Source organism: Sciurus carolinensis, chromosome 5 (genome assembly GCF_902686445.1).
Source record: "Sciurus carolinensis chromosome 5, mSciCar1.2, whole genome shotgun sequence".
NCBI lineage: Eukaryota > Metazoa > Chordata > Mammalia > Rodentia > Sciuridae > Sciurus > Sciurus carolinensis.
Window position 1 is genome coordinate 15,832,967 of NC_062217.1, and position 72,089 is coordinate 15,905,055.

Consider the following 72,089-nt stretch of genomic DNA (forward strand, 5'->3'; position numbering starts at 1 on the left):
CTGATGGGGTATGGAAAAACTCAATAAGAATTCCTGAATGATGCTTTGATTCTAAGATTTTATCAATGTAGCTTATGATGTCTGCTTGTAGTGGGGAATGGTAAATAAGTATTTTCCCCTCAACTAACCTGGCTTAATATTCACCTTTGACAGACCATTTCAAGTTAAACAAATATGCCACAAATAGGAGACAGACACAAGAAGAGCGGAATGGAAAACGTAGGGAGATTGATACCTTCTTCTCTGGGTTCCCATGGAACTTTCCCAGGTGCCTTTCCTTTAGGATTTTGCCATCTCACATTTGTAGGGTGTGTGTGCTTTTGTCTGTCCTCAGACTTCACACAGTACCTGGCACATAGCCGACCCTCAGTATGTGTTTGTTAAGTGAATAACTGGCAAGAAAGTCAAATGGTGATCAAAACAGGACAAAACTCTTCTGAATCCTGAGAAAGAAGCCTATAGAGTTCCCTACCTTTCCCCTGACTTAACTGTAGGACTTTGGTTCTGTATAAATAATTGTCAACCAGATATTCATAAATTTTGCAATCTTGGAGCTTTAGCAGTTAAAAGGGAAAGCTCAGCATATTGAGCCTAAAATACACCCCACATAAATATCTTCTCTCCTCCACACCTCATGTTTCTCTGCCTTAGCACATCCAAATTATGTCCCTTACCATCAGCCCAAATTTGAAGAAAATCAACATGCCATTGTGAAGTCTCTGAGATGGGTGGAAATGTTGGTAACTTGCCAGAATCTGTTCCAAAAACAACCTGTATAGAAAGTTCCTTTTAAGCTGTGAGTTGATTAATCTGGATTGTAAAGTACAGGGTTCAGAATGAGGTCAGAAGTGTGAGTTGGGTAACAAACAGCGTGTCACTGAAGATAAGTGAATGTTGACGGCAGAGTGAACAGGGTATGAGAACGGCAGAGAGAAGCGCCCCTTGGCAGTGACTGGAGGAGGCCTGCAGGTACAAAGCTCCTTTCTGGGAAGGGCCAGCCTAGACTGTCTTTTATACAACACACGTAATGTGCACTTCCCTAGGTCCTGCAGGGTAATCTTTGCACGAATTCTGAGATGGTGCCATGTTAAATTATTTATAACCAGATTTAAAATAAAGTCCTCATAATTGAAATATGTTAAACTCACTACTCCAGAAAGGTTTATGCAGCTAAGCCTTGTCTCGTCTCCCTTATAATATCCTCTGTCCTTTACAATTGTGGAGTGATTTATAGAGTTACAGTGGGTAACAATGAACTCTTAACTGAAAGACTGTACTATAAGTGCCATGACTTCTTCCATAAAGGACTTGTGTTCTATTCTTAGCTTCTCTTTATATTTTAGCATCTTACATTTTGACCGGTGCTGCCAAACCCACTAAAATGTAAACTCTGATGATATGTGGTTTGCATTCTTTTAGAATAGTTTCATTGCCCTAAACCACCCCCCTGCTCTGCCTACCCACCCTTCCCTTCCCCTCACCCCGCTCCTTCCCACCAGCCCCCCAGCACCCACTGGTCTCTACTGTCTCCACGGTTTTGACTTTTCCAGGATGTCATTGGAATCATATTGTATCTAGTCTTTTCAAACTGGCTTCTTTTGCTTCACAATATACATTTAAATCCCTCCATGCCATCTCACACCTTTTTAGCTTCTTTCTTTTCATCCCAACATAATATTCCATTGGAGGAATGTACCAGTTTATTTACTTGTCTAGTAAAGAATAGCTTGGGTTGCTTCTAGCTCCTTTGTGTCCCCCAAATTGATATACAATAAATTGCACATGTTGTGTCTACAACTTGGTGACTGTTCTTGTAAGGTTATACCAATTAAACCATCACCACAATCAAGACAAAGAATTCACCTACCACACTGCTCACAGGCTTGCCTGCCACCCTTTTCCCAGGCAAACGCTTGCCTGCTTTCTGTCACCTGAGATTAATTTGCATTTTTGAGAATTTTTTATTAGTGGACTCATATGATATATATGGTATATATTCTTTTTGTCTGGCCTCTTTCACTCAGTATAAGCATTTCCCCTGGATTATATAAACTTGGAGAAGCTGGTAAGTCTCCTTGGGATGGTAACTAATGATACAGAGTCAGAGAGTTGTTCTGTTATCAAATACCCCTTTATAAAGTATACTAGTTCTGAAAGCAGCCCAAAGTGTTATTTTTTCCGGTGTAAAGATGCAAAAAGTGTCCACTCTCCTGAGTACAGACATGAAGAGTTTTCACAGTTTGATACAAGGAACCTTCCCAGCATGAGGCACCTGTGGATGCTGCCGCCTCTCTGATGGTGTGTTTCTATGAATGCCATGGTTTCCATTGAGTGCAGGTTGTAGATTTTCTTTGCTCTGTATTTTGTTGCAAATTATAAAAATGCATTTTAAGTATATAATTAAATGGTTAGTTAAAAGTAGATTATAAAAAATGTGTATACATGAGGAGTATTCCTAATCTGGAAATCTGAAATCTAAAGTTCTCCAAAACTAAAACTTCCTGAGTGCTGACAAGATACCGAAAAGTAGAAAATTTCACTCCAAGAAATTTTGTTTCATGTACAAAAGTATTTAAAAACGTATAAAATTATCTTCAAGTATTGTGTATAAGGTGTATAAGATAAATTGTGTAGACTTAAGTTTCATCCCCAAGACATCTCTTTGTGCATATGCAAATATTCCTAAATCTAAAAAAATCCAGAAATCTGAAACCCTTTTGATTTCAAGCATGTCCAATAAGTGATACACAACTGTATTATAATTCCAAGTTCATTTTTAAAAAATCTATTGAAGGAGTGAATGATTCTATTCATCTGGCATGGGAAATACCAAAAGATAAATTAGAACAATTTTTCAATAGTGAGATTATGTGTAATTTAAAATTTCTTCTATTTCTCTGTATTTTTCAAACTTCTAAAATGAATGTGTTCCTTGTTATCAGAAATGATGTGAAAAATTATGTTAAACCCTGGATTCAGCTTTTGATTTGGAAGAAATCAGCATGTTATTTGGAATAAATTCCCATCCCCAGCTAACTTGATCCCTAAAATAACTGTCGTCATTGTTCATCATCTGTTCACTTTTTCCTCCAGTAAACATTAATTATTCAGTTGCTAGGTTCTAGGCACTGTTAGTTGTTGGATATAAAGAGGAACGAAACAGTCTTCTTTTGTTGGAAAGATAACTACGGTTAATCAGTTACTCATGTCAGGAACTGATTGGAAGGGGTCAAGGGAGGCTTACAACTTCAACTAGGAAGTAGACTTTGAAAGACAAGGAGAAACTGCTTTTGGTTTTCTAGGATGAAGAATCAATCCAATGACAAGTGTCATTCTGCCTGGTTATATGGGTGTTCCCATCAGTGAACTATAAGAACAAGGAAAGGTCTGTGGGGACTCAATGCATTGGGGACTGAAGTTCTCCAATGAGGGTGTTGACTCTGTTATTATGGAAAAATTTTAAAGTTAACCTTTCATTTTGTGATAATTATAGATTAACATACAGTTGTGAGAAGTACTACAGAGTAAGAATACTACAGAGAGACTGTAGGTGACCCCCACTCAGTTTCTTTTGATGGTAACATCTTGCAAAAAGTATAGTGCCATAACACATATCCCAGAAATTTTAGTACCTAGAAAAACAAAGAGAAGACAGCTTCAGCTGATCACCATCCTTCGAATAAAATAGGTGGCTGTCCCTTTCTTGACTGGTTTCTGAAACATCCTCTCTTTCTCTCCTACTTTAATAAAGGTCTCATTGGAAGAGATATTTCTTTAGATCTTAAAATACTGAACATTGCCTTAAAGGGTTACTTGGCAGTTACCTTAAATCTGGATCATTTACTCAAACATGTAATGTGAAGAAATGACTTCTAAACATGAAATTATGATGATGGACCTGTGAGCAGAAAAACTTAACCTATGAACATTTAGAGTTGCTTGTAGGCATGGGAGGAAGACTGTTGAAAGGAATATTCCTGAAAGTGACTCGGAATGCACAGTCTTAAAGGACCCTGATAGGGCAACAGGAGGTGAAGGCAGTCCCCAGCCGCCACCAACCATGCTGCCCTGGAGGACCAGGAGGTGTCCATATCTCCTGCAAGAAGAACAGCTGCCACATGAGGAGACTCTAATGAGTTTAGTTCAAAGGAAGAATCTAGGAAAGAAGAAAGGGAAGGTTCAGTTAGAAAGAACCCAACCCACCTCCAGCTCAGAAGTAAGCAAAGGATCTCTCTGGACCTTTCTGCAGAGATCAAGGGGAAAGCAAATCCATAGTCCACCTGGACATTTCAGGTGAAGAGTTTATCCTTAAAGGCATACTGCTTCCCTGTTCTAATGTACAAGTTATTGAGCACTTATTATCTGCCCACACCTAATAACTGAGTTGGCAGAAAGAGTAGTTAAGAGGGACTTTCATACATGAGATACTTGAGTCAAAGGTGAGAAGGAAAAATAGCATCTATATCAAGAAAGAGATGTTCAAATTTTACTCATCCCTGGTTGGCTGACTGATGGAGATTGAGGCTCCATCACTAACTAGCTCTGTGGTCTCCAGTAAGTTGAATGGGCCTTGGTTTTCTGAACTAAGAGTGCTGGTCTAAATGATCTTTAGCTTCTTCTTGAGATGGTATGGCTCGAAGAGAACATGCATAGTACTAACTGAAGAATGCTGACTTGGGGCTCCTGGTCCTGACTGAAGAATGCTAACCTTCACAGAAGTAGATTGCCCTTCACCGTTTGGAATTTCAATGAGATTAGCAGAATTCCTTGAGTCATTAGAAGGCAGCTAAGACTTTCTTCTCTGGGTCTCCTCAGTTTCTCTTCTTCATCGATGTGGCCCATACCAACTCCCTTTCTAAACCCAAAAGTTTGCAGATGTGTTGTGAGTGACACGGTTGTGAAGAGAATGAGTCTATGAGTTTTGATGCCCATTTCCACTACTTACCATTCATTATAAGCTGAATTGTGCCCCCTCAAAATTATATGTCAAAGTCCAAACCTCCAGTACCTCAGAATGTGATCTTTTTGGAAATAGTATTGTTGTGGATGTAATTAGTTAAGATGAGGCAATTCTGGAGTAGGATGGTCTCCTAGATGATCCCCCCCCCCTTGTGTCTTATGAAAGAGAAAATTGGATACAGATCTGCAAATACAGGAAAAATGCCATGTGAAGATTCCCCAAGCCAAGGAACCAGCAGAAGCTTGGGGAGAGGCTGGAACATAACCTTCCCCAGCACGTTGGAAGGAGCCTGGCCTTGCCAACTTTTTATCTTGGGCTTGTAGCCTCCAGAACTGTGAGACGATAAATTATTATCCTTCAAGCTACTCTGCGTGGTGCGTTGCTGTGGTAGTCCCAGTAAACTAATACACCATCCCTTCTCAGTGGAGAGTGAAGACATGCAGGGAGATTTATTTATTTTAAAAATGTAGGTATTTTGCTTTACTCTTTAACTCTTTACCCTCTGTGATCCCCAGTCCCCATGTGTACCATGACTTTACTTGCTGACCAACAGTTTCACATTCACTCTGGTTTTCAGTGAGGACTAAATATTTCTGCAAGATGATGATTTCCCCTCCATGATGAGTGCACTCCTCTATGTTCTGATCTGACCTTTGAACCTTCAGTTCTCATGATGAAATCCATCTCCATGAGATACACAGTGGACTTTCATAAATTCAATTAATTGTATGACTATAAAAATATGACATGACTATAAACTTTATAAATGAAGTTAAAACAAAACCTCTAAAAATTATCTTGGTTTGGTTTGTACTCCTTTTCAGTTTGTTTTTCTTCTTTACTAGAACACATTTTAGAAATGAAAATTTCATAACAGCAACATTTGCATTTACTAAGCAGCTATCTGCCATGATTGGTAAGGACGTATTTCTTTTCTACAGCTTATAAGATGAATTGAAAGTTTAGAGTTGTTCTTTTTGATTTTGTGTGTGTGTGGGTACATGTGTGTGTGCACACTCCACTTAAAGTAGCCAAATTAATGTAGATGAGATTAAATAAGCAATCATTATCAAAGAGAATGTCAGACAGACACCATGGTTAGATGCTTTCTGACAGCAGTTATAAAATAATGAGCTTGGTTTAAAAGCATCAGATTCAGATCAAGAAATTTTTGAAGAATTTTTTTCCTTTTTTTAATGATAGAATTCATTTTTGTCAGGCCTTGAAATTAATGATTGGTCACATATCTGATTTACTCATAGTCTCTGTGACTTATTTAAACTTGGTCCTCACATATACTTGTTAAAATTACTAGTGGAGATTCCTAATTTTAAAGCCTAACAAAATAGCATACTTGTAAACATAATGTCATTTAATTAATTCAGCAGATTCTGAGAAAGAAGAGTTACTTTCATTTCTGTGGAGAGATACCATGTTATGGGCAGGAATATTTTCTTTATGCTAGAGTTAGCAATAATGATTTAGTTTCCAGAAGAAAAGTATTATAAAAAGTTTTTATATTTAAAATTAGATTCTAGAATTAGCTGTGTATATGTATATAAATGTGTGTGTGTGTGTGTGTGTGTGTGTGTGTGTGTGTGTAGAATTCAGTTTTCTCAGTAGGGAGGAGTTTTTGGTGTGCTAGTAGGATTTCCACACTTTCTGGTTGTCCATTGAACTAAAAGGCAGTATGGGCTATTGCCGAGAAGGTAATTGTTTTCCATATGACAAAATGGGTCAGGAAGTGGTTTGGCAGTGCAGGAATCTGAGGATGACAGTAGTTTTAATAGAGTATTACATGGCAATACAGTCACTGCTCGCTGGGTGCCAGTGCTGTTTCACTGTGCCCCATGCTCTGCTAGGCAGCACATAAGGTGCCATATTTAATCCTTATCATTAAGCTTTTTTTGTTGTCAATGAAGTTTTATTTAAGTTATGTATTTATATGCAGTGCTGAGGATCAAACCCAGGGTCTCACACATGCCAAGCAAGCGCTCCATCACTGAGCCACCACCCCAGCCCCACCATTAAGCTTTATTAAGCAGATATTATTCTCTGGGGTTTGCAAATGAAGAAACTGAGGATGAGTTTGGCCCAAGGTCATTTGTCTCTTCTTATAAACTTTAGGATGTTTGTCCTTATCCTGGGGTTTTGATTGGAATAGACTCTTTTAACACTTACATTAAGTTCCTCTATTCATGTAATGTTGTCCTCACAAATGCTCATCATCCTAAATGTTTTTTAACTTAAAATTTTTTATGAATTACTTGTTTGAGTAAGTTCTTTATGAACATGGTTCAAAGCCAAAAAGTACAAACGAGTGGGATGAAAATAAGTTTTCCTTCCTTTCTTGTCCCCAGCTCTTTAAGCCCTTTTCCCAGGGACAGCCACACGACAAACTTCTTGTGTTTCTTCTATACTTTTACACATAAAGACAGGCACCAACAGACAGACAGACACAGACATGCTCCCCATCCCATCTCTGTTCCAGTAAATGTTGGCATTAGCATAGTGATATCAGGGTCATGTGCCCTGTGTTCTCCCTTGACATACATTATAGAGCAACTTCTAGACCCTGTACAATTTTTTTTTTCCCGGTATTGGGGATTGAACCCAGAGGCGCTTAACCACTGAGCAACATCCCAGTCCTTTTTATATATTTCACTTAGAGACAGGGTCTCACTGAGTTGCTTAGGGTCTCTCCAAGTTGCTGAGGCTGGCTTTGAACTTGCAATTCTCCTGCTTCAACCTCCTGAGCCACACTCTCAGCACTGAATAATCTTAATTATGTACTAGGAAGCCCTGGCATCTATGTTAGTACCAAAGTTGTCTAGAGACGGGCATAGTCTCTTGCAAATATGTAGGTGGCATGTGCTGGGTTTGATCAGAAGTGGGTGGAAAGGAGAGTTATTCCCTCCCACAGATCTGTTTTCTAAAGGAGGAGTAGGTTTATTACTTACCTAAGTCAGTCATTAAATTGTAGGGAGACACATAACAAAAATCCAAACTGGATACCCATGTACCAGGATGAAGGATAAAACCAAAATGATAAAAGGGGCATTGGAGGTATGCTTAACACAGAACTGAGGTGAATACGAAGATGAGTGTTGCAAAATCGGAAATTAAAAGGTGTGTTTGATGTATACACATCGTCATAAGGATTGACTATCCAAACATGCATGCAGAAGGCAAAAAATGCCTTCGATTGACAAAACAGATACCACACAGCCATTCCTAACCCTTAATTCCTCTGAAGAACAATTCACACCACCGGGAAAAGAAAAGCTCTTAGATGTAGAAAGCAAAAGCTTATCAGGACAGACGCCCAGCATTTAGAAAACAATTTGGACACAGGGAAAAAATAATCTCATTTCCCCATGATGTGGCAGCAGAGAATAGATCAAAAAGCATTCGACAGAGTCCAGCAGGGGGCTAAAAAATGGGGAGGATTTTCACATTCGGAGGCATGGGAGAAAAGAGCAGGCGACTTGCTGACAAGCAGAAGAAAGATGCGTATGCTTTCTCATATTAATCTTAGCAACGGCCCTAAGACATTTACCATCCGATTCAATAGCTCACCGGGTTTTGAGCCATTTCTTCTTTTGAATGTAGGGAAGGCAGGGGCTGTCATCCTAGCTCCAAAGTTTTGCATGCCCAACCTGCATCCTCCACTCTCAATTCTCCAAAGTACCTAATTCAATTCGTTTCCATCAACATGCATTGAGTCCTTCCTATGGGCAAGATGGTACTAGGTGCTGAAATGCAAAGTGAAAAGATGCAGGACATGTTTGTTTGTTTTTTTTAAACACTTAGTCTTGCCTCAATTTTTAAAAGAGAGGATAAAAGGAATAGCTAAAGGGGTATGTTTGTACTCAGTTTATTTAGCTCCGTGATACACAGCTGACTTTCTTTACTGGTTTTCAGAATCCTTTATAATAGACCTTGATTTTATGGCTTTTCTTGGCAACAAATAGTCTCAATACACCCCGAATTACCTCCTCTTGGATTCTACTATTCAATTCCCAGCAGTCTCCCTCTTGTAAATAAGGCAATGCTTAATTGCAACCACACCTGTGATCTGGGATCTTCTTGGCTTACGTCGTTAGATCTGTGATTACGTACATCAATTTCTCAGGGATTCTCATTGAATTCTTTTCTAAATCATGTCTTGCTTACAAACAATGACTTGGTTGGGTGTTTATTATGTTTAGATTTACATAGAGATACTGTGTGCCTCACTCTGCCTCATTTCTCAAAGGATTTGAGACAGCTGGAGAAATACATAAATTTGCAAAATGATAAAATAAGAATCCCAGAACCCAGGAACCCAAGGGAGGAAAAATATCAAACTAAATACTGCATAAATCGGTTGCATGATGTGGGGGCTGCTGATCTGGCACTACACCTCGTAAGTGGCCAAGGCAAAGAAAGAAACTCATGACTGACAGACCCTGAGTGCTCAGGACAAGCTGGTTGCTATGAGGACGAGCAGCTTTTCTGGATACTGAGCCCTGAGAGAAACCTGTCCACTGTAAGGTGTATAGATGACATAAAAAAATACCTTACAGGCTTCAACACAGTTTCTCACCCTTAATAAAGGCTGATGGCTTGATATCCAAAGGTAATCAGTCAATGCCAGGCTAGTAGAGACCCAACTCTCTCTCAAGTACCATTAATCTCCTCTATCAAAATGAGGATTTCTTAGTAATATTTGGATCTGCCTAGGGCTCTGCAGTTATATTAAAACAATTCATTTAAATTAGAAGCATTTAAGTAGTTCCTTGTAATTTAAATGAGATCACAGAAGGCAAGGAAGCAAGTTTAGCACTGAACATTGCATAAAGTAGGATATAAAGAATATTCTAAGTTTACCTCAGTTTCTTATTTTGAGGCATTGCGGTGACTTCGCCAGAGACTATGAACCAGGTAATGCTGCATGGTGAAACGATTATGACTTTGGAGTCAGGTAAACCATTCTAAGTTTGTTAACTAAAGTCTTGCAGTCTCCGTTTCCTCATCTGTAAGATCAGCATAATAAAAAATAATTGCTACAAAAAAAAAAAAAAAAACACAATGCAATGTGGAAGAAAGGAGGTGGTTGGGTGAGGATGTGTTTAAATCAGCAGTAAGGGAAGACTTTGCTCAGGAGCCGAAACCTGAATGACAAGGAGGATTCTGAGCAAGAATATTCCAGGCACAGGCAACAGCAGTACAAAGGTCAAGGTAGAAACAAATGGGACCTATCTGAGTAACAAAGCGATCACACTATTCTGCCATTGCAGGATAGAAGGAAGATAGGAAGGTGAGGGGCAGATCATGGAGGATCTATTACGTCAGATCTCCAACTGTGCATGGTAAGAAATTTTTAAAAAACAATTTTCAGTCACAGACCAACATGCGATCCAAATGCACATGACCAGTCTGCAGTGCATACCACATGATCATCATTGTGCAAATTTGACAACCCCTTCCAGCTGGCCTCTACCCTGTTTAATAAGACTACTGAGCATGTGCTTCAGTGTGTGACACTAATTGCTATGGAAATTTCTAAAGGCTGGCTCTCACTTTTGGTGCTCATTGTACTTGATGCAGACCAGTAACATGCTATTCATGGATCCACAGATCACACTTGAGTAATTCATGTAAAGAACACTGGATCTTACCATAAATACATTGGAAAGCATATGCGGGGAATGGAATAAGATAAGAATCAACGATTCAAGGGTTGTGATGATTCAAAGGTCTACTAAGATGGAGAAGACCAATGGAGGACAAACAGAAGGAGAAATAAAAGTCCTGCTTTGAACATTCTAAGTGAGAGATGTCTAGAGGAAAAGGGGGGTCAAATAGGAAGTTGGATATACAAATCTGGGGTTCACATCAGAGGTTAGGTTAGAGATGCAGTTCTGGGGAGTCACAACAGCCTGCATTTAAAGCCTCAGATGAACTGAGTGATCTAGCATGTATCATAATGAAAGAAAAGAGATCCCAGGACCTGACCTTAAAGGGTGGGAGGCATCCTGATGTGATGATGTTGCCTTCATCAGTCAGTATCCAAGAAATTTGATTCTAACATTTATGGAACTCCAGAGTTTCACACAGCATAAAATAAAATTCCTAATGTTACAGTGCTGGCATGAAGCAGCAGTCAGAACGAGATCCAAAATGCCCTTCCAACTTTGAGAGGTTATGATTCTAGTATCATTCAAACTCTTACCAGCCCTGCCATCGTGGGTTGGATGGTGGTGCCTCAAAGGACTTGTCCATGTCCCAGAATCTGTGAATGTAGTGCTATTTGGAAAGAGTCTTCTTTGCAGATGTAATTGAGTTAAGATTCTTAAGATGAGATCATCCTGGATTATGGGAGTGGGACTTAAGTCCAGTGACAAGTGCCCTTGTAAGACACAGACACAGAAGAGAGACACAGACTGCCCTGTGATTAGACTGCTGCAGACTCAAGCCAGAGAAGCTGACACCCGTCGGCAGCCACAAAGCTGGAAGGGGCAAGGATGCTGGAGGGATTGCGGGTTTGCTGACACACACCAGTCCTTGCCAACACCTGGATGGCAGACTTCTGGCTCCAGAATTGTGGGAAAACAAATTTCTGTGGTTTAAGCCACACAGTTTGTGAACATCTGTTATAGGAGTCTGAGGAGACTAAGCAGCCGGTGTCTTAACTGAAGTCCTGCAAGGCTTCGGAGCTGAACTTCATTCTCACTCAGTGGCTCGAAGCTCTGGCTACAGAGTAGGGTCGCCTAGAGAATGTATAAAGATACCGAACGTATAAACATGCTCAGAGTACGATTCCTTGGGACTGAGGTGCAGACAGGCATTGCCACTGAGCCTGAAGTGAGAACTGCCATTTAAATTAGTCACAACAACTTAATATCAAGGGGAAGGGACATGGAGATTCAGGTGGTGGGAATACCTGTATCTGTTTTTTTTTCTACCTTCAGAATTTGCTCTGAAATTTAACCTCAGTTCTCTTTCTGTCTTATGAACATTGAATCAGTGTCACATCAGCGGTCGGTCGGTACAGATCCTATGGCACTAAGACAGTCCTGTTTCTCCATGAAGGAATCCACAGATGCTCTGACAAGTGGCCACCTTTGCTCCTCTGGTGCTCCCCTGGCTGCCCCCAGCAGCTCTGGGGAGGGGCTTTCTAGACTGAAGCTTGATAATGCCTAGATTTAATATAAATCAACAGATTCACTTGCAAGCCTTCACTCCAAATTCTCCCCTTGCCTTCCTTGTGATCAGATAATGGCCATCATGGATTTCTGCAGTGTGATACGTCACGTAATTTTTTTTAAAAGTCTGCTTCATAGATGCTCTGAACAGGAGAAGAACAAGTTATTATTTGGAAGGAAGGGAATTCGTCATTGTGAAACAAAGCAACGCCTTGTACACCAGCCCTAAATAAATATTTCTTTATTTTCGAAGTTGTGTGACCTCCCGTGGCGATCTCTCTTGCACATCATGAGCAGTCATGAGGGCAATGTAGTTAGCAATGCATGCTTGTCTGCAAAGAGCCTTTGACGAAGAGCTCACTACATCTATTGACTCCCTGGGAAGTCTGAGGTCACAAGCTTGGCTGGAGCACATGGGTCCAATAAAGAGGATGGTTTTGCCCTCCTGAAACCAAGCCAGAAACTTTATCTCCTTCATTGTGCACTTTGGGTCATGTGCTAACGATGAGGATTTCTCTAATACTAATCCCCCTAATGATGGCTTCTCCCAGCCCTTACACAAACCCCACCAGGCCCCGTGGCTTGGCGGGCCAGAAAGAATAAAGGCAGCACGGTGTTTGGCTTTTGAACTGAGTTCAAGGCAATTAAAGTCAAGGACTAAGGAGGAAAGAGGGAGGCTTAGAAATACCAGCATAATAAGTAGGATGACTGGGGCGCTCTGTAAATTAACTCAATTAGACAAAGCTTGATTTAACGGGGGAAGGATGGTGAGAAGTGCTACCCTCATTAAATTGGGCTCTTAGAGGCGCTTCTAATGAAATTAAAATTGTGTTAGTTGTTTGAATCATAAAATAGCATGTGCATGTGCACGTACACACAGCACACACGTAGCTTCTGATTTTTGTGGATTTTTTTTTTTTAAGAGGAGAGGAATAGGATGCAAAAACAATAAATACCAAAAAAGAAAAAGACTTGACAAGTGGCTGCTCGAGGATTCAAGAGTGGAAGGAGGAGACAGGCTTGATAGGAGGAGTGTGCCGGGTCCCCCCAGGTCTCAGCCATGAGCCCTGTGCCGTGGGGGCTTCTGTTCGGTTGCCTGGCCTGCAGAATCCTGCCTGGAGCCTGGGCCCAGTTTCCCCGGGCCTGCATGACCTTGGACAACCTGGTGAACAAGGAGTGCTGCCCAGCACTGGGCGCCGAGCCTGCCAACATCTGTGGCTTGCAGGAGGGCCGCGGGCAGTGTGCAGAGGTGCAAGCTGACACCAGGCCCTGGAGTGGCCCCTATGTCCTTCGAAACCAGGATGATCGTGAGCAGTGGCCAAGGAAGTTCTTCAACCGGACCTGCAAGTGCACAGGTGAGGCCCCTCTGGGCAGATCTGGGCCACACTCAGAGCCTGGTGGAAAGGGTCTCAGTGGCCAAAGGAGCCCCTTCTCTGGAAGAGATGAGACAGTTGCCACAGACTGTTAGGCCAGGCTCCGGGAGGAGACCCATATGTTCCTGGTAGCAGGCGTGTTCAGTAAGTCTTGGTTATATCGCATCCTCCAGTACTTCCAGTTGTGGAAACTAAATAAATATTACATGGGCCAAGCCTGGTTTTGAGTGCACGCCAACATACCTTTGGCTTGTTTGTTGGAAGGGGAAGCTAAAGAGCTGGAGAGTCGGCTTTGAAACTCAGGACAAGTCCTTTCAGGATGGATCCAGTGCCCTCTCCTGAAACGGGTCTGCACATGCAGACAAGGGGTGGGTGCAGCTCGGCATTTGCAGGGGCAAGTGTGGAAGGCAGGTGTTCGCCTGGCCTCAGCGTTTCTCAAGATGTGAACAGCTCTCAGACAGGCCGCATCTTTCTCATCACAGCTTTGACTGGGCTGTGACTTTGCCAACACGGGGGAGATGCAGCAAGATGCCTTCCTCAGTGACCAGGGGGAGGAGGGCTGTTAGTGGGTGACAGTGGCTTTTTTCCCACTCTTGTTGGGATTTGAACTGGAAGTTATCAAATTTGCTTCAGTGTCCTTTAGACGCTGGTCTCTCTTCCACCTGTTTCTTTGGAATCTCCACGTTGCTCTTTCCTCTGGCTCTTCTGGGCCTTCTCAAGTCCTCTTCAGTTGTCCATCCCTCCAGCCTCCAGCATCCACGCACAGTTGGAAGGCTGGCAGGGCATTTGAAATACAAAATCCAGCCAAGTCCCTGGATACTGTGCTTTGGTGGCCGGCTTCATCTGATGTTTTCCTTTTGAAAATACTTTATACTTCTATTCTCACATGAGGCTGGAACATAGCAGAATAACCAAGCTACAAAAAGGTCTGAAGAGGAATTACTAAGGGAGGGTAGCTGTGATGTGGATTTAGAAATGTCTTTGTCCAAATCCCCAAAATACTTCTATACTATTATATGACCAAGTGCCACAACTTTTTAAAAAGTTGGGAATCTCCATTTTTTGGAATCCTGGGGCAGAAGACTTTATTTAGTAAGTCAGATATCATTGTAAACCCTTCTTATCAATTTCTCCCTCATATTTGTGACCTGACTAGCAAATTTACTTTTACAAGGTGGAGGTGGAGAGAATAGAGCATGCATCATGGAAGGGGTAACTACAACTTCCCTTTGCCGAGAGAGTGCTTATACATATTCCTCTGGAAGTGGCAGGAACATATGGTCACAGTGACCTACTTTCAGAACAAAAGGGATCCCCTTCTCCAAACGATGATGAGACAGAAATAAGTCTAGGCTGTAAGTCCGGGCTGCAAGGACATCACACGTGCACAGGTCCATTGAAGGAACAGAGCCTCCTCAGGGTGTGTGGTCTCCGTTCCCAGCCACTGTTAAGGCCCTGGCTGCCCCAGTACCCCACCCGCATGCTCTGGCTCGCCTCTTCTCCGTGGTTTACTTGTTCTTGACTCACTCAGGACTGTCACTCTTTCCATACTAAGTTCATGTTTTGTTTTCTTAAATAACAAGATTTGCTGTATCTATAAATTTAATTTTATTAGACTCTTCCTTTATTCCCAGCTTTAGTGAGGTAGAACTGGCAGGCAGAACGTTGCACACATATACAAGTTGGTGAGTTTAGACATATGTATATCCATGTTAGTGTCACCACAATCAAGGTAACAAACATATTTCTTACCTCCAAATTTTCCTTCTGCCTCTTAACTTTTTGCCTTTGTAAGAAAACACAGGTGCTTCCCTGGTAGCACATGTGAAAGTGACAGTACCTCTTAACTACAGGCACAGTGCTGTGCAACAGAGCTTTGGTACTTCTCATTTTGTGTTTTTGCAACTTGATATTCATTGAACAGCAGCCCCCCAGCGACCCCTCTCCCACTCCCTGATAACTACCATTCATTGTCTACTTCTGTACCTTTGACCACTTCTGATGCTTCACTAGGAGGAATCATGCAGTATTTGTCTTCCTGTGACTGGTTCATTTCACTTATCACAATGTCTTCCAGGTCTACCCCTGTTATTGCAAATGCTGGCATTTCTTCCTTTTCAAGGCTGAATAATATTCCATTCTGTTTGCATACCAACATTGAATGGGCTTAGTTATGTTGGCTAGATGGACTTTTTCTTTGAGTCTTAGGGCACCACACTAAGTCCTTAGAGATTGAGCTGAAAAGTAGCTCTGTGTGTTCAGTAATTACCATTCTGTGATGAGTCAAGTGTCCCAAAGCAAGACATATGTCTGCCAGTTGTGTGGAGTGAGCTGCTTGCTTTCTAGGGTAGTTTTTGCATGGTTTGCAGGGAGTCTTTAGACGTTAAACCTGATCTTGAGCTTCCCAAAGACTTTCCCTTCTGGTAGACTTATTCCTTTGCAAATGGAGTCCCTGAGATTCTCCTAGCATCCTCCAAAAGTTCCTAAGGAAGAAATGCTGATCAGCTTTTGGCAGTTAGCTAATAAGTTAGCTTCCATTGCTGTTCTTGAATTTTGTTAATTCACTGGAAAAATAAATATTCCATAGTTTCCACAAGCATAAAGCTGGTCAAAATAGAATCACATATGTAAAAACAAACACAAACTCTGAGATAAAAAAAAAAAAAAGAAACCCTAAATTCTATGCTCAAATTCCCCTTAGAGAAGAACTTCACTATTCTCTGTAGGGATGAATTATAACAAAACATAATTACCAAACTTAATTGTCAGGAAGATCCGAATTTCAGAAAACTTTGGCATTAGCCATTCACCTTATAAGGCTTGCTTGCCAGTTAGCATTTATGAGAGCATGTCAGTTGCAGCTGTGTCTCTGGGCTTTTGAAAAGCTTGGGTACCAAATAGTTTTGGAGCAGTTGGCTGAGCATTTCTTGTTTGTACAAGTGACTAAGTGCCTCCATTTTCCAATCCCTGAAATGGGGATAATGATGAAACCGCAGTTGTAAAATCTTTTTGAGCTCTGTAGATGAAAGGACCTAGGTAAGTATAAAGTATTGTTATTAAAATAATAGAATCTCTAATTAAAAGGAATAGGCTATTTAGGGTTCCTTGTAAATTCACTAATCGGTGGTCGTTAAGCCTATTTAGCCTAATAGCTTTCTGAGGTCGAGCTGATGCGGTGCGTGTAGGAACGTGTGGGGTTCAGATGTTCTCTCTCTTTATTCCAATCCTAAGTAGGCAGATGACTTTAACTCTTTAAATTTAATTTTTGCTCAAGGACATACTCAATGGTAAATAGATTGGTATCATCCATCCTCACCCCCCCCCCATTTCCCAGTAAGATAACACAATCTTTCTAAAATGCTCCACCACCTTTTTTTTTTTTTAACTACTGGTGGCTTAAGGGAAGAAAATAAATCATGTTAAATTGATGTAAGAGTCTCTGAGGAAATCTAAGGAAAGAAGCAAATGTTTCCTGGGCTGGGTTTCCCTGTCGTTACACTTGCCGGTTGAGTTGGGTACCTTTTTTTTTTTTTTTTTTTTTTTTTTGGCGGTGCTGGGGATTGAACCCAGGGCCTTATGCTTGCAAGGCAAGCAAGCTACCCACTGAGCTACATCCCCAGCCCCTCAACTGCAGCATCTTGACAAGTTCTTCAGGCCAGATCTGTAAGCTCAAAAACGAAAGGGACCTGGCTGCCGAGCGCGGGTGTTTCTTCTCCGAGACATGCTGAAAAGGATTTTTTTAAATTGAGTACATTCCTGGGTCACAGGCGAGCTCAGAGCCAGAGAACGCCTTCTTGTTGGTACTGAAGCGGGTAGCTGTTCACCACGGTGGTGAAGCAGCTCCTGGCGAAGTCTTTCGTCATCCGGGAGCTTGCTTTCTTCCCATTTCACTTTTCCCACAGGCCTCAGGGATGCCTGACCCGGCACAGAACCTTCTTCATTTTCATTAGGCAGCAGCTTCGTGCCTCATCTGTATTTGTATCCCCGGTGGCGAAGCCTTGTATTCAGCTTTTCACTGATTCCTTCCCCAGGGGCCCAACCAACACACAGAGACATGAGTCTCTTTTTTCAATAAGCGACAACAGGAAGTAAAGGGTGCTTAATAAACAGTACACAATTCTAGGAAAAACTGCATTAGATCAAAGGTTACCATGAAGAAAGCATCGTTACAACACCAAATTTTCCCCATATGATGATCTTTTGATGTTTATTGATCCAGAGATGATACACAAGAACTAGCCCCATACAAAAAATAACTTTTCTTTACTTCTCAATTGCCTGTATTAAGGCAAATGTAGAAGAAATCTGGGCTGAATATAACCATAGTCCTTCAGTTATTCACTGATGCTTCTGAAAATGGAGTGGGGCGTGGCAGTGAGAACACACACCCCAACCGGGGACACATCTTTGCCAGGACTGGCCATCTCTTGTTTTATTTATTTATTTTTGTTATAATTAGTTACCCATGACAGTAGAATACACTTTGAAGCAGCATATATAATGGAGTATCATTTCTCACTTTTCTGGCTACACATGATGTAGAATCCCATGATTCTTAAGTTGTGCACGGTGTAGTGGTAAGCGAGACAGATACAGAAACAAAAACTTGCTATGCTATTTGACAAGTGGCATCTAATACTACTAGTGATGCTACCCTTAAGATGGAACTTACTCTATACCAGGCTCCAAGCTGTGGGCTCCGTATTAACGTGCTTGGTTTTCAGAAGAGCTGGGTGAGATAGATCTCTTACCTGATGGGCAGGCTCTGAGAGGGTAAGTTCAAAGTTGCCAACTTGCCTGAATCAAAGTACAAAAAGTTATAGGAGCGCAGAGGAAGGCATGTTGAGAGTTTTCTTTCTTTCTTTTTCTTTTTTTAAAGACTTTACTTTTAGAACAGTTTCAGGTTCAATGTAAAGGTGATCAAAACTGCCAGGATCGCCCCTATGCCCTGTGCCGTATCCACCCCAGGGCACAGGCTCCCTGACTATCAAGGGATGTCTGGTTTTGACCTCTCCCCAAGTAGTGGATGGTCAGGAAATTATTTGTTGAATAAGTAATCAATTAGTTATTGATAATTTTGTTTCTACCAACCAAGAGCAATCATGATAAAGAAAGTGAATAGCTGCAAAATTCACCATATTACAAATTACTCAATTTCAACTATGTGACCCCAAGATTCAAAAACAATTTTCACACCTTTATATATAGGTGTTTTTGAATTCACCATTATAAAACTTCAGTGTGTTATTTCTTAACATTTAAAAAAGGTTTTTAGAGCAGTTTTAGATTTAAAGCAAAACTGAACAGAGAAGACATATACACTCTGCCCCTCCAAGGTCCCTGCATCCTCCACTCCACTGTCCACATCTGTCCACATTGGTATGTTTGTGCCATCAGTGACACATCAATGTCACCAAGTTTCTTAGCATTTTGCAGCAAGGAATGACTCTCAGATTGTGGAGTGGTGACTGCACATTTATCACCAGTCATCTAAGCCTACTCTAGGAAGTCAGCTGGAAGTTTGACTGAATTCTCCTCTGGATAATTAATATTCTTCAGACACAGAATTTTCATCAGTCAGTTGTGGAAAAATTTCTTGTTTCTGAAAAATCTGCCAGAGTAGGTTCAATCAAATTTGTTTCTAAAATAGAGATTGTAGAATTTCAGTAAGAAAGCCCGGGTGAAAATGAATAGATTCCAATTCCATAAAAGCCGGAAGCATCCTGAAAAGCAAATGGTATTGTAGTAGCTGCTCCATAAACACTTGCTAAGTGGGGCCTGGTGGCACGCACCTGGAATCCCAGTGGCTGGGGAGGCTGAGGCAGGAAGATTGGGAGCCTCAAAGTCAACCTCAGCAAAAGTGAGGTGCTAAATAACTCAGTGAGACCCTGTCTCTAAATAAAATGCAAAATAGGGTTGGGGATGTGGCTCAGTGGTCAAGTGCCCCTGAGTTCAATCCATGGCACCTCCCCCCTCAAAAAACTAAGATAAATACTTGGTAAGTAAATATCATGTATTTAATAGCCTTATTCCAGGCATCAACAAACATTTCAGCATTTAACTCAAACTATTAAAAACCATTCTTTTCAACCTGGAAAAAAAATTTTTTTTTCTTTTTAAGTATTTTTACTTACGTTTGTACAGGATTCTGAAACAGGAAAACACAGAAAACAGACTTATCTAAGAGTAGGTAGAACATTTTGTATGTAACAGAATATTTTGTATGCAATAACCAACTATTATTATACTTAATTCTCCCTACCTATTGTATTTTTAATGAAATTTTCTTTTCCATCCAAAAAATCGATTGGGTTAATAAAAAGGGAAGCCTTGTGCATTTTCTTTGCAGGGTTCAAACTCTAATGATTTTGTGTTCGCGCTGTTGTTTCCTTCAAAGGACCATACAGGGGCATTTGCTTGGCTAGCAGGTGTGAGGCTCCCGGGTTCAGTGTCAGGATTAAAGAAAAGAGGGGGAGAAGAAGGGGGAAAGGGAAAGGGAGAGGGAGGGGTAGGGGGAGGACAGTATTGAGGACCCACCGTGAAACTTCAGGGGTCGGCTGGTAGCCAAGGCAGGGAGGAAGTTAGCAGGTCAGGGAAAAGCATTTCTGGGACAGGGAGAGGCAAGTAAGCGGGTCTGGAGGCCCGTGGTGGAGGCCGAGGGTGCGTGCAAGTGGGATAGTCCCCAGGTCAAATGCCTCGCTTCGGCCCTTTAACCTCTGGGGAGATGAGCAGCCTCCCTTGTTTGGGCCTTTTCCGCCCACAGTGGTTAAATCTGCTCTCTAGCATCACCACCCAAGGAAGGCGGGGATGCCCATGCCCAAGCCGTCATCAACAAGGCGAAGAAGGGGGACAAAAGACCAAAGGCAAGCTAAGGCACCGTAACCGGAGGAGGCGCCCCTCGGCCACCTGCTGGAGCTCGGTACACTCGGGATCCTGCAGCAGGAGGGGCGCAGGGCACCTCCCCACCTCAGGCCCGCTGCCCACCCTGACCCGCTGCCAGCCACCCTGGATTCAGTCTGAACCCTGGCTCCCTTGAGAAACCACCCGCGTCTTAAATGTCAGGGTTCACCGAACCCCTGGCGGTCAGCTTGTCTCGTTCTTTCTCTGGGGTCCCCTGTGCTCGGTGTGCATTGTCTGCGCTCTCAGAATCACTGCGCGGCGGCTCGGTGCCAGCCCCGGGGCGTGTGCCAGGCGGCCGGCGGGCGCAGCGAGGACCTCCTGAGGCCCGGAGGACGTCAGAGGGACCTTTCCAATGTATGCACCCTGCATGCATGAATCGGTGAAGATAGGTTAGACTGTCCTGGGGTAGGCAAGAGGCGGCCGCGCAGGGGCATCGGTTTGCGGGGGCTGCGAGGCCGAGTACCATGACGGGGGCACGGGGGTTGGGGGTGTGGAGCTTCATCAGCAGAAACTATTTTCTCCCAGTTCTGGAGGCAGGAGGCCAAGCCCGAGATGCCCGCAGGGCCGGTTTCTCCCGAGGCCTCTCTCCTTAGTTCACAGATGACTGTCCTCTTCGCCTGGTCTTTCCTCTGTGCGCAGAGGCCTTATCTCTTCTTATAGGGACACGAGTCATGTTGAATTAGGGCCTGCTCCAATGACCCAATTTTGCCTTAATTACTTATTAATTTTCTTTTCTTTTCTTATTTTTATTTTGTGTGGTGCTTGGGATTGAGCCCAAAGCCTTGAACTTGCTAGGCAAACACTTGCCTGAGCTCCATCCCCAGTCCTTGATTACCTCTTTAAGAACCAGAACTCTAAGTCCTGTCACAGGCTGAGGTACTAGGGATCAGTACTTGTGCATTTTGAGGGGACACAGTTCAGCCTGTAACAGAGCTCATGCATTTCATATCTTGTTTCTTTGCTGGAAATATTTCTAGGGAACTTTCTAGTGTTCAGTTCACTTGGGTTTTGAGAGAAGACTAAGGAAAGTCAATTGACTATTACTTGTTTTTGGCTTTATTTCCTCACATTTATTGAAGCTGGAAGGCCAAGATCAAGGTGTCAGCAGCGGGTTGGTTTCTCCTGAGGCCTCCGTCCTTGGCTTGCTGGCCCCTGGGCTTCACCCGGTCTTCCATGCGTGTGTCTGTGTGCACGCACACACATACACGTTGACTCGTCTTTACCCCTTTCTAAGGACCTTTATGTTCTCTTCCATTCTACTTTAAGACCCCAATTCAGAAGTTCCTTCCAAACTGCATAACCTGTTTTTTTTTTCATCTTCCCCTTTTGCATACTAGGAAACTTTGCTGGCTATAACTGTGGAGACTGCAAGTTCGGCTGGACCGGCCCCAACTGCAATCAGAAGAAGCCACCAGTTGTTCGGCAGAACATCCACTCCTTGACCCCTCAGGAGAGGGAGCAGTTCCTGGGAGCCTTAGACCTTGCCAAGAGGAGGACCCACCCTGACTATGTGATCACCACCCAGCACTGGCTGGGCCTCCTTGGACCCAATGGAACTGAGCCGCAGATCGCCAATTGCAGCATTTATGATTTTTTCGTATGGCTCCATTATTATTCTGTTAGAGATACATTATTAGGTGGGTTTTCCCCTTAGCTTAAGGTTTATTATAGGTGTGTGTTTGGTGGGGAGATGGGATAGGGAGTCTTTTGACACAAGTTAATTAACAAGACAGCAACCTCAAGGGAGGGCTAAGTTTATGAAAGTCACAGAATCGCCAAACACTACCTGAAGGCAGAAGGCAGCAGTTTCTTCCTGTGCGTTGGCTGCAGACATTTCAAATGTTCTCTCCTCTAGTTTATGTTTGGTTCAAAGTCTAAGCTGTTCTCCATGAAGCCCTTAATCTTCAAAGGCATGAGTTGGTGAAGTGGAGGCAAGTTCCTTTACATTCCAAAAAAATATTACAAATCTGGGTATGGAAGCCCTCTCTGACCTTTTCTTCCAATTAGAGGAATTAACTGAACAAGTGCCAAAGCACATGACGCTCCTTTGTGCAGAACTTAAGTTCTTCTGTGGGAGATGGGCAGTGCTTTAACCTCCAGGGTCTTTAGACTTTGAGTTATATCGTCACTCATGGTTCCCAGGCTGTGCTAGGAATGCCCAGGCTTTTTGGAGTTGTATTGTCAAGGAAAAATATACGCTGAGGCACAACAATGTAGAGTTCTTTCTGCTTGGCCTTGCAGACCATGCTTACGTTGGATGCTTGAGAAAACATGAAATGAAAATGCTACTTGAGAAATCTCAAGGGCTGGTCCACGTCCTAAAATGTGGATCTGAATAGGAGTTGGAATGGAAGATTGTCTGCTGTGAACTCCATTAACCAAATAGGTGCAGCTTTGTCCTCAGTTCTTTATCAGTTGAGAGAAGCTATCAGTTTGTTCCAGGAGAGTGAATCCATTCTAGATTTTTCTCATGGCAGCTTTACACACTTGGCTATACCTGCAACTGACCCCATTTTGGGGTTCCCTCATTGGGGTCAGGGTGAATAGACACATTGAACTCACTTGAAATGGTACAATTCTTCCTTGGTATTTTCCACTCTAACTTATTTCTTGTCTTCCATATGCCCTTATCATTACTTTTGGGGGACTTGAAACTTTGCTGTAGATGAAAACACTATAAAAAGAAAGAAAGAAAAGAAAGAAAGAAAGAAGGAAGGAAGGAAAGAAAAGAGACTTTGTAACTTTGCAACCAATGGCAGCGATAGCAGTTTGCTTTTGGTATGAGTCTTGTTAAGACGTGCCTCTCAGGTAGGCATCTGTCTTTCTTTATTGATAGGTAAGGTGGCTTTTCTGGCTATCAACCTTTATAGTTTTCCTGTCATCACTCTGAGGGATTTTTGCTTTATGAGAGGGTAGTCTCTCAAGAGGAAAAGAAAACTTTAGTTTCTGGTCAGATCTAGGAATTAAATTTATATTCATGTCTGTTCAGCTCTCTGAAGTTATTATAGGTACTTTGAAAAAGAACTAAAGCTAGCTAAAGTTTCTACATAACCATCAAAAGCTGTTATGAAAGAGGGAAGAAGGATGAAACAGGCAGCCAGGAAGGCATTAAATTGCCCAAAGCGTTTCACTACAATTGGCAGTTCCAGTGGCCAGCCAAATTGGTTTGAATGTAGTTTTCTCTCTTCTGGTCTCAGCAACCATGCTTGTCAGCTGGCTGTTGTAGCAGATTGATGGACAGGGCTGAATCCACCTAAGTTCTCTTTGGTTATATAAAAGCTGCATTAGGACTCAGTGTGGTTCAAGTTGCTATATTATTAATTAATTCCTCCCTTATCAATTTATGCATTTGCAAGGAATGGGCTAGAAAATGTCTTTTAAAAAATATATTCCATTTTGGTTCTAATGGTCTACACTTTGGATACTCTCTTTCTTCTTAATGAATTGCTATTGTGTAATGGAGCTCTTGATGCTGAGAGTTACTTGAACTTCCTGACTTTCTGCTTAAAAATCAGACTCTTAGGAGATGGAGGGGATTTTATCTTAAAAATGCTAGTTGCTTCTGAAATTCTTTTGTCACTATTGCTACTGTTACTTTTCAAGACATAAAAACCACTTTTTTTTCCATGTCTTTTTCCAGGCTTTATTTTATTTTATTTTTTAAAATTGATTTTTATTGTACACAAATGGGATATATACGTTTTCTTTGTTTATACATGAAGTAAAGGCATACCATTTGTGTAGTCATACTTTTACATAGGATAATAGTGTTTGATTCATTCCGTTATGTTTTCCTTCCCCCCCACCCCCCCACCCCTCCCACCCCTCTTTTCCCTCTACACAGTTCCTCTTTCCTTCATTCTTACCTCCTTCCCACCCCCAACTGTGTATCATCATCCACTGATCAGCGAGATCATTCGTCCTTTGGATTTTTGAGATTGGCTTATCTCACTTAGCATGATATTCTCCAATTTCATCCATTAGCCTGCAAATACCATAGTTTTATTATTCTTTATGGTTGAGTAATATTCCATTGTATATATATACCACAATTTCTTTATCCATTCATCAATTGAAGGGCATCTAAGTTGGTTCCACAGTCTGGCTATTGTGAATTGAGCAGCTGTGAACATCGATGTGGCTGCATCTCTGTAGTATGCTGATTTTAAGTCCTTTGGGTATAGGCCAAGGAGTGGGATAGCTGGGTCAAATGGTGGTTCCATTCCAAGTTTTCTAAGGAATCTCCACACTGCTTTCCAGAATGACTGCACTAATTTGCAGCCCCACCAGCAATGTTTGAGTGTACCTTTTTCCCCACATCCTTGCCAACACCTATTGTTGCTTGTATTCTTGATAATCGCCATTCTAATTGGGGTGAGATGGAATCTTAGGCTGGTTTCGATTTGCATTTCTCTTATTACTAGAGATGTTGAACATTTTTTCTTATATCTGTTGATTGTAGATCTTCTTCTGTGAAGTGTCTGCTCATTTCCTTAGCCCATTTGTTGATTGGGTTATTTGTATTCTTAGTGTAGAGTTTTTTGAGTTCTTTATATATTCTGGAGATTAGTGCTCTATCTGAAGTATGAGTGGCAAAGATTTTCTCCCACTCTGTAGGCTCTTTCTTCACATTGCTGAGAGTTTCCTTTGTTGAGAGAAAGCTTTTTAGTTTGAATCTATCCCAGTTATTGATTCTTGCTTTTATTTCTTGCACTATGGGAGTCCTGTTGAGGAAGTCTGATCCTAAGCCGACATGTTGAAGATTTGAACCTACTTTTTATTCTATAAATGCAGGGTCTCTGGTCTGATTCCGAGGACCTTAATCTATTTGAGTTGATTTTTGTGCACGGTGAGAGATAGGGGTTTAGTTTCATTCTGTTGCATATGGATTTCCAGTTTTCCCAGCATCATTTGTTGAAGAGGCTATCTTTTCTCCATTGCATATTTTTGGCACCTTTGTCTAGTATGAGAAAATTGTATTTATTTGGAAAAATCACTTTTTTTTTCTAAAATATCATGGACTTACTCTGTATAGGCATGTCCCAGGTAAGGGTTAACCTTTTAAATATCCTATTCTGCGATCTCTAATATATTTCCCAATTGTTTTAGGACCAGGGCACCCGTATAAGGCCATAGATTTCTCACACCAAGGGCCCGCCTTCGTTACCTGGCACCGGTACCATTTGTTGTGGCTGGAAAGAGATTTGCAGGTTGGTCAAAACTTATGTGCTTGATACTTTTAATTAGAATATATATATATATATATATATATATATATATAGTATGTATACATATATATTTAATTAGTACTGTACAACATTGTGTTTTGACGTGCTTGTCTTGGTATCCATGGTGAAGTGATAACTACAGTCAAGAAAATTAACATATTCAGGATCTCATATGGCTAACTTTCTTTTTAGTGTATGTTAAGAGTATCTAAAATGTCTCTAGGCAAATTGCAAGTATACAGTACAATATTGTGAGGCACAGTCCTCTTGTTGTACATTAGACCTCTAGATTGATTAGTCCTGCATAATTGCAACTTTGTACCTTTTGTCCTGCATCTTCCCTTCTCCCTTCCCCTGCCCCACTCCTGGTAATCATCAGTTTACTATTTCTATGTATTCGATTTTTTTTTTTTTTAAGAATTCATATCTAAGTGAGATCATGCAGAATTTTTCTTTCTTACATTCAGTCTGTGTCTGGCTTACTTCACTTAGCATAATGTACTCTATGTTCATTTACATGGTTACCAATGGCGGTGTTTGCTTTTTTATTAAGGCTAAACAATATTGCATTAATGTATTTCTTTATTCATTCATCAGTACCTTTAATCTCACAAGGCATTTGGTCAGGACATGTGCCAGTCTTTGCCTTATATACCTTCCTATTGCCTCTGAAGTGTAAATTAAACCACTTGGCCTGGTTTTTGCTTTTAGCGACTCACTGGTAATGCATCCTTTGCTTTGCCCTACTGGAATTTTGCCACCGGCAAGAGTGAGTGTGACGTGTGCACAGACCAGCTGCTAGGGGCAGCAAGACAAGATGATCCGACTCTGATCAGTGAGAACTCAAGATTCTCCAACTGGGAAATTGTCTGTGACAGGTAATAGCATGTGTACTGCAGTGGAGACCCAAACCTGTCTCCTATGGCTGAGAGATGGATTTTTCTTTAGATTTCTTTTTCTTTCTTTCTTTTTTTGGTAACAGGGATTGAACCCTGGGGTGCTTAATCCATTGAATCACATCCCCAGTCCTTTTTATTTTTGAGACAGGGTCTTGCCAAGTCGCTCAGAGTCTCACTAAGTTGCTGAGGCTGGCCTTGAACTTGTGATCCTCCTGAGTCCCTGGGATTACAGGCATGAGCCACTATGCCTGGTTAGTTTTCTGTTTCTATGTATTCTGTACATAGGGTTCTATTTATGTTTCTGAAAATAATTTTCGCATGAAAGGTGGAATTTTTAGAATTCTTAAGTCTTCAGTTAAAAAAAAAAAATACATGTACCAAAATCACACTTGTGAACTGAATATGCTTGGCCATAAACTATTCTAAAATTAGGAGCAGTTCTTGCATTCAGTCAGCCTTTGCTAAGAGCAGGTCATGTTCTAGATGAGGCGATACTGCTGGGAATGCAAGATGAATGAGGGACCACCTCCCTTCTTAAGGTATGTGTGTATTTAGAAAGATAGACTTCTTGTAGCTGAATTGCCATTCAGTCTGAGAAGTACTATAACGGGTGCACCTGCAAAGCCAGGAAGAGAGTCAGGACAAGTCCCCAAGGGGTGGAGATGATCATTCTGAGATTGAAGGCAGCACAGACCTCAGTCAGGTGTAGGGGAGGGAGAGGATGCAGGTATGTCCTAGGAGGAAGGAACATCATGTGTGAAGCTAGAAAAGTCTGTGGAAGCAGCCTGGTGTGGCTGGATCACAAGACGCAGTTGAGAGGGACAGGAGCATGGGCCCAGAGAGAATGTCCTGTGAACCCCTACAACCATATATGCAGGTAAGTGACCTGCAGTCCAGGAAGCATTCTTTCCTCAAAAACTCCGTAAACTCGTTTCTCTCTCTAGGCACAATAGCGTTGTCTGACCTTTGGCGGGGACGTGACAGTCAGGGGACACCTGAAACCTTGACTAGTACTAAATCCTATATACACCATGCTTCTTTCCTAGACAGACATTCTTATGGTAAGGTTTATAAACTAGGCACAGTAAGAGATTAACAATAAGTAGCAATAAAGTAGAACAAGTATAATGATACTGTAATAAAAGTTATGCGAGTGTGTTCTTTCAGAATATCTTAATTCCTCGCGGCATCATAGTTATATTTTCAGATTGGAGTTGACCACAGGTAACTGAATCTATGGAAAACAAAACCACAGATAAGGGGGGACAATTGTATCTCAGAAAACTATTCTTGAAGAGGCTCCTCTGCCTGCCTATATTCATTTTTTCTCTCCCAACTCCCATGTTTTTAACTCCACTGCTCTGCCTCGCCATCTTTAGACTTTTAGACTGTGCCTGGGCACACCCATGGCCAGCAACAGAGCCTAGACAAGTCTGTGTTCTGAGGGGCCCGGGCCCCACCAGGGACCCCCGTCCTCCCATCCCACACACATCCTGCAGAAGGACAGGCTCAGGGCTGCACAGCAAGTGGAATAACCTGTGTGGTTTTCCTATGAACTTCTTAATTCCATCAAGTGCCCTTTCTCCTAGTCTCTTGGGATAGCAATACAAGATGTGTCAAGAGGTGATTGTGATCACATGTTTAGAGAATGCTGAATTTAGGAGTTTTTTTTTTTTTTTTTTATTTTAGAACATCTCTGAGCTGTCCCTGGATAAATGTACTATTATTCTTCAAGAGGAACTTCAATTGATCTGCCCCCAAGACTCTTATTTCACAGCCCATCTTCCTGTGACACACATTGGGAAATGCTGATTTGGAGGCCTTTTGCCTAGCGTTTGGGTTCTGGCTGCTTCCATCCTTGTGTGTGTGCTCATTCCATTTTTGCATGTCAGATGCCATCCCCTTACCCTTTATAACTCACATGGGAGGCACCGGGTTCGATCCTCCACACCACATAAAAATAAATAAATAAAATGAAGGTATTGTGTTCATCTAAAACTAAAAAACAAAACACCTCACACAGTCACATTTTTAAAACACTCTCAATGGGTGTTCTGATGGTGGAATTCCAGGCCACCACTGGCCTGCAGAATGTGTTTCATAGGATCTTGCAAGCTCCCTGCTTATCATGTAACCATTGACACCCTGTACCCTTCACGTGTTTCCTAAGATGGTGCTTATTCTTTTAAAACTGTTAATTATTACTTTAATTGTACAAATTATGAGGTACAGTGTGATAATTTGATACATGTATATAGTCCATAATGATCAAATTGAGGTGGTTAACATTTCCATCTCCTTTAACATTAAAATAATTTTTTGATTAACCTTTCCTTTGTATAGTTTCCTCTGCTTTTGTGCTGAGCTCCTCTGTTTGCCTAAAATGGTCTCCTAGCTTACCTAGTCATGTCCACTAGAACTGGCTTGGCTCAGTGTAATGTGGCTCGACCTGATCTCAACTACACTGCCCCAGAGCAAGATGCCCCTCATAGGAGTTGCCATCTTACTTGTCTATCACTGTCTTTTCAATGGAACAATAATTATTATCATATTATCCTTGTATTCATATTTTGTGCATCTACATTCTTTAGCTTCTTGATGCATAGTTATTTACAGGGATAGTATTTTTAGCAAGTAATAAAATTTTATCATAACCATGACCATGATCCATGAGTTAAAATATATTATTTTTAATCTTCTAAATCTTAGCCTGGATGACTACAACCGCCAGGTTACCCTGTGTAATGGAACCTATGAAGGTTTGCTGAGAAGAAACCAGGTGGGAAGAAATAGTGAGAAACTGCCCACCTTAAAAAATGTACAAGATTGTCTGTCTCTCCCCAAGTTTGACAACCCTCCTTTCTTCCAGAACTCCACCTTCAGCTTCAGGTTGGTATTCAAGCTCTTTTACAACACTTTTAGATTTTCAGCTTGTAGTTGAGGTGGCCTGGAAGGAAATCCAGGTCTTTGGATACTTCTCCAAAGTGAGTAATAGAGAGGGGCTTAATAAGAGGAAGTTGAGGAACCGCTATCATCCACACAATGGAGCCAACTGTGTGGTTTCTTCTTTTCAAACTCAACTCTCTAAAAGCACCTTTTTATGTCTAATTTCTCTCTAGATCTAGGTATAGTCTTTGGAACCATGGCATCTTATTAAATACAGTGCTTTTAAAATGCCCATGCTCCTTATTTTTCTTTTCTTTCTTTCTTTTTTTTCTTTAATGTTCACATTAGAAATTTATCAGCCACAGACCTTAATATTGGGGTCTGAGTGCTCAGTTCAGCTCAAATTACAGCCCAGCAATGGCATTCCAATGCTCAAATGTGAAGACCAGCTATTACTTTTCTCCCACCTAAAAAGACTTTAAGAATTATGAGAAATAGGTATAGAAATAGGATTTTAGTGAAGAGGGATGGGCCTTGCCAAAGGGGTGGTGGATGTATTTATGGTCTTCTGCAAAACTAGATTCTCTCTCTCTTAACTTCATGGAAACTGTACAACTTGGATGGGGCCAAGGGCTGGGAAGGTCCAACTGAAGTGCAGAAGCTGTGCTAAGTGTAGCGGGGCTCAAAGTGCGCTAGAGTTGGATACAGCCCTCGGAGTAGTGCCAAAGGTAGGTAAAGGGTGGCATTTAATGTTGCTTTGAAAAGGAGCAGGCATTAGTTTTTGATTACGACAAAATGCTATTAAATGAGTTTGCATTTCTATGGATTGGAGTTAGGGGTATGGTCCCCAAAATGTGGTAGCACTTGGAAATTGGTGAGAAATGCAAATTGTTGAGACCCAGCCTACACCAGCTGAATCAGAAACTCTAGAAGCGGGAGATGAATTATGCCTTTTCTCTCCAGTGATTCCCAGGTGTGCTTAGATTTGAGGATCACTGAGTTTGGGTAAGGACGATTAGAATTTCCTGAGACATGCTTTCCTTAGGCAAAAAGAAAGACATGGGAATGCTGGGATATATTTAGGATCTTATGTATATATATATTACAGTCAAGATGAAGGTCTGTTTAGTTGAGAAATATGAATATACAAGATTAGACATTAGTCTAAAATCATTTATTAGTCATACACCATCCTGGACAGAATACTGGGCTCTGGCTATAAAAATACAGGGGAACACTCAGACCCTGTCCTTCAGAGCATGAGAGACAGGTATGAAGGTAAATAATTGTCATGGAGTATGCAGATAACATTTAACTGAGCAGGTGCAGAAGTAGTGTGGATTAGGAGTTCCATTCCCTTATGGAAGATTAACATCACCAGCAGGCTGTCTCAAGTAGCCTTGACAGAGCCTCTCATATGCCCACCTAATCCTGGATTAGAAGATGACCTTCTAGGCTGGAAACTATGAAAAGAGGCCTTTCTCCATCTTTGCCTGTTATCGCTGACATGCTGGTTTCTCTCAGGAATGCCCTGGAAGGATTTGATAAAGCAGATGGGACGCTGGACTCTCAAGTGGCAAGCCTTCACAATTTGGTCCACTCCTTCCTGAATGGGACAAGTGCTCTGCCACATTCAGCTGCCAATGATCCTGTTTTTGTGGTATGTTCCAAGACTGAGAAGTTTATAGAGAACATGTCAGGCTTACTTATTATTCAATAATAGGTTTGGTGGGATTTCATCCTCTGTGGGAAAAAAGGTGACATATGCTTATAATAACCCACACCATTGGGCTGGCGAACTGGTATTTGAAGCCCCTAATCAGAACCTCATGCTTCTGGGTTGGGTAGCTTTTAGATGATCTTGGACAGAAGTTTACAGTCCAGAGATAAGTTCATAAATTAATGATATCATAATTGAGCAAACTCTTAAATTAACATAATCATAAATGGGCTTTTCTTGGCTAAATGAGTTAACCTTCAATGAGTTAGTTACCTGTAGGAAAGACAGTTTCTGGTAACTTGAGGGAAGGAAAATGGAGACGGGGTGCGGGGTGGATGAACATGACAAACGAATGAACGCCTTCAATAATGGGAATCCCACAGAAGCTCACAGTTGGTGCTACTTCCTTTGTTTATTGGCTTCTGCCTCTGAGTTGCAAGACAACCAGTAGAGAGATTTGCCATTAACCATGGAGGGACTTCATGGTTCCTTAACATCCAAGGGGTGGTAAACTCACTTGATGCATCTGAAAGTCTGATTTCTGCCTCCCTGTAAAACAAAAAGAAAAAAAAAATTAGTGAAACTTGACAATGGGACTGTAAATTTTAGGATTCCAAGCTTTATTTGTCCTTAAGACACGTTCACCAATGGGTTCTCCCGAGACAGACAAAATTAGGGAATGCCAGTCAGGGCACATTATTTAGCTGCTGGCTAGTCAATGTCCTGTAGCCGAAGACTTCTGGGAGCTATACGTGAGCCCCTTGCCAGTGGGTTAGTTAGTCATGGTCAACCATGGTTTGAAAGAAGGGTGAGTACAGTACAAGATACTTTGAGAGGCCACATTCATATGACCTTTCTTTCTGTTGTTATGCTTGCTCTATTGTTAATTGTTGCTAATCTTCTACTGTGCCTCATTTAGAAGTTAAACTTTACCATAGTTGTATATGCATAGGAAAGAACACTGTGTATGGGGTTTATTACTCTCTTTGGTTTCAGGCATCTTGGGAGGCTTGGCATGGATGGAGCCTCTGTTTTTCACTACTGTGGTTGAGCACAGTGGCTTTATTACTCCTTTTGTGGAGAGAATGGAAGATGGTGGAGAGTCTCAGGCAGGAGGTGTTAGAAAGGACTGATGGGACTTGGGCATGTGTTAGGCGATTTGGGGGCAGAGGTAAAGAGTTTTGCTTTGGATCGGATGATGGCAGGAAGCAGGGGTAATTCCATGATTGGAGACCTCAATAATTCTTCTGCACAGGGAGGACAGACTAGGCTCAGGTTATTAGTAAAGCAGTGGCCAGGAAGGTAATGTTAGGTGTTTTGTGGCTTGGACCATGTTCACATTTTGTCCGGGTTTAGACGTGGCTATGGAGTTGATGTTTTTTGTCCTGACCCATCACAGAGTGCGGTGTCTAGTGCTCTATGGAATTATTTATGTCTGACAGGAGGACATCCAGGCCTGGGTGACAGTAGCAGGTCCACTCCTAGATGTTGGGGGCTACTTTTATCCTCTCAGGTACAGTTCACTAAATTTGGCTTAGGAGATTTATATAACATAACCATCATGTTTCAGCCACTGAACCCCAACAATGGCTCTGCTTTACATACATTTATCTCACCATAATCTAGTTTAACATTGTTTTTTGCTTTACATGTCTTAGACAGCTTGGGAGCAGTTGCAAGAAGAAATTTCACCTGTTGTCCTTTTTGTTTTGTTTTGTTTGGGTAGTAGGGACTGAACCAGGCATATTTTACCACTGGGCTATATCCCACCCCTTTATATTTGTTAATTTTAAGACAGTTTGTACTAGGTTGCTGATGCTGGCCTCAAACTTGCGGCGATCCTCCTGCCTCAGCCTCCCAAGTCACTGGGATTATGGGTATATGCCACTGCACCTAACTTTACCAGTTTTCTGAATTTATATTGTACTATGGCCCCAAACCCTATTTTTCCTTCCAGAATTTATCTCACCTCAACTTGAATCTTAGTAATGTGTCTTAGTCCTCTCAGGTGTGCTAATAAAATACCATAGACTAGAGAGCTTAAACAACTCTCCACCATTCTGGAGATTCAGGGATCTAGGATCAGGGTGCTGACTGATGCGATTTTGGCGAAGGCTTCCTGGGCTTTCTGACTGTGACCTCATATGATGGAGAGAGAAGGAGTGAGCTTTGCAGTGTCTCTTCTTATAAAGACAGTAATCCTATCACAACAGGGCCTCACCCCTGTGACCCTAGTTATCCTTGGTTACTTCCATATTGGCCTCGTCTCCAAACACAGGCACATTTTTGGTGGTTCGGGCTTCAACATATAAATTTGGGGGAACCATTCGGTCTATAGCACAACACATCCTCAAACTATCAGGTTCTAGCAGTTTGTTTTTCTGGATAACTTGGGAGGCTACACAATATAGTAAAAAGAACATGGGGTTATGAGCCAATCTGGTTTTCTTTAGTTCTAACTTGTGCAGTCTTAGGAATGTCACTGAACAATGTGGAGCTGCTGCTTGCCCCTCTGCAGTGTTGGTCACATGACCTGATTTTGTGGTGATAAAAAGTGTTGTACTTATTAAAGCAACTCTTGTAGATTAGGATAATATGATGATGCTCCAGAAACTGTCAAGGACAATACAAATGTTATCATAAAAATAATAATGTGTTTTATGGTCGTCAGTGGGAAGGAATGAGAACTATGAGTTGGGTTTGCTTTTCCAAACCTTAATTAGAGTTCCTTATCTTGTTCTCCACAGCAGACAGTTGTACCCTGAGGCAGTTGACTGACAAGCACAAAGTGAGAGGTATTTCAGAGGTGATTTATTCTTTTTATTGAACCCAGGGTACAAAAAGAGGAGATATTAAGGAGAGTAAAAGTGCAGTTTCTAATGACTAAGCTTGCTGGTGGCAGGAAGAATGGAGTCTTGGGTCTGAGCAGCTTTCTGGGGTTCCCCGGTGAGATTCAGGAAATCCTGACATGGAAGCAGTTGGTAGAACTGGTTCTGCCTTCTCGCAAATGTTTCCCCACTCAGCTTCTGCGGTAGCAATAAATGAAGGGGTGTCAGAGGTGTGGCCTGTTGGTCCCACCTGCCACCAGGCGGGGGCTTCTCTGGGAGGGCTCCACAGCCGCCTTGTCCATCTTCACACCTGCCTGTCCAAGGGTTCTGACCTGATCTTCAGATCCCGTTCCTGGCTACCGTCTCAGCCTCTAGCTTACGCCAAGCATTTTGGTGCCTGCCTTCTCTGCTATTTATCTAACTATATGTCTCACAATACGTATTTTATTAAAACTTACATTTTCAACTACATAATTTGTCCACATGATCCTTACACTTAAAGGAAATATCATAATACTTCTCATTCAGTATTCCAAAATATTATCAATGGAACCATGAATCCTCTGACAAATTGAGAATGACACCCCAAACCTTTCTCTCCTACTACAGGAAATAATGGTAGTGCTAGTAACTTGGTTTTCAGCCTCCCCACCTCTCTAGGACTGCTATCTCCTTCTTTGGAGGAAGCCTACTAGGTGCACAGGGGAGGGCAATATTTTTCTGCAAGTGGCCAGACAGCAAATATCCTTGCCTTTGGGGGCCAGATGATCCCTGTTGCCACTCCTCAGCTCTGCAACTGTAGTATGAGAGCAGCCGTGGACGATGCATAAGCAAACAAGTGTGGTGTTCCAATAAAACTTTATTTAGAAAAACAGGTGGTGGGCCCATATGGTATTTTTCTGTGCTTGGAGTACTTCATTTAACATAATGACCCCAGGCTTTAGTTTGCCACCCCCTATTCTGGGGAATCAATGCCCTTTCTGTGCAGTAGGACTATTTCTTTTTTTCTTAAATTTTTTTTTTAGAGTTGATAGACCTTATATTTTATTCATTTATTTTTATGTGGTGCTGAGGATGGAACCCAGTGCCTCACACATTCTAGGCAAGCGCTCTACCACTAAGCCATAACCCCAGCTCCCAGGACTATCTCTTTAGCATTACTCTTTTCCTGCTTGAGGGGAAAACCCATATTAAAACTTTATGGGTAAGTAATCCCATGACTGCATGTAGTTCAAAGATATTAGATGTTTAATCGTGTTGGTCTTCATTACTTTTAATATCTTTGATACTTAAAATTGTGTTTTCTTTGGTAATATGCTATCATATACATATAAATAAACCAAAAGCCACAGACTTTCTTTGAAGACTCTGAAGGAATAATGACACTGGTTCTGGGAAGACACCCCTTACTTTAGGCTATTTACAAACAGTTTTATTTAGAAGCCAATTCAGCCTTAAATTATGTTTTGCATATTAAGACTTAGGTTAAAGCATGTCAGTTTACAGAGTTAGAGCTTCTGGAATTTCAAATTCATGAGGCAATTCATGCAAATATATTGCATATGACATTTATTAAAATGATTTTTTCCTGAAATATCTTCAAGCAGGGAATTACAAAGTTGTGTATGATCATAATAATGAGTAAAAGATGGCAGAGCATCAGAATACAGGAAAAGCTCTGAACCAATCTCAGAAATTCTAATAATTTTTAAGATAATTGGAAGAAATGCACACGTTATCATGGAAAACAAGATTAAGCCTCAGGAATGCTAAGTTGTGCTGCCTTCAATATTAAATTTAGATGTAATTCAGAAAAGAAAAAATAAAGGAAACCAATAGATTGTATATTTAAATATTTTAACTGCCAAAAAGAAAACTATGTTAGAGGTGAGTAATATTCTTCGCAATTCCTCAAGATGCTGTTCTTAAAAGTCCATTTGGATGCAATCGTGAGGTATTTGTCTTTTCACATTGGCTTATTTCACTTAACATACCGTCCTTCAGGTTCATCTGTGCTGTTGCAAATGACAAAAAAAAAATGTCTTTTTAATAATGCGATAGTATTCCATTATGTGTATGTACCACGTTTTTCTTATTTATTCATCTGCTGGATACTCACATAGATTCCATTTTCTTTTGGTTACTGTGAATAGTGCTGTAATTAACATGAGAGTGCAGATTTCTCTCTGTCATACTGCTCTTATTTCCTTTGGATATATACCCAAGTGGGTTAGATCACATGGTAGTTTTATTTTTAATTTTCTGAGGAACCTCCATACTGTTTTCCATAATGGTGTCACTAATTTTACACCAAGAGTATGTAAGGGTTCCCCATGTCCTCACTGGTTCTTATTATCGTCTGTCTTTTTGGTAGCAGTCATTCTGCCAGAATTGTGGTGGCATCTCATCACCATTATCCTTTTTAGTGAGATCATTTGGTGAGTTCTAAGTTCTTTCCATGTCTCAGAGTCTGGAAGGAACCATTTAGTAGTTAATACTCACTAAAAAACTCATGTATTTGTTTTCTAGTTTATACACTGAAATTCTACATGGACTAAGTCATACAGTCTTATTACCATTTTTATTTCATAGCAATAATGATCAGTTGGGTAAGATAGATTCATTCATTCAGAAATATAAAGCAAGAGAAAATAAATTTCTAAAAACAAATACCTAATAGACTTCCCTAAGTTAACCCTGTAAGGCCACTTCTGATTCTACTGTCCTAGGCTACAATATAGGACAATTAAAAGTTCTCATAACAAGCCTAAAATACTTCTGAGTTAGTATGAGTTTAGCTGAAATTTTTTAAAAAGAAGTATATTGCTTTATTCTCAAGAGTGAAGAATATAAAAAGGGATCTACGTTTCTTCAAATAACAAAAATCATAATTTGACAGCTTTCAAATTAGAATATTATTGTTTCATGTCAAATTTTTATTTTGAGTATGTTAATGACTTTTATATTATTAGTAATTCCAGAAAAGTTGATTTAAAAAGTTTTTAAAAGTCCATAATTCATCTCAATTTCTGCTTATTTTCTCGTTTTATACAGTTATAGTTATAATATATACATTACACATACTATCCTATCTTCCTTTAGTTTATTTAATTTAAGGTTGTTGTATAGTATTCTGAATTACTTTATTTAATTTTATTTAATTTTGGTGCTGAGGACTGAATCCAGACCCTCAGGCATGCTAAGCAAGCCTTCCATCACTGAGATACACTTCCAACCCTCCCTAAATTTTTTTATCTCAAAAATTTTAAATAGATAATCCGCACAAGAATTCCAAAAATGAAGTCCTTGTATCACTACTATCTTCCAGCCACCCATAATCATTTTTCTCTAATCTTCCAGACATATTAATGTATAGAAGCAAATAGGTTTACATATTTATTTAAGTGGAACATAACGTAGACATTTCTGTGCCTTTCTGACTTATTTATTTATAATTTTAGATCACTGTAACAGTTCATGAAGCATTTTCTTATTCCTTTTTTCCCCTGGCTGCATGGCATTCTATTGTATGGATTTATCCTGAAAAACAAAACAAAACAAAACAAAACAAATCAAAACAAAACAACTTTTTGTGGGGGGTACTGCGAATTGAACTCAGGGACACTCAACCACTGAGTCATTTCTCCAGCCCTATTTTGTAGTTTATTTAGAGTCAGGGTCTCACTGAGTTGATTAGCGCCTCACTTTTGCTGAGGCTGGCTTTAAACTCAAGATTCTCCTGCCTCAGCCTCCCAAGCTGCTAGAATTACAGACATGCACCACCATGCCTGGCTATCCTGAAATTTTTAACTAGACCCTATTGATAGGCACGGTCTTAGTCCGTTTTGTATTGCTATAACAAAATACCTGAGGCTTGGTAAGTTATACAGGAAAGAAATTTATTTAGTGCACAGTTCTGGAGATCTAAGAACATGGCACTGACATCTGCTCGGCTTTTGATGAGGGCCTCATACAGAGTCAACTCATGGCGGAAAGTGGAAGGCAAGTTGGCAGGTGTGAAAGAAGTATGTGTGGAAGAGAGCTGAGGGAAACACACACACACACACACACACACATTCACAGTAAACAATCCAGTCCCCCTAGAGCAAGAATGAACTCACTGCCGTGAGGAAAGCACGGTTCACTCATGAGGGTGGATCTCTCACAACCTAATTACCTCTTAAAGTCCCATCCCCCCAGCATCCTTATATGCAGGGAATTCGGTGTCAGCATGAGTTTGGGTGGGGACAAGCCACGTCCAAACTGTAGCTTGAATTTAGTGGTTTCTGATTTTTTTTTTTTTTTTTTTTTTTTTTTGCTTTACCAACAATCCTCCAACAAATAACCTTGGACCTGTAAGATAAAGGAGTTCCCGGGTTGAGGGGCAATTAAGTACGCCTGGTACTGACTGGGTGTTGTAGAATTGCCTCCAGGAGTCAAAGGACAGTCCCTCTGAACACCCATCCATCAGCGTCCAGCTGCCTCACTCTCCCAGGGTCTTTGTTCTTCGTTATCCTAGCTTTTCATCTTTGGCAATCTGATAAGTGAAGAGGTACTTCTGTGAATTGTAATCTGCATTCTATGTGAAGTTCAGCATCCTTTTATCCGTGTGAAGTTGTTTGCATTTCCTTTCCTGTGGTCTGGCTGCTTATGCAGGATCAGGACTTCTGGAAAAAGAAAAACAAAAAAAGGTATTCAATAGAGTCAGAATTAGTGGAAATGGTTTGTTCTCTATGTAAGTAAAAAAAAAATATGACAATCTCTTTAGATATTTTATTTCCTGGAAAACCTAATAATCTGGTCATATGAAGATGTATTTTCTACATTTCATTAGTTTTGGAGAAGTGAGCGTGATCATCGACTCCATAGCCGACCTCTAGAGATGTTCATGGCGCTCAGTAGACGCTCAGTGGATTTCTGTTAGGGGCTGGGGGTATCGGTGGTGGTAGAGTGTGTGTTTAGTATGTGTGAGACCCTGGGTTCAATCCCAGCAACCCCTTTCCAGTGTTTTTGTAGGAGAATATTAAATATGTTACTAAGCATTTATTCTGTGACAGCCCCAGGCTAGGTGTCATGTAAATTTAATCTCCCAACTTCACAAAGCTGTGTGTGGCAAACTGCTCTGCTTGTTTCAAATATGGGGAAAAGAGAATCCAGAGAGGCTAAGAAATGTGCTCAGGCACACCCCACCCAGTAGGCGGCTGAGCAGAGACGGTAAGAAGTTTCCTGCTCATGCGTTTCCCCATTCCCAGCCTTATAACAGCAATTTTGCCTCTTGTCAGTTTAAACAATTCTTAACTTGATCCCTTCACAATTGCTTTCATTATAGCTGGGATAATTTAGTCCTGTTAGATCATGTTAATCAGAATTAACACTAATTGGTGAAGGGTAGATCTGAATAATTTTTCATGGCTTTTGAAAAGATGAGGCCACTGGTTTTATTATATCTATTTATGTTTCTTAAACGCTTTATTTACTTATTTGTTATGCAGTCTTAAAGTAACAGACATGCAGTCGCTGTCTGCTGAGCAGCACAACACCTTGGTGAGTTCTAGAAGAGCTGAGGTATCAGAGAGGATGGTGACCCCCTGTTTGGGATTTTTGTGGGCTCAGTCTGGGGGGGTGTTTTTTGTTTTTTAATTTGGCAGGCGCTAAATGGCATATGAAGATGTTCTTTCCGATTCTAGGTTTTATAATCTTCCTCACTCCTAATCTACTGAGAAGATCTACACCTGTGCTCAGGGATGCATTATATACACTTCATTATTGATGAAATAAAGTGTGAACAAGGTGGCAAAACACAGCTCATAATCAAATCTAAGATGGTTCTAGCACTGATCCTTTCTAAAATTTTTGATGATTCCGTGGTCAAGTGTGACTTGGGACAATTCTGTCTCCAGGTAGGCTCTCTTCTCACATCACCTTGCTTCTGTCTTCTCAACCTGCTTATGATGTATATTGAACTGGTCAACACACTCACAGCAGAACTCTGCAGACTTCTGTTTGTGTCTATTCAGGGTTTAATCTATAAAGGCTTTCTTTCTTAAGGGATTGATACCTGAATTTCTAGCCCTCTTGCTATTTTTCTTCACATGCATGATCTTGTGTATAATGTATGTTGTATACACTTCATGCATGCTTATGTATATTTGGATTCTATGCTACCATATAAATCTAGGCAGAAGTGAGGGTTGCACATGTAACTCCTTCAAAATGCTGGAAAAATACTTTATATTCTTTTCAGGGTTCAATGATAGGGGAGATGGGGAAGGATAGAGAAATTTAGAGCAAAATGGCAAATAAACCATCTTGCTGAGTTCTGCCTAGAAAACACTGTTAATGTTCAAATGTCTTTTCCACCTATAATTGTGTCTTAGTCAACTCAGGCTGCTATAACAAAAATACCATAGACAGGGTAACTTCAACAACAAATGTTCATTTGTTGTTCTGAAGTTCTGGAGGCTGGGAAGTCCAGCAGACTCCATGTGTGGCGAGGACCCTCTTCTTGCTGTGTCCTCACATCACTGGAAGCAAGAAGAAACTCTCTGGGGTCTCTTTTATAAGGGCCCTAATCCCATTTACAAGGACTCCATCTTTATAATCTTTACCTTTCTGAGGCCCTACCATTACATTGGAGGTTAGGATTTCAGCATATGAATTGGAGAGGTCACCTACTTTCAGTCTAGACAGGAGACAATTTCTCATGTCTCACTAAACTATTCCCAGTAAAAGAACTTAGCCAGCTAAGTAGATGCCTGGGTGTTGTTTAACTGTTACCTACATATTACATATGGCTTATTTAGGGAAATCTGAAAGCTACCTTCTGGTTATATACTGCTTCAAATTCTTGGTACAGCAAAGGAAGGATAAATAAATATTTCCAAAAAATAACAAGTTTGATTACGTTTAAAAAAAATTACCATTAGGAATTCTCTCATTTAGAAAGACTACTGACCTACCTTCTTATGTATGCCTTCTACCTTAAGTTCAAACTTGGAGTTTTCATGTGCACCTGTGTCTGTATCTACCATATGACTTAAGTGATCACCTCTGAATTTCCACTTTGGTTTTGATTCCTAGAGGACTGGAGCAGCGTCATGTCCTCTCCTTGGGGAACTGGAAACCTTCCCCTAAACATGCTATAGTAAGCTGGAGCCTGAGACTGTATCCAGGCCTTTCCCCATAGTTCTGGTTAACCACTTATTGCTGCATAAGAAGTCACCACAATGCTTAGTGGCTCGAATCATCAAGAATCATTCCATTTCTCATGATTTCTGTGGACAGATTTGGGAAGGGCTTGGCCAGACATTTCTGGCCTCTGGGTCTCTCAGGTGGTAGCAGGTGTTACAGCAGCTGTGAACTAGCCAATCATTTTCCCTTTTCTTGAAATCTCAGGGCTTCTAAATGGGGTCTTTCATGTGGGTTGGTTGGTTTAGGTTTCCTCACAGCATGGCTGCCTCAGAACTGTTGAACTTCTATGGTGGCCCTGGGGTGTCAATCCCGGGGCACAGGAGGAAAGAGAAGCAGCCATCATTCCTGAACTCCATGAATTTGCAGTCTAGGAATGAAAGAACTCTAACTGCTAAGTACAAAGTCTTGCATTTATATCCTGTTGTAAAATCAGGGCTGTACAAATGGAAATTTTGCTGTTAATATTTTAAAACATGTAATTATTGCTGTATTTGAAAAGGACTTTAACAGCTTCTCTGAGAAAATAAAAATGAGCGCTATGTGCATTACAACATCTTTTGATTTTCTAATGCTTCCATAGCACCAAGAATTCAAGTGAGTGGTTTATAAAATGAATAGATAGAAGGGTGTTCCTAATGAGGCAAATTTAAAAATTCTTTTAAAAAACTTGGAGTTTTGTTTCTTTGTTTCTTTGTTTTTTTTTTTTTACTCTTTGTTTATAGTACAATACTATAATATTGTCACTGTTCCTCTTTTCTATTAAACCAAACATCTGAATATCTACTAGAGTATAGATCTCATCATACTTGCTGTATTTTTTTCTGAAATTAATAATCAACACACCCATGATGAAGGTCTCAAATATTCACAAAACAATGTTAAATCTGTAACATGAGCTTTCATTTGTTCACTTGACAAAGGGTTTACAATCTTGTTTGGAGAGAGATGTCCACACATCCCTGAAAACTCAAGAAAAAATGCCAGTGTGTATGTCGCCAAGGATCAATTGGGCACACAGTAGCTCCAGTCTGGTGAGTTGGTTGGAATGGGCCCTTCAACATTAAACGCCATGCTGTGCTGTCTCTTGCAGGTCCTCCACTCCTTTACTGATGCCATCTTTGATGAGTGGATGAGAAGATACAACCCTTCTGTGGATGCCTGGCCTTGGGAGATGGCACCCATTGGCCACAATCGGATGTATAACTTGGTTCCTTTCTTCCCTCCCGTCACTAACGAGGAACTCTTTTTAACTGCAGAACAACTTGGCTACAGTTACGCCATTGATCTGCCAGGTAACTAATACAGCTTCTACACGGGTGATTCATTCAACTTCTAAAGGCGCTTACTTTCTTTCTTTCTTTTTAATGTAAACCAAGACCTTTAATTGAAGCATTCAGGTCTAGTTAAGTTTATTGGCTATTTTCTGAAATATATGCATTTAACAAGATGAGTCGTTAAACTACCAATTAAACATCAGAAAGGCACTAGTTGGCACCCTGTTGTTCTAGGGAACTGAAAGTTATTAAGAGACCTTATTTCACAGAGGAACTATTGACACCCCCACCCTATTTGACAATTCTATCAGAATTAATCAAATTAATCGAAAACGGCTCTATAGTTGTTTCAAATGTCCAACCAATAAAGTCTAAATGAACTAGCCACATGTGACCAGGACTAGCAGGACATAGAGATCCTTGCTTGAAGGTGGGGCTGGGATTATGGTGAGAGGAGTATGGGATTTGCCTGGAGCACAAAATTCAAAGGGAGGCCCAAGTTCAGTAATTGTTGTAAGTAGTAATATCAGGCAGTATTTTAAAAGACCAAAACGAATGCAAAAGCTTAACAATGAGTAATCATCATCACACTTTTGAATGTAGACAGACTGTTGTGTGGATCTTTTACACACATATGTTACTTTGTAACTGGATCAGTCATTTTCACCTGCCTGCACTGTGCCCCCTGCAGGGGTAGTTTTATGACGGTTGACATTGGCCTGCCCCCAGATTGGGCTGCTGGGGGCTCTATGTGATGTTTATAAGTTAATGTTTTTCTGAGTCATGGTTTTAAATTGTAGATCTTTTATTGACTCATCTCATTCAGTTCCAAATGGGAGGATATTTTACTCAGCAGATACAGGGAAATACTATTTTCTTCTTGCCCAGACCTTAATATGGCTTCACATGCCATTTTAAGAATCTTAGGAAAGTTTGAGAAAGGAAAGATAAGAAACAACCACCACAAAAATATCTGAATTTGTAAAGAAGTCCCCCACAACAACCATCTGCTGGTCACTCTCCCCCATTTGTGTCCATTTCATCTTCCCAAAATCTCAGTCTACACAGAAATCAAGATGATTTCTGAGCTCCCCTCTGTCTCTCTGTGACCTCAGTCTTTCAGGCACTAGAATCTGTCCCCAGTTTTTTCACCTAGCTCTGCATCTACTTATTCTTCTTACCGATCTGAAGTAACTCTGAGTAACTGAGGATGTGTCTTTTCAATTTCTTTGTCTTTGCCCTGGGGAGAAACAAAATATTACTTGAGAATTCGGAATGTGCTTTCTGACCTGTTTCTATATCCTCTGGTGACAATTGATTAACAGGTATTATCTGAGACTAAAATATACCCATAATGTGCTAACTCATCAGAAGATACAAATTCATGTTCACTTACTGTTTTGACAATGACAACTACAATTCCGCCTGGGCAGATTTAACTATAAACAGTAGGGGACTAAAAATATGTTTTCCTTGCTAGCTCTTAGGTTCACTGAGAGGTGCCCAGCAAATGAGAATGACAGAAGGAAGGTCAACAGGAGAAGAGGCATATGTATTTAATTTGATGCTAGTTTTGATGTGACCTGGGAGGCTTAGTTGAAAGGAAGTGAAGAGCCGAAGAAGTAGATAGACCTGAGAGCTTACATACTGTTTTGTACAAAGGACAGGCAGTTGTGGAGATGAGAAAGACAAAGGATAAAGGGGTTTGGGCTTCCAAAAATGGCACTCTGTAGGAAGGTAAATGTATGGAGGAAACTACCAGAAGAGGAGGGCTTGTCTGAGCAAGGTCTGTGCAGGCCCTTGGAAAGCTTCTTTCTGCATCTGCTAAATCTTAATTGCCTTCATTTGAAGTCACCCTCATGCCCAAGGGGTCTGTTCCAGGGAGGCGTATTTTGGGTTGAGGGACTGGAGTATACCTTCTCGAAGGAGGTGCGTCTTGAACTAGGTTTGAAGGACTAGTAGATAGACAGAGGAAGGTGAGAGCATGTTTCAGACTGAAGAAGGAGGGGAACAAACAGGGAAAAGCAAGTGTGGTCTAGGCAGAGGGCTGTGTTTTCTGTTTGGGCTCAGAAAAGCATCCCTCGAAGTGAGACACCTGGGCTTTGCGAGTTTTGAACTAAAGGAGAACAGAGGTCTCTCTGGCCTTTCCCCACCCCCTCCCTGCATCTCACACTCCTTTTCCTCCCAAAGTTCAGGAAGGACTTTCTCTGAAATTCCCCATTCCACCTGAAGGCCAGGTCCTCCAGAAGATGAACTTGCAGAACAAAGACTAGAGGTGACATCACATTCAGAGCCTGGTGAACTTTGTCCCAGATTACTGTCTGTTCTTTGGGAGAATTAATCTCTCTTAAAATCATTTGCTCTTTCCACCAAAGTTGGCTACAGCCCCAGTTCCCTTCCTTCTGCAAAGAGGGTATGTGGGCATCAAGATGGCCTTTCTCTTAGCTTCATGCCACCTGCGACTCCCTTGTACGTATATGTTCATGTTTTTATGCTGCTTCACTTGTTAATCTGTCCATTGTTAGTTTGTTTTATAAACTCAAATTATCAAACCTTCAGAGAGTGGAAGAAAGTTCCTTTCACCTCGACACCTGGTTGTAGTGGAGGGCCTGGGCAGAGGATTACTGTGAATTAAGGCCTGACCTATAAGACAGCTGATTACAGAGGCCCTCATGAGCCAGGCAGAACCCCAGTGAGATACCATCTCATACCCAGTAGGGTGGCTATTATTAAAAAATCAGGATATAGCAAGTGTTGGCAAGGATGTGGAGAAATTGGATCTCTTGTGCATTGCCAATGGGAATATAAAACAGCATAGCATAGCCCCAATGGGGAATTCCTCAGAAAACTAAATGTAGAATTACCATATGAGCTAGTAATTGCACTTGTTGGTATATATCCAAAAAAATCAAAACAAGTGTCTCAAAGAGATATTTGTACATTCATGTTCCTAAGATTATTATTCTCCATAACCAAAGGTAGAAGCAACCTAAGTGCCCATCAGTTGATGAATGGATAAACAAACCATGCTATATAAATACAATGGAAAATTATTCAGCCTTTTAAAGGAGGAAAATTCTGTTATGTGCTACAACAAGAATAAACCTGGAACACATTAAGCAATGAGAAATAAGCTAGACATAATAGGACAAATATTACATGATTCCACTTATATGAGAATATAAAACAGTCAAATTCATAGAGACAGAAGACTGGTGGTTTTCAGAGGTTGGGGAGGGATGAATAGGGAGTTACTATTTAATGGATGCAACATTTCAGTTTTGCAAGATGAGAGAGTTCTGTGGACAGTTAATGGCAATGAAGATAATGGCCACACAACAATGTAAAATGTCCTTAATGCCAATGAACTCGATTCAAAAGTGGTTAACATGGTAAAAAATTGTATGTGTATTCCACCACAATTAAAAAAATAAATGTACAATGAGTTGAAATGCATTTTGCTGTCATGTATAACTAATTAGAACAAATAAAAAATAAATAAATCATTAAAAAAGGTAGGTAGAGGATTTGGACAATACTAAAAGGCAATCGTTGGGAGTGCCTTAATAAAGAAAAGGCAGAATAAAAATCTGTTCTAAGAAGATGTAACTGGCTGAGTGTGGTGGTGCACACCTTTAATTCCTGTAACTCAGGAGGCTGAGGCAGGAGGATTGCAAGTTTGAGACCAACCTCAACAATTTGGCAAGGCCCTAAGGACTTTGTGAGATCCCGTCTCAAAATTAAGCTGAGAAAAAGGTCTGGGGATATGGCTCAGTGGTTCAGGGACCCTAGGTTCAATTCTCAGTTAAAAAAAAAAAAAAGAAAGAAAGAAAAAAAAAAGAAAAGAGGAGGAGAGGAATACTACTACTAATGATGATGACGATGATGGAGAAATCTGGTCAGGATGGGCCATGGCCTCTGTGGGAAAGAAAAGAACTAGAAGGATAATATTATATTTAGATGAATGTAAGGTATAGAACAAGCCAATTCAAAGAGACTGAATTTTTAGAAGAGCCGATCATGGGGAGGATAATTTTTTAAAGAAATGACAAATAGTTCTAAATATATTAAAAATGAAATCACTCATATTGTGGAAGAGTGCTTCCACAATATAAGTGAGTACAGGATTAGATTTAGTATCCGGAACATTCAGATTTTATTTACAACTATTTAAATGAGCTACAGCTCTATCTACTTGCACTATTGAATGCCTCTTGTTTTAAGAACCAGTCTGATCCCTTTCACATTTATCATCTATAAAAAAGGCAGAGACAAAGCAGATATTCCTACCTGATGGTTGTATATTTAGAGGTTATAACTCCCCCGATACCATTTTAGCATGCATTTTCACAAATGAGTTTCTAACTTACAAAATAGTCATATACTTCCTTAGAAGGTTTATCTCCACAAAAGCACTTATTGTTAACAAAATTTTAAAATGTGGTAAGTTGTATTTGAATAATGGGGTGCCATTTCCAACTTCCTGGAGAAAGCAATTGTGGACATGATCAACAATTTGTGAAGAAAAAAAGATAAATTGCATTCTACAGGGTAGTTTTGCTTTATCAATGAAAATGCATGTGATAGGCAAACAAGTTTATTCTTCTCTTGTCTAAGAGTATTCAGTGAATGGAAATCCTGATTGTGAAACTTTCTCTTCTGCTTCAATTTCAGTGGCAGAAACTCCAGGTTGGAGCACAACCCTCTTTGTGGTGACAGGGATGCTGCTGGCTGTGGCGGGTCTTTTTGTGCTGTTGGTGTACCTTCAATACCGAAGGCTTCGGAAAGGATACACACCTCTGATGGAGACTCATCTAAGTAACAGGAGATACACAGAAGGATCTTAAGATGCTCAGACTACATCCTAGAGAAGGGTTGACATTCTGACATTCTCATTATTGACAGTAATGAGACAAGCCTTCACTGTTCTTTAATTGAAGATCTCTGGCTTAGCTTCTCCTATAGTGATATCATCCCAAACACAGAAGATGCTTAGCTATAGGTTCTGGTTTGCTTTATTTAACAAACCCAAGCTAAAGTACTTGGGTCCTATCTCTATCATCAAATTGAGGTAGAGTTGACAGTTTGTGTTATCTGACAAGAATTCCCCAAATGGAAAGCACCAAAAAAATAAACAAATGAAGCCATTAAGTGGATTCATTTAAATTTGCAGTGTAAAGACTGTAGTCCCATATTGCTCAGCCCAAGTGTCTTTGGCATGGAAGTGAGAAGTGTGTATCAATTAGATTTTCATTATTATACTGAAATACCGGAGGCTGGCTAACTTTATAGAGAAAAGAGGTTTATTTTGGCTTACAGTTCTCTAGGTGTAAGATTCAGGGGCTATATTTGGTGATGGCCATATTGTTGATGGAGTCTCCGGGCAGTGCAGAGCATCACATGGCAAGAGACAAGGAACACACCAGTGTGAATGTGTCTACATATTCTCTTGCCCTCCTTTTATAAAGTCTCCAGTACCCAATCACGGGGCACCATTGTGATCACATCTAATTCTAATTGCTTCCCACGGGCTCCACTTCTAAACAATTCAAACACTTGAATTGTTCCACTCTCCTAAGGCCTCACAATAGGGATTACATGTCAACATGAAGCCTTGGGGGACAGTCCAGTCATATCCACAGCATAGCAGGGCACCAGGACGAATCTCCAAGGTCCCTTTTAGCTCCAAGGGTGTTTTAGATGCCCTTCTGTCTGTCTTCCTTGGGCTTCCTTTTTTTTTTTTTTTTTTCTTTCTCTGTCTTTTCCTTTCCAGTGTTAAAGATGAAAATAGACCTCATTTTCCACATAGGATGGAGAATGAATAAATGATTAAGTCAGTTTTCTTTATAAATTAGACTTTACAAAATTTATTAAAAATGTGCAGTTCTTGAGCTGGGGTTGTGACTCAGAGGTAGAGTGCTCATCTTGCATATGTGGGCACTGGGTTTGATCCTCAGCACCACATATAAATAAAATAAAGGTATTGTATCCATCTACAACTAGGAAAATATCTTTTAAAATGTGCAGTTCTTAACAGTAGACCTATTAGAAGATTCTGTAGCTGGATAAACTTCGATGCTATAGTGATAAATAAACAGGTAAGGGAATAAAATTATAATGCTTCCTTGTTAATTAATATCCTGTTCTAAACCTACAAGGGTGGAATCACTCTTTCCAGGGAAGGCTGACCAGAGTAGGCTGACGAGGTTATGGTCCTAAGTGTGAGACAATTTGATTAGTGTCCCATGACTCCAAGGTCTCCTTTTGCTGATCCTGAACCAATTCCTTTGCTAAGTAGCTTCCAATGAAAAATTATTCACATGTAATGCATTAGGCTTATTTTTAAGAGTTGACTTTAGAATCATTAATGTTGCGCTGTACTGATAGTAACTCATGAATACTAATCAATGAAGTCTTATCATTCAGAAGCAAACCATCTGTTTAAAAGATAACAATTCAGAATTAAGTGATTATATTCTCCTAAGTAATTATCAGATCATGAGAAATAAGAATGAGGCCCTTTTTGCTATGATGTTCAGACTTGTCATGATGTTCCCCACTTCTGAGAAGTTAATGGTTATTGAGATTTCAGAGCAAATTTTATTTGCTTCTGGTGTCCATACCTCATCAGGAGTGGGACTGAAGTTCTATAGCGTGACTCTTTTGTTGGCTTTTTGCCCCTCTGCTGGAATGGATGTACTTAAAGAATGGATCTTAAGAGGACTCTGGAGCTACCTTCTGCCTATGGGGGGCAAAGGGGACAAAATTCAAAGAACCAGCATTTTACTTTGGAGTGGACTGCTAAAACCAGAGATATGGACAATACCCAGTTGGTACTGAATTTGAAGGTGACTTTTATAAAGTTTCAGTTGTATCTGAGAGTAGGCTCAGCAATAACAACCCATATAACCTGGTGTCCTTCCTGGGTTGAAGCCCTGCTTGGGGTTTTTATTCACAGTGCCACATGCATAGATCTCAATTTCTGCCATGAAAATTGTTCATGGAAAACATGGCCATTTTGCTATCATTCATGTGGTCCTTTCTGGAAAGTTTATGCTTGACTCAGGGTTGTTGGGGAACACATTTTTACCTCCTGCTTTTAAACAAAAAGAGAAATATGTTAAAATTAAGATGTAATTGTACATGGTAGATATGTTCTCGAAAAGTTATATGTGAATCAATTACATGTTAAAAACACCAGGGGAAATCACATTTTTACAGATGAACTAGTATGAATAATTCTATAAAGCAAATAACCATCTCTAGCTTATCTTGAAGGTATATCAGAATTTTCATACATCATATTTTCTAAGATTCAGTTAAAGTAAAATCTGTCTGAGGTAGAGATAAATAGTAATCATTTATACTTAGCTGCTTTTATCTATAATGTGTGCAACTTTCTATAAATATTATGTTTTATAAAGTCTTCCTGAAAGAAATAATTTCCTAATTTTGTAGTTCATATAAAAGGAATAAAATATTCTAACATATTCTAATCTTACAGTAAATCAGTGAAGAATGCCTTCTAATGACTCTAAAGTTAGGATCAACTTACAGAATAAAAAGTTGGAATTTACTTATATTGAATATTATGCAAATAAACTCAGAAAATGTCACTGGGCATTGCGGGACTATACTTCTCAATGATGGAGAAAAATATTCAACCTTGAAGAAAATGAACAGATCACTTTATATGCTTATATCCTGAATATTAGAAAAATTGTATGTATGTGAATTTTGATTTTAATAGAAATGCTTTTATAAAACTGATATTCAGAAGGGAAATGAAACAGCTTTCCTTCATGAATTCAATTCTCTTCTAAATCTAAAATGCTGACATTTATTTGTATCTTGCTTAAGATTTAGCATTGCTAATTATAAAACTTTTAATGAATAATTTTAAACTCATGCTGACAAGTATTAGAAAACTTATTGAAGAGAAAATAAAAATAAATGCTGTTTTGAAGATTATTGTTTGTTGTTTGGGGGTTATTTTTTATTTTAATCTTTAAATTTTAATTGATTCCCATCTTTTCAACATATGTATTTTGAAATACATATACATAGAAAATAGAAAATAATGACTTCACTTCTGAAAATTAGTTTCAAAACTGATATGCTGCTTCTTGGGTGAGTTTCTAAGCAATGACTGTTTCCTGGATGTCAACTGAACAGGTAGAAAAGGAGACTGCAGACTTTCCCAGGTGAGGAGTGTCATTCAAAATCCCCCTGGTAGAATGAATGACTGATCCTGGGGTGGGCAGCTACTTCAAGTCACTGATGAGGGAGGATGGGGGCAGGAGCAGCTCACTGCTGATCCTCCAGGTGAGCCTTTGAGGTCAACTGATCTGTTGGAGACCTCCAGAGAAAGGAAGGTAGGGCCGGTGGGTAAGAGTTGTGCAGTGTTCACTTCCACATCTCCACTTGAACTTGGAGGTCAGGTGGCACACCTCACTGTACAGCTCCACTGGCTTTGTTTCAAAGTACTTGTCTTAAGTACTCAGAAAACGTTGGCAGCTAATTGGTACGGGGTGCATAAGAGTTGCCTCCCCCTGCCCTGCGACAGGTAATCATCTTCCCCAATGCAATGGCAAACCCCAAGGTTTAAGTCTTCCTATTTCTACACTGCCTTGTGCATCCTGAGTACTCTAAGTATTTTTAAATGAATGACTGAACACATGAACAAATCACAAAATAGAACTTTCCATTTAGGGCCTCTAGTATACGTTTTAACATGTACTGGGTAAGAAATATGAGAGTGGAGTCTTATTTCCCAGCTATGAAATTAACCACAACCTATCCTTCAGATTTTGAGTGGTACCTACATTGGGTGGCCTTTCCCTCCATGCAACCTAACTCAAGGGGACACTTCGGCCACATTTTCTCTCTAGATGCATCCTCTTCCCACCATTAGCAGGCCTTCATTTCTCCATTGAGAGGGAACAGGATAGAACATCAAGATTCTCACTAACTTCTCCCCATGCCACCTTCGGGCCCTCCATTGTCTGATGTCCTTCAGTGAAGGGTGCTAATGGGCCAATCATTTACTGAGGCAAGCCAGTGCCTCTCTCACACTGATGGACCCAAGCAGCATCACTTTGAAAAACTTGATTCCAAAAACCCTCAGGACAGTTCTCCCTGGGTATGTGTGGGGGATTGGTTCTAGGACCTTTCCCACCATGACACTCAAATCTGAGCATACTCAAGTCCTATATAAAGTGGCATAGTGTTCGCATCCTCCTGTATACTTGAAATCATCTCTGGGTTACTTACAGTGGCATGTCCAATGTAAATGCTACAGAAATAGTTATTACACTGTATTGTTTAGGGAATGATGACAATAAGAAAAAGGAGTCTGCATGTTCTATATAAATGCAATTTTTCCCCAAATAGTTTTCATCCTTAGGGAATCTGCTGAAGTGTAACCCACAGATGTGGAGGGCCAAGTGTACTTGAACTTCAGCTGTAACAGCAGTTCAAGCTGAAAATAACCTCTGTGAATTTAATTATGTTTTGGCAGGTAGTTTACAGAAATCTTGAAAATGACACAGTAGAAAATTGTAAGCAATGGAATGTGTTAAAGTTTCCTGAAACAAAATGAATCAGATGAAAATATAAAGTGCCCATTCAAGATCTGTAGGCTGTGTGTATTTTCACCAAAACGACACCTTTCTGGTAGAAAGCTCTACCCCACTTGTGTTCTCTACCACATCCATTTGAGTCAGTCTTCTTCTTTTAGCCCTTCTCTGCCCCCATGGCAGTTTATGAACATACACTGAAACTATCACAGTGGCTCTGAAGTGTAATTGTTCTCTGTATTTTAAGTAATACTAAAGAGAAAGGTTTCTGCGTGGCCTTCTTTATTAAAATAATAATTTCATTGACAAAGTTATCCAACATGAGTACTCATTCACTTCATATGTTATTGAGTGTTTCTGAATTTGCAATTAGCACAATGACCATCTTGATTACTAGCAGATGAAATTAGGTTTACCATAAAGCAAAACCTGCCCTCTTGTGTTTGATTGGAAAATTGCATGACGTAGTAAAGTTACTGCTCTCTTCCCCAATGGTTCATTGACTGACCAAATAGGAGTGGGGGAAGATTGGAAAATTTGCCCTAAATTTAGAAATCAGAACAGATGAAGAAAGTATTAAGACCGAAGAAATTTCCAATGCAGGCTCTCAGAACTTCATTTGTCATCTATCTTGAAATCTAAATGTTTGCAGAAAGTCATGAAAGTTGGGGTAAACTTTCAATCTGCAGGGCAAAGCTCTTTTATTCTTGGCAAATACACACAATGTATAATGTATTTAACTATTAGTTATATGACCGTATTGTAGCCAGAAATTTGGAAAATGTCTTTTCTAAAAACTTATTGAGAAGCAAAATTTTCGAGAAGTTTTTAGAACAAATACTGAATCAGTGAATTGGAAATGCTGTATATATGTAACTAATTAATCCATAACTGAATTCAGTTTGGTGTGAGTATGCAGTATTATCAGAAAATGTTCTTCACTAAGGAAAAATCACTTTTCAAATCTGGATTATTGTCACAATGGTAGCAAAAACAAATATTTATTGGGTGCTCACTGTGAGTTTAGGTTAGGTGACTGAAAAAGGGATTTGAATGATAAAGAGAGCATGGCCCCTATCTAGTTTTTGTAAAGTTTTCCCTTCTAGGACATATTTATGGGTAAAGATTAAAGAGGAAACCTAGGGGCAGATCATTTACTTGCTAAATTCTGAGAAATTTTGCGTAAGTGGAGAAAGTGTGTGTGTGGGGGTCAAATTCAAAACACTGGGCTGACTATAGATGCACTGTTCCCTCCAGAAGAATCACTGACTTCCTCCCTATTGCTACATACGGAATTATGGGATATATTTTACTGAAGACTCAATTTGAGAAGAAGCAAATTTATTATTGACATTTCTATTTTAAGTTTCATTTATAATATTTTTATCTACTTTTTTAAGTGGTAAGCTTCATCTTGATTATTGGCAGTTTTTTTCTTCTTAAAAAATATCTTTGTATTCCAAAAGTCTCCCAAGGAGCCATGCTTGCTAAAACCTACAGGTTGGTGTATTGTCCCTTGACTATTTATACAAGTGAATGACTAGTCTTGAAAACAGAAATATAATCTTTATCTTTTTTTTTCTTTTTCTTTTTCTTTTTGGTACCAGGGATTGAACTCAGGGGCATTCAACCACTGAACCACATCCTCAGCCCTTTTTATGTTTTATTTTGAGACAGGATCTTGCTAAGTTGCTCAGGGCCTCACTAAGTTGCTGAGGCTGGCTTTGAACTTGCGATTCTCCTGCCTCAGCCTCCCAAGTCACTGGGATAACAGGTGTGTGCCACTGTGCCACACTGTAATCTCAATCTTAATCCATATGATCTGTGATCTGTGATCTGCGTAGTTGGTGACTCTTTTTTCAGCACGCAACTCTCGCCTTTGCTAGCTCCAAAACTCGTATGTGAGCTCCACATTTTCTTTCCTTCTGCATCTCACGATTCTGAGGTGTGTGACAGTTTGTAGACTCAAGGTCACTCTGTTTCTTTCTGTGCATTTCTCTCCTCGGTGATGCCCTCTTATCAAGATGCAGACCGCCTTGTGTTTTTAGCATTTTTACTTGAGATATTCTCAACTCTTTGATCCTCTGCTGACTGCATCCTTTGCTGTCAGCCACACTGAGGGAAGATCTTGTGCAATTCGGGTGCCGCTCAGGCTGCCAGGCTTTTGACAGCATTATCAGGCCTTTCCAACAATCAAAGGTCTCTTACAACCCAGTAACATGCAAATTTGTTCCTTTTCTGCTTGACTGTCACAGTCCACATTTTCCAGCTTAGCCGCACAAAAGCAGGCATGATAAAAATCGTCCTGAGGTCGACACTGGGCATAAAGGACGTAAATTCACTGTTTTTAGACAACACCCACTCAGAACATCCAATTACCATGAGCTCGCCTTGCAGCTAGATGGCTGCCTTGGACTTGGTTTTCCCCTTGCTGGAGAGAAGATGCAATTGAGTGGCTTTTATCACAGAGCAATCTGCTGGCCTTTGTTGTAGCTGTCGGGAAAGTACACCCCCGGTGCCCTCCAGGTTTGCTGAGGCTGCTGGGTATGTGCCACGCAGCACGGTCACAGGAGAAGGCTGACTCTTCTAGGTGCGGCTGGCACTTCGTGTTGTATCTGTCAGCCTCTCCACCGTCCCCCAACTCCTTCGCTCCTGAAATGCCAGTAGAAAATACCAGGTAAGCTACTCAGTACTTTTTCCTCCAATCAAACCACCAAAAAGTGATTCGATCACCTGATTAATCATTTCCCTGTGTGAAATCTCTGGAAGTCGAAGATAAGCGTCTTCAGCTCCCATGAGTAACGCCACGTTTCCTGAGCCCAGGCACAAGTGAGTGTTCAACACGCTGTGGACGTAATTCTCCCGGATGACATTTGTCTGGTTGCTTTCCCTGCTCAAGGGCCCTGACACTGCTCAGAGGTCACGAAGGACTCCTGAGGGTGCCTTCGACAGCAAGGGGCACTTCAGGGGGCGAGATACCAACAGGCTTCAGCTGCCAAAATACAATTGGAGATTTTTTTCTTTTACTTTTTAATTACTTTTTTGTGGTAAAATAACTATAACATAAAATTTGACATTCAACACCGTGTGCAATTTCGTGGCATTCAGTACAGTCACAAGGTCCTACAACCAGCACCACCACCCGTTTCCAGATCTTTATCATCCCAAATAGGAACTCCATGCCCGTTAGATGCTAACTCCCCATTCCCTCTCCCCCCACAGGCAACCTCTAGCAAGGTGCGGGAACCTTCCCCCACCTCCATCCAGAGACCCTCAGTTCTTGGATTTGGGTGGAAACAATTGTCTTAAACCAATTACTCTGCTTTGTACCCTTGGTCATGGTGATTAGGTTGTGAATGTGAAACAGAAAGCCAAGGAATGGGTTCTTTGCTGAGGATTCTGGGAAATAAAATCCAAAAGCCATGGTCTCGCCTCTGAGTCATGTGTGTGCGAAGATGTGCACTCTGATGTCACAGCAGCCATTTTGTCTGCTTGAGAGAGGGAATGAGTACTGGGTTCAATCTCCAGTACCAAAAATAAATAAATAGATAAGATAAATAAGGAAGACGGGGAGGAAGAGTGGTACTGACTTGCTTGCTCATTTATTTATTTACTTATTATTTCCAAATGCCATAAACCCTGACTTTAAATAAATAAAAAGAAATTTTTCTTTTTCTTTCTTTCTTTTTCTTTTTTTTTTTTTTTTTTAAGCACATGAAGAGAGAAAGTGATGCCTTAACACACAGTGAAGAATTCCTCAGAATATACAGGCACAATAGTGTGCAGTGGTTCAGCCTGTGGCCTCTGGAGGCAGACCAGTACCAGCAATTAAATTCTAGCTCAATTGCTTATTTACCATGTAATCTTTCCCAAACTCTTTTTTTTTTTTAACTGCTCTAGGCTTTAATTTCCTTATCTGCAAAAGGATATTAATAATGCCCTCCTTGTTAACACAAACACACACACATATACACACACAAGTTGTTAGAATAAATCGAGTTAATATATGTAGCTTCTTCGGAACGGTGCCTGCGTATTAGACCTGGTCGTGTAAACAGCAGAAATGTATTTTCTCACTGTTGGGAAACTGGAAATGCAAGATGCAGGCACTGCGAGCCGGTTCATTTCTCCTGGGTTAGCAGATTCCCACCCTGCTGCTGCCCCCTCCCCATCTTTCCCTTGTGTATGTGTGTAGGTGAGCATGTGTGCACGTGTGTCTGCATCCCTGCTGTGTCTTTGTGTGCAAATTTCCTCTTATAAGGGCTCCAGTCAGAGTGGATTAAGGTTCACCCCAATGGCCTCATTGTCAATCACGTCTTTACAAGGCCCTGTCTCCAAATGTGGTTACAGCCTGAAGCACTTTGACATAGGAGTTTGAGGGAACAGAATGCATCCTGTAATAGCCTGGAAAAGAGAAGTTGCTCAGTGAAGGTTGATATCATTGGTCAAATCTTTTGGGGGTATTGGAGTGTGTAGCAACACTGAAGGTTAAATTCCATCATCAAGACAGGAAGTCCTGGCTCTAGAACTTGAACATGGGGTCTGCTGCAGGATCCGAGCTCATTTCTCTATTTGTGGTGGAAGGACCTGTGTGATTTCTTGCTGCCCAGGTGGAGTCACCTAGGATGCCAGGTGAGAGGAAGAGAGAGACAGAGACCTGCTTCAAGGAGAGCCAACCATCCTGCTAAGCCCCAAAGGGCACCATTACCTTTTTCACTTGGTGGTGAGAGAACTGGAATGTAAATGGTGTGTGAAATGTTAAATGTGAGTGAACTTTAAGCAACTGACATGGTGCTTCTGCTTCATTACCAATTATATTTTTTCCTGCTAGTGAAGTCAGAGAAAAGGTTCCCGGTTTCCAGTTCTTTGTCAAAGATGAAGAACTTCAATGTTGAGCTCAGGATGCATTTAACACAGACACACCTTGGATACTCTGAGCTTGCCCTTTTTTTTCTTGGTTTGTTTCTCTTGGCTTCAGTTTGGGGTGGCAGAGCAACAGAAAGCATTTGGGACAGGGAGGGAAAGGGTTGACTAGCCTCCACCTCACCCATAGGAAGCAGAGAGTCCCCTCTCTGCTTAGCCATGTGCCCAGATACTTGCAAACTTTGATCTACAATGTTCACCTTCCAGGGGTTGTGTATTTGTCTTTGCTTATTTTGTCTGCTGTCTTTCACACATCTGAGTGTTGTAGAAGAACAAATTCTTCCAGAAATCATGCACTGACACACTCAGGCTGCCTTACAGGTTGCATGTTGGGTTTTATCATTGAACCCAATGCACTGGGCACCACCTGCCTGCCACACAGCCCCTGCTTCCACAGAACCCGAGGTTTCTCCCTTCCTGCAGTATTTGTGCACACATTTGAATATTTACTTTCATGTTTATTCTTCAAAATTTTAGAAAATTGAATAAAAAATGGAGCAAACACAAACCAAATACCCAAAAAACAAAAAAAGAGGGGTTAATTCCAATGATAAATGTCATGAACTTATTATATTTAGAACAAAAATGGAACTCAAGTGGGGGAAATTCAGCCTCAGTGGATTGTAAGCTGGTTAACTGTGGGTTTAATTATAAAGGAAAAGAGTAGGAAATACAACACAAAATCCTGAAAATACATCATCAGCAATTACATCAAAATGGTAAAGTGTAGCTGTTATGGTTTAGATATAAAGCGTCCCCCCAAAACTCATGTGTGAGATGATGCAAGAATGTATACTGGTGAAATGATCAGATTACGAGAGTTGGAACCTAATCAGTGAGTTTAGTCACTGATGGATTAACTGGGCAGTAATTGTAGGTAGGTAGGGTGTACCTGGAGGAGATAGATCACTGGGTATGTGCCTTTGGGGTTCATATTTTGTCCCTGGTGAGTGAGCCCTGTCTCTCTGTTTCCTGGTTGCCATGTCCTGAGCTGTTTTTCTCCACCATGCCCTTCCGCCCTGATGTTCTGCCTCACCTCAGGTTCAGAGCTATGGAGTCGGCCCACCATGGATTAAACCTCTGAAACTGTGAGCCAAAATAAACTTTTCCTCCTCTACATTGTTCTTGTCAGGACTTTTGGTCAAAGCAATGTAAACAGTAGTTAAGAATTTTAGTTTTTCTTAAACTCTCTGGAAATTTATATTTATTGGTAGACTTTTTATCTCCAACTTCTTTGGTTATTTATCATCACTAGAATTAAAATGACTGCTTTCACGCCCATGGTATTTGGCTGAGGCTAATTTTAATCTACAACCCCAATCTGAACTTTTTTTTTCATTCTGTGAGAAATCATCAAAATAACATCTATTTATTTAATCTGTTAAATCTAAGCAAAGTAAACTGCATTTTCTCCCTCTTTGCCAAACAAAAGTTAAAAAATCAAAGGCAGATATAATTAGATCATTTTACTAGTCATTGCTGTTATTAACTCAACACCTGGAAGTCGAATTCCTAACCCTAATTAAAAAACCTTTTTCCAAAAAGTAACAGGCACAACTGAGATTGTAATCTTGGGGTCCAGAAATGATCGTATCTCCTTTTTTCCTATTATTTGCTATGTGACCCACTTGTTCCTTAGTAAGAAATCTATAATCTTTTTCTTAGTTTTCCCCTTCTTAAATTACTCCAAATCACCTGGGGCTTATGTGACCCTGTCTGATTTCTACTCCTAAAAAAGAACACTAGTAATTTCTTAATTTACTCTTGCTTTTAATTCTCATTATCCTATGGTGTGAATTTTGAAAAGTGGTGGTACCCAGTTACTTGGGAGGCTGAGTCAGGAGGATTACAAGTTCAAGGCCAGACTGGCAATTGAGCAAGATCCCTTTGAGATGGGAGATGGAAAAAACATGGTATAACCTTCATGAAGACACAATGTTTTTTATTTCCAATGCCCAGAACAGTGTTTGGAACAAAGAAGTCTCTTAGTAAATATTGGTTGAATAACTGACTGAATAAATAATAACAGTTTTGATCATTTGAATTAATGACCTACAGGAATTACAGGCACAAATTGGCACATGGGAAGAAATTCAGAGCTGGAACTAGTATGGTAGTCTGGGAATCATTTGCAGGAGTCGATCACCAAACTTAGAGATGAAGGAATCAGCAACATGGCCCTAGAATTCAGGAAGAGGGGAAGAATTAAACCACGAGAGGGCAGTAGACAGTAGACTGGACCCAGAGACTGGACTGGGAAGATCTAAGTGCAAGTTTTTGTTTGCTGTTAGAATGATCTTGGGTAGCCAAGTTGACCTCTCTGAGCTCATTTTTCCCATCTGTAAAATTGGGAAATTGAGATTAAGTAATCAATCTTCAAGACACCCTCAAGTTCAAAAGGAGAAACAATATGCAGTAAAAGAAGGGACCCTGAACTGGGAAGCAGAAGGTTGTCTAAGTTTCTTTACTAACCTTTGTTAGTTTTAACCTGGAAGAAATTATATATGCTCTCTGAACCTCAAGTTTCTATTATTGCAAGTTGCAAGGATTGAGTTAGGCTATGTGCATGAGGATGCTTAACAAATACAAAAGTGAGGCAGAAGGAATGGAAGAATTGATAATCCCTTATCCCTGACATAATCCAGTTACATTTGGACACCGCATCTAGCTCTGTTTCTTAGTGGCCAAATGAAACTGAAGAATACTTTGGCTTTTATAATTAGCAACAGAGCCTCCAGGAAAGCACACACACTCGGTTGTAGAGGAGTTTCTGTGTGTGGCGTGCAGTTGGTCATGCCAGCTATTACATCATCGAGGAGGGAACACAGCAACCTGGGGCAGTGTCTTCGGCCCTGGTTTGATAATTTATTGTGAACCAAAAAATCCACAAAGATGGAGTAAAGCTTTTTATTTGTTGTTTGTCTGGTTTGGTGTTCAGAAAGTGGGAAGATGACAGTGATTTCAAAAAGGAATAATAGTAAACTAACCTGGGCTTCAAGGCATAGAGGAAAAAGAATGAAATAAAAAATGAACTCTGTGGGCCCCTGAGTTTTAGATGACCCCTGATATTACCTTTGAACACAGAACAGATTCTCCTGTTTAGCACATAATTTATATTTTTAAACAAACAAACAAAATTTTTCCTCCCCTGTTTTAAGAGTGTGAGAATTTCATTTGTCCTCATGTGAGGACAGAAACAATTTACCCAAGGAATAGAGATCATATGCAACTTAAATACTTTTGACACGGTGTGAGTGGTCGCCATTTTTGTCCCTGCAAAGATTTAACACGACTCTTGCCTTCCCCTCCACACCATACTGTTTTTCTTTTTTAAAACACAGAAAAAATACGATGATTATGTTGTGAGCATTAAGAAAAGATGTCACAGCAGGTTCTTACTACACTCTTGAGTTAGGACTTTGTTACCCTTGCAAGCAAAAGAAAGCAGAATTTGAAGAAAATATAAAATCAGGAGGAAAATGAAATGACCCAAAAGTCAAGTTCAACTTTATAAAGTTCTGTTCACATGTATGAGTTATATACACTGCATTACAAATGAGCAAAAACGTGGAGGCTTAAAGCAACACATTTATTATCTCATAGTTCTTGTGGATCTGCAGTTCAGGCCCAGCTGAGCCCGGTTCCCTGCTCAGGGTCTCACCAAGCTGTGATGAAGGTCTTGGTGGGGGCTGGGGTCTCACCCGAGGCTGGACACGGGAAGGATCTGCTTTCCCAGCCCACGTGGTCATTGGCAGCTTTCAGATCCTCTTGGCCTCCAACTGAGGGACTGTTTCCTGCTGGCTGTATCTTGATACTGCCTGAAGCTTCCTCCTACCTGGGCTTTCCAACATGGCTTCTGGCTTGCTTCAAGCCCACAAGGGAGAGAAATTTTCAGTAATACAGGTATTGCTGTCTTGCTTAATGTAATTTCTATAAATAATCATGTGCTTCCCTTTACCATTGGAGCTTTCTATTGGTTAGAAGCAAGTCACAGGTGCCACCTGCTGGAGAGCAGAGGTGGGCACAGGGGCATGAAACCAGGGACCATAGGGGTCACCTGAGATATCTGAGAGTCTGTCCTTCACAATCCACATCTGTGCGTCACAATCCATTTTAGATAAAAGATGCACAAATGATTTTCGATTGACAATCAAATCTGCAAAGCCAGCAATCAATTAATAACCAGTCCTGGCCTCTGGCTTCTCTCTCCTCCTTTCATCCACTCCTCAGAGCCTTCTACCAGCATCAGCCTCCCTTTCGGTTCTTCTTCCCTCACTACCTGCATTCAGTTTCTGGAGTCTGCTTCCTCTCATTTTCTGAAGTTTAAACTCGTTCTCACTGACAGAGTTCAAATAGCAGCACCTCGCAAGACTTCTTCCACCCTCCCTGCTTCTCAAAGCTACTCATGTGGCTGCTTCTAAAACAGGCTCTCTTCCTGTTACCTTCTCTTGGTCTGTTTACCTCCGTGCCCCCTCTTCAGTCTACGTGCTTTGAAGAGTTTTCTACTTCAGACTCTGGAGATTCCCTCTTTTCTTCAAATCATTCCCTGTAGGCACCGTTGATTTTGAAAAACCTGCTGATGTTCATCTCTTTCAAAAAGCACTCAAGATTTCTTTCTTTTTCATTTTTTAGTGCTAGGGATGAAATCCCAGGCCTCATGCAGGTTAGGCAAGGGATCTACCACTGAGCTACACTCCTAGACCTCAATGCAATTTAAAGAAACTTCCTGTAATTTGCTCAGTTAGCTTTAAGTTAAGTTCCAGAACTTTCTTTTGGATAACTGGCAACTGCCTAGGCTGAATGACCACATTCACCATTTTAGTTGCTCATTATTTTCCAGTAACTGGGGCCTTAGTTTCATGACTTCTGTATCTGGGTTAGGGAGTGTTTTCCATCAATAGTTAGAGGAGCCACACATGGGTTCCAGCTCTAGGGCCCAGCCTGGGTTTTGTGCCAGGGCAGCTTCATGTATTTACTCTGTACTGTTGTACTGTGGTTTGAATGTGGATGTGTCCCCAGAGACCCATTGGCCCAGGAGGCACTACTGGAAGATGGTAGAACCTAATGGGAGGACATTAGGTCACTGGGGACCTTGAAGGGGATTGTGGGACTCTGATCCCCCTCTCTCTTGGCTTTCTGGCTTGAGATGTGAGTGTTTGCTCCAAAATGCACTCATGCAATTGCTACCTAGTACCCTCATCAAAGGTCAAACCCATGGGGCAGCCCAATTTTGGATTTGAATATCCAAACTGTGAGCTAAATAAATCTGTTCTCTTTGTAAGTTAATTGCCTCAGGTATTTTGTTTTAATAATATGAAACTGACTAATGTAAGTCACAAAGGGTCCCTTGCTCAGAGGCACCCCATACTACTAATGCTCTACTGTCACTGTCCTGATTCTTGATGATTTTCTTTGAACTTGTGTTTTGTATGTAATCTGATGGGACAATGAATATGTATGTATGTTCCTTGTCACCTCTGTCATGTGTAGCACTTGCAATGCCCCGTGTGCACAAAATTCCAGTGATGCATGGGGGGGTTTGGTGAGACTCGAAGTGAGTACCAGTAAGCATGTCACAAGTGAGTACCAGTAAGCATGTCACATGCATGGCTTAGTCAACAGGGTTGCTGGTGCTTAGCAGGCCTTGCTTTTTTCTGAGTGAGAATTTGCCTCCTATGCAGAAAGACAGCAATGGCGTTCTAGGTACACAAATGACCAGGTGACCTTGCTGCTTCTCTTCTTACTTGGGTAACTTCCTCATTTATCAACCACTTACCCTGAAAATGGTGACACGGGGGGAAAGGGGAAGATAGAGCAGCCCATACTTCCTTTTCCATCCTTTCAGTCCTTACTCATCCGTAACCTGAAGGTAGGAAACATTGGTAGAATGTGTATCAAGAAGTAAAATGAAAACCAGGAGCCGGCTGTGGGCAGCGTTTTCATTGTTCTGGTGAGGACAATCACGTGGGCACATCTGTGCCCGAGGATGCAGGTGGTGTCCTCTCAATTATTTCCTGAGTTAAATGCTCTCATACTTTCATTTAAAACTGGCAGTGCCTAAGATAAAGGTGGACAATAGAATTCATACAAATGTTTATTCATTTATTTACTCAGAACAGCCCTAAGTAGCCAATTTTGAAGACTCCCGCTAGGACACAGTGGGAGGCAGCCCATGGAAGACAGGTGAATGGTTTCTATTTTCAGACCCGTTTGCCTGTATTTTTCCCTTTCTCTTTCCTTTCAGTGGGCCTATGAGTGATGTCACTGTGCTTGCTGGGGTACTGACGAGACAGAAGTAGGAGTGGAATTCCCTCTATTCAAAAGGCATTTATATATATGTTGGGTCCTTACAGCAACAAAAATCTAGATGAAGGCTCTGGAATATTCCTTATGAAAGCTCATTGCACTCCCTCTAATTCCTTAGAGCAGGGTACAGGCAGCCCAAGATACTGATTTTCTCAGTCTTTAGGCTTGTGGGCAGGGCCACAGCTGGTGGAAAGTCCCAGGCTGGCTCCTCTGGGCTCAGCAGTCTCAGCCACATACATGGAGGGCAAGGTTGGGAAACATTACCTCAGAGAGGTCCCACTGTGGTTGAGTTCAAAAGACATTTGACAAAACCTTTAATCTAAGAAGCTAATGAGGAGACTAGAGAAGCCACCTCCTCTAGAAGGGACGTGATCTGACCTCAAGACCCTGCTAATGTCATCAGTTTGTCAGAGCCTGCTGAATGGGGAAGACATGAAGCGAACAACTTTGATGATAGAGTTGATTCCCATCGTTCATGGTAGCTTTGTAAAGTCACGGGGGAAGACTGAGTTGGTAAATACCGAATCCTTGTCTCCCGGGGAAATACAGAGCTAGGGACCTGCAAGTGTCTGACTGTAATATTTTCATCAACTGATTGGCATAGAAGTTTGTTCTATGCGTGTTTCTATTTAAAGTCAACTCAAAATACATATAGAGTTGATTCATTTGACATTGAACTCACTGCCAAGAACACTGTAACATGCCTGAGCAAAGCTTATCTGACATGTGAGACACAGGGCAGACTCCTGACCTTAGGAACTCCAGACAGCACTCAGCACCCTACTTGGGGGGCATTTAAACAACAAAATCACCACCAAAAAGCCTGAAAATGTGAAAAAAAAGGCAGCCAGTAGACTGTGACGACAGGGTGACCTGAGAGCTCCAGGGACAAGGTAGGCATCCCTGGTGGAACTGGCCAGGACTTCCCCTGCTCCCAGCCTCCCCGCGTCTGCGAATGACTGACTGAAGGCACCAAGAGTATTGATTTGGGGGTTACCAATAAATTTGAGCACGCAGTTGAATTTGTAAATACAGGATCTGTAAATAATGAGAACTGACTGTGTTAAGAGAAAAAAATACAAAGAAGATAAAGGACGTGAAGGGAGCAGGTGGCAGGACACATAATTCTTTTTTTTGTGGTGCTGGGGATTGAACCCAAGGCCTTGCAAGGCAAGCATTCTACCAACAGCCATATCCTCAGCTCATATTCTCAAAGGCATACGTGAGAGGGGGAAAACTTCCCCCCTACCCTCTTGAGTAAAATTAGGCCAAGGCCTGAGTGCATGTGTCACAGAAGAGAAAAGTGTTTACAAACAGTGTAAAAGACTGTTCCAGGGTTCATTCCTACTGCTGAGCTCGCATTTGAATAAACATGGCAGGAAAATTTTCCAGGTTCATTAGAGAGCATGTTTTAATTGAGAGGCTCGCCTGCTAAGGTCCCAGGATTTGCTGGTTAGGATTTTGTAGGATTTTGTAACTGAAATGTGGATTAGGAAGTAGGTTGAGGGTTTAGGCACCTGTTTTTATGGTTTTAAAAGGGAGGGTTGCAAACTGGTTCCAGGGAAGGGGATTCCTGCTCTCAGACCTGTTTTCTTTACCAGTTGTGTGTTGAGTGAATACTTTGGAGCTGCACAGAAATTCCTTCAGGTTGAGCTGGCGCCTGCTCTGGCTCACCTTTCAGGTTGCCTCTCACCTCTCACCTTGCAGTTCTCACAATTGAGTCGCCTGCGCCAGCCATCAAGGAGGCAGTTCTCTGGGCCACCCCAAGAAGCCTCTGCGTCCTTGATAACAGAGCAGAAGCAGGAGCCCTTTGCCCTGGCGCTGTCCCACGATTCTCCTTCCTCCCCTCTCCAAGACCGAGGGGCTTTGCTGGGTTTTCCTGCCTTTCTCACAGTCTTGATTCTCCCTGGAGTTTGAACTTTTCTGCATTTGGATCTGACTGTTTTGAAATAAGAAATAATAAATAGCAAGAAGATGCATTCACAGGAAAATCAGAAACCTGAGGATTCAGAAACTCTCCATTCTTTTCCCTTTTCATGCTTCACAACGTGGGAGTCGGCACAGACCCTTCGCCATTTCTTACTGCTTAATTAAGAAACATTTCGGAATTTTCTCCCTATTAGTTTCAAGCAGATTAAGAGGGAAAAAATATTTTAACAGATGCTAAAGAGTCTTTCCAACGATTTGAAGATTAGGAGAATGCCTTTTTATAGAGCTCCCAAGTGTTCCCTGGCTGCTTCTGCCAGAGTTGAAAAGAATTTAGTGACTGACTATTTAATGAAAAGCCAAGATGCTCTGACAAAGAACTCCTGGGTAACTATTACTCTGACTCCAAAGAGTTATTGCAAATTAAATTTTATTCTTGTCCTTTATGATCTATATCAGGCAGTAGGAGTAACAGCATGACTGAAATACTCTTGTCTTAACACTGCTGTTAATAAAAGCCCCCATTCATTAATACGTGTGTACCAGCAGGAAAAATGAAACAGAGCGCTCCGGTCGGAAAGCCAGATATTGTATTGTCAACTTTGGAGGCGAAAGGCAAGGTAAATACCATCGAGTTTGGGGACAGGGTAATTACTGTCTCCATCTGGTAACGCTTTCTTTGTCCGAACTCACACCTCTTTTGTGTTTTAAGTGCTTATAGGGCATCTTGCTAGGCAACCTAATAAAGGATTACTTTTTAAATGTTACCTTGAAAGCTTTTCAAGACTGCCTTTGTCTCATGACACAATATCACATCTGGCATGATTGCCATCGCTGTAAAGCAAAATCTTTTAATAGTATTTATTAAGGACTTTCTGAAGACCCATAATCGCCAACGTGAGTTGGTGTTAATAGAGACTCATTAGTCAGCTCAGTCTTCAATATTTGTGGGAAAGGCCGGCTCAGCAAGAAGCACATAATGAATGTAAAGCAAATACAAAACACAACATCCCTGCAGTCTGACTTCTGCCCTGAGGGATGGGAAACAGCGCATGTCACAGTCTAGCTGCTTGGTGATTTCTGAACACTGTCTCTAAAATATCTGGCACGGAATATCATGAGCTAAACTAGCACGAGGAACACAGCAGCTCCAAGGAGCCTTACGGGGAGCAATGGTATTTACTGTAATGGCCGTGGCTTAGGAAATTGCCATATTCCATACTGGGTTAATAAAGGCTTAGGGCCAAGTGGAGGGAGGACCGGGGCAGCGGTGCAGGCTGAGCATGTGGGTGGAGGAAACGTCAAGCACTGTCCTCTCCGTCTCCGAAACATCAGACCTCCCCTCGCCCTCTGCTTCTTCCCCAGCCCCACAGGCCTGGAGCAGGGCCTGTGGTGGGGAGGTGTTTTCTGGCAACACTCTGGATCAGGATGGTAAACCGGGATGTGGTTCTAAAGCTATAATGCAGTGGAGAGGTCAGGGGAACTCAGCAGTCAGCACAAAGCCACTGTGGCTGGCCTTACATCATCAGGACCTTGAGACGGGGCATGAACTCTGCCGGTCAGTATTTTGACTTGCTTGTTTCTTTAGGGTCTAGGGAGTGAGGTTAAAACCAGGTTTCCACTAGATCAATTATTCTAACCCATGTGAAATAGTTATCCGTGGATGTCTAAGACTTTGTGTACCCTCCCAGGTCCCAGGACTTGGGCAGGAGACACAATTTTTAACACCCTGGCAGTGTTAAAGCATGCATGGACATGGGATGACCACTGACTCTTTGTCCTGTTCTCTGCCTCCCATGGAACCCACACCAGACCCATATTTCCAGAAGGAAGGCTCCTCCTTCGCTGTGTTGCCACACAGTGGACTGCTTTGCTTCCAGCTCTGGACATGCTGCCATCTTTCTACCTGCTAATTTCTAGCTATGTGGAATCTCGGGTGAGTCATTTAACTTAACTGACCCTTAGTTGGTTTCCTTATCTAATTAGAACAACATTAGTAGCTGTTATTTTTTTTTTTTAGAATGTCCTGTTTTTAGAATAAGATGAGTTAATATACGGCAAGGGCTTTGCACAGTCCCCAAGTTAGTTATTATTGGCGTTGCTTTTATTCTAATCTTTAGCAGGTGTTATATTTTCTTCTTGAGCAGAGAGGGTGTTTTGATCAATTATGTGTCTTCCCAAACAGTCATAGTGCAGGGCTCTAAGCAATACATGCATGAATTGAATTGCAACCTCTGGCTAGATTTATGGGTCTTGTATAATATTCCAAATTCTAGTAGGAACTTTCATCACTCCTCTGGAGACAATGCAAGTGCACACATTTGTGCCCAACTGATACTTAAAGGATAGCTTGAGGAATAGGTAATCTTGCAAAAGGAAGCCTGAAGCATCCTATGAAGGGCTGGATGACTGAGTCAAAGGGCAAAATCCTTCCTGACACTGGCCATCAATCTAAGAGGTTTTTGTTTTTATGTGTTGGGTAGGTGGTGGCACTTTTTTTTTTTATTTTTTATTTATTTTTATTTTTTATTTTTTATTTTTTTACATTTACATAGGGTAATGATGTTTATTTTATTTTTCCCCTCCCCCCACCCCTCCCACCCCTCTTTTCCCTCTACACAGTCCTTCTTTCCTTCATTCTTGCCGCTGTCCTTAGCCTAACTCTAAACCTAACCCTAAACCTAATGCTAGCCCCTCCCACCCCCCATTATATGTCCTCATCCGCTTATCAGCAAGATCATTCGTCCTTTAGTTTTTTGAGATTGGCTTATCTCACTTAGCATGATATTCTCCAATTTCGACCATTTGCCTACAAATGCCATAATTTTATCATTCTTCATTGCGGAGTAATATTCCATTGTATAAATATGCCACAGTTTCTTTATCCATTCATCAACTGAAGGGCATCTAGGTTGGTTCCACAATCTGGCTATGGTGAATTGAGCAGCAATGAACATTGATGTGGCTGTATCTCTGTAGTATGCTGATTTTAAGTCCTTTGGGTATAGGCCAAGGAGTGGGATAGCTGGGTCAAATGGTGTTTCCATTCCAAGCTTTCTGAGGAATCTCCACACTGCTTTCCAGAGTGGCTGCACTAATTTGCAACCCCACCAGCAATGTATGAGTGTTCCTTTTTCACCACATCCTCGCCAACACCTATTGTTGCTTGTATTCTTGATAATCGCCATTCTAATTGGGGTGAGATGAAATCTTAGGGTAGTTTTGATTTGCATTTCCCTTATTACTAGGGATGTTGAACATTTTTTCATATATCTGTTGATTACTTGTACATCTTCTTCTGTGAAGTGTCTGTTCATTTCCTTAGCCCATTTGTTGATTGGATTATTTGTATTCTTCGTGTAGAGTTTTTTGAGTTCTTTATAGATTCTGGAAATTAGCGCTCTATCTGAGGTATGGTTGGCAAAGATATTCTCCCACTCTGTAGGCTCTCTCTTCACATTGCTGATAGTTTCCTTTGCTGAGAGAAAGCTTTTAAGTTTTAGGTGGTGGCACTTTTTATACAATACTTTATTCTCTTTGGAACACATCATCCCAGGTGACAAGTGGAGCATCACAAGGGTTTTTACGACTCCAGTGTGGGCATTGAGTAGAAAGTATTGCTTAACTGAGTCGGGAATGGTGGCACATTCCTTTTGTTGCTGGTGACTCTGGAGGCTAGGGCAGGATGATTGAAAGTTCAAAGCCAGCCTCAGCAACTTAGCAAGGCCCTAAGCAACTCAGAGAGACTGCTTTTCTAAATAAAATATAGAAAAGGGCTGGAGATGTGGCTCCGTGGTTAAGCACCCTTGGATTCAATTCCCCCCACCAAAAAGAGAAAAAAAAATGGAGTAGAATCTGTGAATGACTTTCTATAAGTTGGAGTGGATTCATCATTAGCTGGATGATAACCTCATACCCTTTACTTTCTTGAGTTTCAGTCTGCTCTTCTGAGTGGAAGAGAAAGGGTGGGGGTTACATTTAGTGCATAGAAAATGATTGATACCAATTGATGTGAAAGTCCCAGGTCCTGTGGGCTAGGGCAGGGCAGAGGAGACATCTGGAGTAGCTGGCCAACTCAGCAACAGGGGCAAGAAATTAATCACACGTGTGACTCAAAAAAACAAAGACAATGCTTATAGTTGTTTCTGGGACTGCTAAGATTGGCAAATGGAGAAAATGAGCCTCAATTACATCTCTCTGCAGCAGCAAATGGAACGAAAATACAACTTCTGGAACAACACCAATTGTCAGTGGTTTTTCCACTGGTGTGTCCAGCAAAATGGTTGAACACCAGAAGAGGTCAATCACCTGGGGTCACGTTGCAAGTGTGATCTGTTTTGAGATGAAAGTAGGCTGGTGTTTAGAACTGGGCATTTTGAGTTGAGAGTAGAGAGGGTACTCAGTGATGTCGTGATTGTTTTTGGATTCTTGATTCTGATTTTGATTCCAGATGTTTTTCAATACAAGTAGGCAGATTTAAATAGGGAAGTGCAGGAACGAATAGCATTACCTAGGACTTCTTCCAGCTGGGTGGGTGTCTTGAAAAATTCTAAGGTGTCATATACCTTTGAATGTAAATTGATCTGTGAATAGCCATCATTATACCTAAGGTAACCATATTGTGTATCATTCAAACCAGGGACATTGTGGAGAATGAAAGCGATGCTGTTGATGGAAATTATACTGGGACATCCAACATCACTGGGGCTGTGTCAGACAATCTGGGACATAGGGACTTGTGATTTCTAACTGGTGAGTGGAGAAGAATATTCACTCAATGTACCATAGTTTCCCATGATTTGGTTTTATATTTTTCATTAATTACCATTATTTTATATTATCATTGAGAGGAGACTTTAATGGTGGTCAGTTAAATAGAGGTAACTTATCTTGGGGTTCGATAGTACTAGATTTCATTCATTTCCTTTTCTTCTTTTTACCTCCTCTTGGTCCATCCCACACCCCTCCCTCCCTGCTCCTAAGACACCAGGAGAGGGAACATCATAGCCCTGCTCCAGGGGATGAGGGATTTCAGGAATGGCGAACCATCTTAGGTTTTCCTCAGAGAGCCAGTTGCTTGCTCAGTTCTCCTGGCTTATGCTTTCTGTCCCAAAATACACTACCTGATGTACACTTTTCCCTTAAATAAAGACCATTATGTTCAGAAACAAACACACGTACAGAACCCAGGCATGTTTAGTGACATAAAAATAGCCTCTACATGCTAATTCAAATTCAGTGGTTAAACAAAAACCAGTAAAATTACTCGGTGTCACTAACAAGTTTTTAATTGTGCTCTTGGTGTGAAACATCTTGGCTTACTATACCTTGGACGAACTCATTTCTCACATTCAGAAACTCAGTATATGATAATTCGCAATCTGTGATTCAGAACTAGAGCTGAATCAGAAGACTGATGGAATGTCATTCTACCAGATTCGGCTTGGAGAACTGGTGCCTGGGTTCCTGTGGCTGCATTGCCGGGTTGGTTTCACAAACTGATAAGAGGTTAATAGGAATCAGAATGATTTATATTTGAATCCTGAGGATTTGGATGGGCCAGGGTCAAGGGATTAAAAAAAAAAGAAGGGAAAGGCTAGACCAAGACAAGGTGAGATCTTGGCTTGTGCAGCTTCTCAGATTTGTGCAACAAGGATAGTAGCTCCTGCCTACTCCATGGAAGAGCGGCCCCGATTGTGAAAGAAAAATGAATTAAAAGCTACCTTTGGGGGGAAATGCTTTATGCAAACACAGAGATGTCATGTCAAGAAAGGAATCAACAGAATTTTGTAGACAGACCTTTCCCCAACTTGAAGGACACAACCCACAGTCAGCAACCCTGATTCTCTCTGGGCGGGAAGGCAGCAACACTGCCTTTTAGCAGAAGAGGTGGAGATGAAGGATGAAAGGAACTTCACGAAGAGGAAGAGCCCCATCGTCTCCACAGTTCAGTCTTTATTTGAGCCAAGGAAACCATCACCAGGACGTGGCTGGGCTATTTTGATGCTTTCGCAATTTAGCCAACAAAGAAGCCACACTGTTTGAATTGACTCATTTTTGAATTATTTTGGTTTTCATTTGGGTTCAACTTGACCATTGTAACAGGTAAATGAACCATAGACAGGGCTGGTATATGGGAAGAGTCATGGGGGGTGGGTTAAGTAAGCGCTAGGGCCACTTGCTTCCTGTGAATATGGTGTCAACAAGGCAGATTTGACATGTGTCCCTGTCCTAGCCATCACACTTTGGTTGGCAGCAACTAAAAGGTCAAGATTAGGCAAGAATCCAGAACTGGTAGTTTATTTACTTAGGATTTAAAAAAAAATTAAGACAGAAAGCAACAAAATGATATTATACTTCAGAAATAAAATTTAAATGTACATCTTCTGTACAAACAAAAAATATGGATTCCTGCTCTCATTCTTGTCGCTGGTTTGCATACTCGCTGCCAATTCTCAGAGCACTTTCCGATAATTCAATTGAGTTTGTAATTAAAAAGATAAAATTGTTTTCATATACCTTCATTTTTCTGCCCAGTTGCTACAGAGCTGGGCTCATAGCAAGGTCTCCTTTGTGTGACTGGACAAGTTAATTAATCTTACTATATCTCATTTTATTTATTATAAAACAAGTGTTATTATTCTTATCTCCTAGAGCTTTTTAAGAATGAAGTCCATAAAGATCTTGGCATAGTTCCTAATTAAAACATATTTTAAAATGTCAGTCAGTACTACCAGCGGGGTTGTGGGCAGACGTGTGTCTGTTAGGCCTTGGGCCTCACCAGAGGCTAAGGGGTTCAGTCCTTAAGCTTAACATGGCTGCCTGTTTAGCTCATTTCTCTCACACCAGGGACAACTCACTGACTAGTCTCCAGACCCGCTGCAATTCAGAAGTCCATTCCTGGGCT

The 72,089-nt window shown here is 41.0% G+C and overlaps 1 protein-coding gene across 1 annotated transcript; it reads left to right on the top strand.

Moving 5' to 3' along the window:
- The first annotated feature begins 13,210 nt into the window (after positions 1-13,210).
- Dct (dopachrome tautomerase) lies at positions 13,211-47,296 on the top strand. The gene is made up of 8 exons (XM_047554039.1): positions 13,211-13,505; positions 21,761-22,060; positions 25,533-25,633; positions 26,363-26,529; positions 29,260-29,439; positions 30,961-31,096; positions 42,266-42,467; positions 47,124-47,296. Exons 1-8 carry the CDS (start codon positions 13,211-13,213, stop codon positions 47,294-47,296), a joined length of 1,554 nt encoding a protein of 517 aa, XP_047409995.1.
- Positions 47,297-72,089: the final 24,793 nt, after the last annotated feature.

Coding starts and splice junctions, on each gene's coding strand:
- Dct (XM_047554039.1), top strand. CDS start 13,211: ATGAGCCCTGTGCCGTGGGGGCTTCTGTTCGGTTGCCTGGCCTGCAGA. Junction 29,440..30,960: donor AACTCCACCTTCAGCTTCAG/GTTGGTATTCAA, acceptor GGTTTCTCTCAG/GAATGCCCTGGAAGGATTTG. Junction 31,097..42,265: donor CCAATGATCCTGTTTTTGTG/GTATGTTCCAAG, acceptor TGTCTCTTGCAG/GTCCTCCACTCCTTTACTGA.